Here is a 72,089-nt window from a genome sequence, read left to right as displayed (position 1 = left end):
GCCCGCGATGAGAAGCGGTTTTCTCTCTCATCCGCTGGACACGCGTCATTCGCTGTATGGCATCGCCGGGTCTCCTAACAATTCTGCTTACCGCCCAAAATGCCTCTGATATTCTGCCAGTTTTGGAGCGTAGGACCCGCCTTTTGCTTTAGCATTTTTCCCACGGTTTTCGGCTTTCCTTGTGACCAAGCACTCGAGGCCTTTCCATCTCGAGGGGTTTTTCCCAGCGACATCAAAAACGGCCTCCGTTTTCCAATTCGGGCTTCCAAACTGATAGTTTGTGTCCTACGCGGTCTCCATGGGTCTCGGTCAGCGTGCTTTGACCAAGGTCCTTGTCGTTCCTTGCTGGCTATAAACTGCCACTATCTAGAGGTCTTCCTGATAGCTCATTGTCCACAAGTTTTTTAAGTCTGTCCTGATTTGATACAGTCATAGAACTCTAATAATTTTTCATAGATCCAATTCGGATCACGACCTTCCCACTGAAAAAACTTTTGGACCACCAAAAGTTGCTTTTCAAGCATCGACTAAGTGAGGGTACAATTGTCTCACTTGTTCAATCTCTATCCACTTTGCATTGCTCGGCTTTGAACCCTTGAGCCCAATTCTGAGGTACTCAACATCTCCCCTGCGCGTCATTCTCACCTTCCTGTCCAGAATTGTGTCTTCCTGCAATTCATTAAGATATTCAGGTAACAGGTCATCAATAGAAGGCAATTGACTTTGCTCTTGGGGATCCTCAATTAATGAAGGTTCAAATAACCTCAAGAAATCTACATTCTCACCAATTTTCTCAAGTATCTTGAAGGGTCCATACCTAATAGGCTTTAGATTTTTTACCTTCACCTTGCATCCTGTCCTTGCTGATACACAGCCAAACTTGGTCTCCAACTTGAAAACTATGCTCCATCCGATGCTTGTCATGCCTGGCCTTGTATTTGGCTTGGCTATTTTCCAGTTGTTCCTGTACTACCTGGTGGATCTCTTGGATTTGTTCAATGAACCCAGTTGCCCTGTCCACATCACTATGTCCCTCAACTGTGGTGTCTTTACCAAAGACAAAATCCAAAGGAGACCTTGGTGTGAAACCAAAACAGGTCTCAAAAGGAGATCTTTGTATATAAGAATGTTTGGTTCTGTTGTAAGCATGCTGCACATAACACAAATGTTTATCCCAAAGCTTAGGATTTTTGCTGCAATATCCCCTGAGTAACTAGATCACTGTCATGTTAACCACTTTTGTCTGGACATCAGTTTGTGGATGAAAAGTTGTGTTTTTCTTCAGTTTGATGTCCATCAATTCCCACAGACTTGACCAAAACTTCCCCACAAATCGGGTGTCTCTATCAGATACAATGGAAGTGGGTAATCCAAAATGAACCCATACATGTTGAAAGAACAGTTTTGCAATTTGTTCAGTTGTAATCTGTTTATTACAAGGTATCAAAATACACATTTTGTTGAACCTATCCACAACAACATACAAATAATCATGACCTTTCCTAGATTTAGGCAGTCCTCCCACAAAATCCATGGAAACACTTTCCCAAGTGTGAGAAGGAACTGTAATGGAGTGTACAAGCCTAGTTTTCTATTGTTGGGCTTGCTTTTAGCACACATAGTACACCCTCTTACATATCTAGAAACTGTCTCATTCATTTTTGGCCAATAACAAAATCTTTGCAGTTGTGCAACTGTTTTACTTACCCCAAAGTGACCTGATATTAGAGAAGTGTGTGCTTCTCAAATTATCTTTACTCTTTCATTTTGTGGAATGCATAGCTTCCCACAATGATATAGGAGTCGGTCCTTTACATGATAATCCAGTTCTTCTACTCGTTTTCCTTGACTTAAAGTTGCATATACATCTTTGAAATCTATATCTTGAGCATATTGTTTAATGTAGCTCTCATGTAACACAGAATTATGCTTAAGTATAGTAGATGCATTTATAATGGGTCTAGATAACATTTCTGCAACTTTATTGTGTATGCCCTTTTTATATCTGATGACTAAATGAAACTGTTGTTGAAAACCCATCCATCTATAGTGCCTTGATTGTTGCAACTTAGTTTGGGAGTGTAGATATTAAAGTGTTTGATGATCAGTATGTATTACTGTCTCTTTGCCCATTAAGTAATGTTTCCACTTTTTCACACTCTGGACTAATGCATACAATTCTTTATCATATGTAGGATAGTTAACTACTACAGAATTAAATGTCTCAAAATGATAACATATGGGTTTACCGTGCTGTGTCAACACTGCTCCCATGGCATAGTCACTGGCATCTATTTGGATCTCAAATGGTCTTTGAAGATCAGGCAGTGCTAGTACAAGTGTTTTACTAATCTTTTCTTTCAATATGTCGAAGGCTTTCTGCTGTTTGCCTCCCCACTGAAACACCTTGTTCAATCCTGTTAAAGCATGTAAGGGAGCTGCAATTAAGGAAAAGTTAGAAATGAACTTTCTCCAATATTGTGCTGCTCCTAAGAAGCTTCTAACTTTTGTAGCAGATTTGGGTTTAGGCCAGTTCATAATGACTGCCACTTTAGAGGGATCTATCTTCAATACACCACCCCTACTATATGTCCCAAATAATTCAGATATGTTTTGCCAAATTCACATTTTGAGAGTTTAACATAAAGTTTTTCTCTTTTAAAAACATCTAGTGTCTGCTTAACATGCTTTAAATGTTCTTCCCATGTTTTGCTAAATATCAGAATGTCATCCAGATACACAATAACAAAATCATCAAGAAAAGGTCTGAGTACTTCATTCATTAATCTCATGAAAGTAGCAGGAGCATTAGTTAAGCCAAAAGGCATAACCGACCACTCATACAATCCTTTCTTTGTTTTGAAAGAAATCTTCCATGCATCTTGTTCTGAAACTCTGACCTGGTGATATCCACTATGCAATTCTAGCTTGGAAAAATAAACAGCTTCTTTCAATTGATCTCAAAGATCATCTATGTGAGGAAGGGGATAACGATTTTTTATTGTTATCTTATTCAGTGCTCGATAATCATTGCACATTCTCCTCTTTCTTTCTCACCAAAACAATTGGTGACCCACATGGTGATGTGCTAGGTCTAATGAACCCTTTCTCCAGCAACTCCTACACCTGCTTCTTGATTTCAGCATTCTCTAAAGCGGACAACCTCTACATTCCAATGTTAGGCAATGGAGCATCTTGCTGCAAAATAATATCATGCACTATTTCCTTTTTGGGTGGCAGACCTTTAGGTTCTTCAAACAAGATATCATACTCTGAAACAACTTTTTCTAAATCAGCTTGTTGTTTAGCATTACAACCCTCAAATACATTGGTTTTATTAGGTTTCTTTTCCTTTACAACCATCAGTAAGAATTGTTTGCATGAATTTATCATTCGTTTCATCTACCCTTAGTTTATGAGAGTATAATTATTCTTGAGCTTATGAGCTCTTACAAAGTATTCGACTCCATCTTTAACAAGTAGATACTTGTTCTCAGCTCTATAGAAAATAGATTTTCTGTCATACAAGTAAGGACTTCCTAAAACAATTACACATATATCCAAAGGAATTATGTCTAACTCAACCTCATCTACAAATGCTGACCCAAAAGAAAACTTGAGTTTGCATTGTCTAGTAACTTATAGTTGTGCTTTATCATTTAACCATCCTAATGGGTATGGTTTCTTGTGAGGTGTAGTCACTAATCCCAGTTTCTTTACAATTGCTTTAGAAATTAAATTTACTTGTGAGCCACTATCAAACAAAGTATCAATCTTTTGATGTTTGGAAATAACTCAAATATGGAAAAGCTCATGTATTTTTCTCTCATTTTCTTCATCAATAGTAGATTGTGCAGAATTACTAGTAGATGCTTCAGAATTCTTACCTTTTATACCTGTGGCTGCAATAGTTGCTTCATCTCCTGAGTCTGACCCCAAATCTTTATGAATAGCTACAGCAGTCTTCTTCTTCTTTCCCTCGAACTTCTTAGGTCTCAGCTCTGGATGCAAAATCCAACAGTGCTCATCATCATGCCCATCCTTCTTACAGTGAGTGCATGAAGACTTGCTCTTTTGTGCAATGTTAGCCTTCCTTGCTTTCCATTTCTACTTTCTTTTCTCCTTATTCTTACTTACAGTGGGTGGGGATGATCCCCCAACTTCTGGACTTCCATTCTTTCCTCTAGCTTCTAGATGAGTAGCTTGTACAGATACCTCATCTATACTAGTGGGATTAAACATGAGGATAGTGTGCCTCATGTAGCTATGTAGACCACCAATGTACTTCAACAGAGTCTCAGGTGAGTCTAATGAGATTCCTAGAATCAATGCTCTCTTTCTAAATTCTTGGGTGTATCCTTGTACACTTTTCCCTTTCAACTGTCGAAGAGTTTGCCAGCTCATCATGGCTTGCTGCATGTAGGCCAATGGATAGAACTGCTTTTTGATTGCAGAAACAAATTCACTCCAGACAGAAATGGTCTTACCATGTCTCTTCATGTCAGCTTGGGTCCTGCCTTCCCACCAAACCAAGGCAGTGCCTCCAAGGCACAAGCTTGCCCGCTAAATCTTTCTCTTGTCTAAATCAATACTCTGCAATAAAAATCAATTTGTCTAATCCAATTGTCCAGCTTTTCTGCATTCAACTCTCCATCATATATAGGTAAATCAAATTTAACATCTAGTTTAATCAAAGATGCCTTCTTTTTATGTTTAGGGCTATTAGGAGGTGTGAGAAAGATTTCTTCTTTCCCTTTGCCTTTTGAGTGGTCATGGAGGAGAGACTCATCTTCCCCTTTGTCTTGTTTGGAGCCCGATGAATCTTCATCCTTATGTTTTCTAAAGGCCTTATACATTTCCTCTACCATGGACCTTATGGCTAGGAAACTATCTATGAATTGAGGGTCTGGCCCCATAGAACCTTCTTCTGACATTGTCTTCCAAGTATAGACTATCCCAATTTCAAGATTAGTTTCAACCAACTCTCCTTCTACTAATTTGAGCTTTGATCTAGTTAGCATTCAACAGCTAAAACCAACACAAGCTTGTCTAACCTTAACAGCCTAGGGCTCTGATACCACTTGATCTGAAAATCACTTGTGTGTGATCTCAGTTAATGAATTAATGAATGAAGTTATTACAGACTCATGTGCTGGTGTGTGTCTATGTTATCTTAGGCAACAGATCGATAAGATTGCAAAATACACAGACACTAGAATATGGAAAACAGTAAGAGACACACAGTAAGTAAATACAAGAACACAACAGATTAATAAGGAGTTCACCCAATCCTCTTGGGCTATGTCTCCGGTCCAGCTTTCAGTGGTGGCCTTCTTTTATTGTGTTTTCAGCAGAGTTTTTACAATGAGGAGCTCAACTTGAGTCTCTTGAAACAGATGGTGCTTAGTAGGGTGGTTGTTGTTGGGAAAAGTATCCAATACGGAATGACCCTATCCCACTCTAAGGGTGATAGTACCTCAGCAACAATCAAAGCAAAGCTATTCGGGATTACTTCTTTATGAGATGTAATAGAGGGGAGAAAGAGATCCACTAACCGATGTCTTCCGCTAATGATTGATCCAATCTTCTCTCCTTGCTGCTTGCTCCCAGCTCCTTGCTCTTTTACTGGCCCAGCTACACCAAGATCCTGCAAAATGGCAAAAGAGGGAAACTACAAGAAGCATACATTCATAATTGATTCAAGGATTAGAATAAATCAAATACACAAGTATAACAATACACCATTGAGACACATGCATATAGAAGAACCTCAAATGCTTTATTAATGGAAGAAGTAAAGTTCAGGAAGTGATACAACCATAAAAGGCCCAATCCAGCATCACCTCCCAGCAGAAAGAAATCTCCTCTTCACCTCCTTCAAGCAAATCACCCAATAGTTCTATACTCAAACCAACAGCACTTCCTTACATTCACAAGATTCCAGCCTCCTTAGACCTCATGAGAGAGCTCTATATATAGGAGTTTTGGAGAAAGGATGAGTCAGCTTGAGGCTGGCATGAAGCTGACTAGTGTCCTCTCCCACTTCAGTTATTCTTCAGTTCTTGAGTCCACTTGGAGGTTCTTGCTTCCACTTGGAGATCTAGACCCTCTTACTCATCACCAGTCGAATTCCCTGATCCAAGTGTCATTTTGGAAGCTTCCTGGGCATTGACACCTTGAGGAATGACTGTGCCACTTGGCCAAACTCGCCCAGCGCAGGTAGCCTTCTTTGCAGTTGACATTCAGCGCAGGTACACAGTGGAGCAGTTGACATTTAGCGCAGATGCTCAGTGGAGCAGTTGACATGATCCAGAATTAGCTTGTTTTTGAGTGTTTTCAGGTGGAGAACTGATATTCAGTGTTGTGGTTTGCTGACCTTGTTCCCCTAGGGGTAGGAACAACATGTTTAGGGACTTTGGATCCCTTAGATTATGGACATTTCATGCTTCATGCTGTAAGGAACAAAAATGTCTATAACAGTTACCCCCTAAAGTATGAGGTCGTTTATCGGGTGAAATGCTTTATCAGGAGGATCTGAAGTTCATTCAATCGCTGAGAGGTGACCTGTAATAAAATAAAATACAATACATTATTTTTCATTCTGCTTTCATGATCTAGCTGAGGCGGGCATTCCCATGCTCAGCTTTATAAATTCATTTTGGTACATATAACAGACGATCGTCTAATGGTAGATTGATAATTCTCTGCTGAAATTATCATCCTTCTCTCTGCTGAAATTATCATCCTTTGAGTAGGATGATCATCTGCTGTAATGACGTACATGTCAAATGTCTTTATATTTCCTGAATATATATCGCAGCCCGGATGGATGAAACTAGATCCGGGGTCTTCAAACTCGTTTGATCTTCACTCTAAGTACAAGTCGATCCATGTGAGAATTGCGCTGAAGTCGAACATGGAAAGACATCGCTTGATTACCGGTCAATGATGTAAACCGTTAACAAGCGCGAGAGGAATCACCGATAATGATAATGACCCTCAAGGTACTGCAGTACAATTCACGTGGTGTGAATAAAGGACTTGGCGTCGAACACCACGCAAGATCTTCTGGTCGAAGGTCATTGATGTATACCTGTCGCCGGAAGTGAGAAACTTGCCATTGGGGCATGCAAGCTTCAAAGTACTGAGGGGGGTGTTCCTAGATCAACTTCTTGGATAATGAGCTGAAGTCGACAAGAAGCGATCCGTCAAAGGAGGGCCTTAATGAATCCCACATCAGTGACACGGAACGGAGCTAATGATTTTAGTGGAGGTGAAAGCAATCTGTGACATATGATTCAGGGTGGCGATCATGGATGGATGAAGGATAATGTATGGCAGTGGATGGGACACGGTTGACTCTTTCTGAACAACATCTCTTGAACATATAACGACACTGATGCGATGCATCGGTAGCATTACCCCAAATGTGGATGGTTTGGCGAGACCATGGTGATGAGACCGGTGAATGAAACAACCCAACCCGATGTGATACGGAGGAAAAGTGTCATGTTCAAGAGCGACTTGCTACCATTAAAGCTTTGAGGTTCTCCCAATTTTTCCCCAGTCATTTCTGACCAGTACCTCTTTATTTTTGTCAAGCTTGAGGAGGATAACATATGCTTGTTCTATAACCTGCCCTTCGGGCAAGCCCATCGCTATGTTTTAACGAGCCTAGCGATAGGGAAACTCGTTCTCGTCTAAAGACAAGTTTGTCGCTATTTAATCATTTTAACGAGTCTAACGACAAGGAAAACTCGGTCCTTTTCATTTTTAGAGAGTCTGAAAAGGTACAGAAAGTTAACTCCAAAATTCCTTTTTCGTCATCTAATCCCTTAAGTCCGAAAAAGTATAAAACAATACAGAAGGGATGAGTTTTCGATAACTTTAACGAGCCGAATAAAACAAGCGCTCAACCTTTTTGTGCAATAATCCCTCAGGTCCAAAAAGATTAAAATCTAGAGGAGGGATAGCTCTTCTGGTCACTTTAACGAGCTGGAAGGCCAAAACTCGGCAAACTTTTCATATTTTACGAGTCAGGAGAAAAGAGCTCAAAGAAGACTCGTCTTTTGAGGAACGAGTGATAAACAGGGATAGCAGCAGATTCCAGGTACAGGTTGGAATTTTCCAATCACGGCAGTGTTACAAGGATGGCTAGGTGAAATCACTCTTCGCAGCTGTTCCTCAAAATGGGTAAACAATCATATGGAGGTGAATGATCGGCCAAATGAAATGGAGGTGGCAGGTGCAAAACACGACCAAGGCTTTTATGGCTAATAAATTTACGATCACAGAGATTATTTACCGGGGTATGTTCATTTTTTAATGAGCTTGAATGCTCAATCTTATGTTTATTTTTTAACGAGCATGAACTATGTACTAAAACTGCTCGGATCTCGCTTTTCTATTTTTTAACGAGCATAAATTCCGCGGTAAAACTGCTCGATTATATGGTCAAATTTTGATTTTTTACCATTACTAGTTTTTCTCTTTTCAACTATAGTATTGCATTTTCAATTGCTGCAACAAACTTTGTTAGAAATGAATAATATTTGCATGAAAATGAGATTATAACCCTAATATTTCACTTTGAACTACGTAAAAAGCCATTAAAAGGTGTTTTTACCTCTCATTTACCATTTCATTTGCGTTTGGTTTGTTGGAGCTCTGGAGGTGCCTCTTCCCCCTTGATTTTCACCAGTTGATTCCGGGAGATTCTGCGGACGATTTTCGGCGCCGTCTGGACCAGGTAGGAGCTAAACCCTAGCTCTTTCTTTTCACGGTTTCATTTTCCAGTTTTATGCCTATTTTTCAGTCTTTCTGGGCCTCAGGGGTTTTGCCAGGGCGCCCTAACTTCAGCGCAGGTTCCCCATTCGAAACCTGCGCTGAATGTCAAGCTGCCTTAAGGCAGCCTGACCTTCAGCGCAGGTGGGACACTTTCTGCCTGCGCTGGGCTCAGAAAACTGAGTTTCCAGCTCATTTTTCGATGAATTTTCGCCAGTTTTTCATCAAAATCAGGAACTTACTCCTTCTCTTGTTTGCTTTGCAGGGAACTTTGAACAAAATGTCCCTTACATGGCGAGAACGAGAACATGAAGAGGAGGACATGATTGCCCTCCATGACCCGGTCATGGTGAACGCGCTGCGGAACTGTGGCCTGCTGAAGTTTTTCCGTATCTCTAGCATGAGAGCACAGATTACTTTGCTGCAGTATATGCTTGATGCTTGGGATCCTGTTAACCAAGTATTCCAGATTAGGGGAAAGTCCATCCCCTTGACCATAGAGGACATGTACTTCTTGACTGGGTTGTCAAGACGAGGTGCCCCCATTTCCTTGTCAGGTACGGCTCGGGGGACCGATTCCACCAGAGATTATGTCCGCCAGTATTGCAGGGAAGGTTCTCAGTTGAGCAGAGACGGCAAGATTGTTATCCGTGAGATTACTGACAGGTCTCTCAGGTCCATTCTGTATACCATTGGTAGGATGGCCGGTAGCGCATCTCTACATGTTGCCAACAGATCTTATATGCAGCACGCCTTGGAGTGTCTCCAACCGAAAGTATTCAACTGGTGTGATGCAGTACTTGTTCAGATGAAAAGTCAATTGACCAAGGTAAAGGACGGGAAGCTGAAGAACTTTGGATTTGGTTCTATTCTGACTGCCTTCGCCTTGGAGAAAATCCCACTGATGCAACCTCAGTACATCATACTCGACTTGCCTTCTCCGACCGAGCCACGCATGCAGAGGTGGGTTGATCACATGTCTAGGCATGCTGGTCGACCTCAGATTACTTTTACTGAGGCCTTCTTCAGGTGGTTCGAGCGCCAGGAGATTGTCTTCTCCGAGTATCCATATGTGGGTATGGATTTCCGAGGTGATCCGGATTTGGTGTTACCGGATGGCGAACAGTGGGGCGCTATTGGTAAGCTCTTTGACCATATCATTGTTTACTATTTTATTCATAATGTTGCTGTGCTTTATTCTGTCAAGACTTTTAATCATACTCTTGGGTGCATGCAGATGTTGGTCCTGTTCGTCCAGCAGTTCGTCCGAGACCGCCAGTTGCTGCCCCGGCAGTGGAGCCTGCTAGGAGAGCTATCCTCCGCGACCTTGACGATACTGAGACCCTTACAGCTGTGCAGGAGCAGGTTGAGAGCCTTACTCTCGGCATTCCCGATGTGAGGATTGATGAGTTACCTTTACAGATGCAGCGACACACTACCGGTGTGCCTAGACGATGGACTCGTCTCTTGCGCATGATTGCACAGGCCGTGACGTGCTATCATGAGCACCACTAGGCTAGGGTGCCCCCTAGCACTTTTTGAGTTTTTAGGTCATATGACCCATTTTGTCTTGGTTACAGAACATTATGTATGAACTATAAAGAGCTTATATATTTTGATTTTCGAGTTTTATTCTGTTTGAGTTATATGATCCATATGTACAATCTTTGATGATGTATCCTTTTTATAAATGTTGCAAATGTCTATCTAACACATAGTTTGCTAATGAGTCAGTTAATGTGTTTAAGTTTCTGGAAATATATTGATATTGATTTGAATCAAATCTTCTTTCCAAGATCTTAACCCTTAGGAACATGCGATAAATAGCTGGATTGCGAACAGAATATATACCATTGAGTTGTAGTATTACGAGCTGTGAGTCTAGCCTGACAATTAGTCGGCATATGCCACGTGTGATGGCATCAGAGAGTAGTTCTATCAACGCGCTATACTCAGCGATGTTATTCGTTGATTGCCCAATACATACACCTCTGAAACTTACTAACTCGCCGCTTGGATCAAAAATGGCCCAGGCTGCGGAGGATAGGTTCCGCGAACTACGACTCGCTCCGTCGGCATATCCAACACATGTCTCCAGAAGGTTCGACATCTGCAACAAATGGAAAAGGTGGATCACTCGACCAGAACAAATACTTTAGCGAAAACAAAATACAACAAAAGCATGCAGGTTACTATTTAAGCATAGTAACGCTTGAGGTACAGCCCGTTGCGGGGCTGCGCCAATGGAATTCCATCGTAATCCATTAACTCGTAGGCTCCTTTTGCTAACACCCTTTTAACAATATAGGGGCCCATCCATAAGGACTTGAATTTACCTGCTCCCAATTTATCGGATTCTTGGTCATAAAGCAAGACCAGATCACCTTCTGAGAAGACACGGGGTTTGACACTTTTGTCGAACTGAGCCTTGACTCGTTTCTTATGGGCTTCGTTAGCCAAAGCGGCATCACGACGGGTTTCATCCAACTGGATTAATTCCAAGAAACGAGCCTCTTCTTCTGAAGTTCCGGGGAGGAGATCAATTGCGAGTTTAAGCGACGAAATTTCGCACTGGATTGGCAAGACTGCTTCCAGGCCATACACCAGTTGAAAAGGTGTGAACCCGGTTGCGTTCTTTACCGACGTTCGGTAAGCCCACAAAGCTGAGTACAGGATTAGGTGCCATCTTCTTTTATGAACCCCGATCATCCTTTGCAACATACGCTTCAGAACCTTGTTGATTGCTTCAACTTGTCCGTTGGCTTGCGGATAATATGGGGTAGAGCTGTCGTGAGATAGCCCTAGCTTGGCAGCTAATTCGACCATCATGTGATTGCGAAAATGCGACCCATGATCTGTAACTATAGCCTGTGGTACGCCGAACCTGGCGACTACATGATTGAAAAAGAAAAGGGCAGCTGTTTCACTAGTGTTATCCAATGTAGGCATCGCCTCGGCCCATTTGGTAAAATAGTCGACAGCGACTATAATATACCCATGCCCCCCGGTCGAGGTGGGGTTACATTGCATGAAATCGATGTCCCACTTGGCGAAGGGCCCAACAGCAACTATCGGCTGTTAAGGTGCGGGTGGTCGTCTGGTTTTGCTATCAAAAATTTGACAAGCATGGCAACTTCTGACTGCGGTTATGCAATCTTTGAACATGGTTGGCCAGAAGTATCCTGCTCGTAAGATTTTTTGTGCTGTTGCATATCCAGATTGATGCCCCCCACACGCGCCTGAATGACATTCATTCAGGGCTTTTTCGGCCTCTTCATGGGTAAGGCACCTCCTCAGAACTGTATCGATACCACGACGGTAAAGTGTATCATCGACGATCATGTAGTCTTTTGCTTGGTATCGTATACGTTTTTGTTCGGAGTGAGAGGTGTTTGGCTTGAATTTTTGGGTTTGGAGATAAACTATGATATCTCCATACCACTCATCGCTTGTAGATATCAGAAACAAACTTTCGTCCACGATTGACTCTTCCGATGTTTCATCGTTGGACGACGATGGGAGATCACACAATAATTCTGCGAAAACTAGAGCTTTCTTTGATTTGGATTTTACAAATTCCAGATCAAACTCTTGAAGGATCGCTATCCATTTTGAATATTTGCCCCCAAGCAACTGTCGCGACAGTATATACGTCATGGGGTTGCAATCTGACAAGATGGTAGTTTTCCGAAAGAGGACATAATGTCGAAACCTTTGAATCGCTTGAACAGCTGCAAGCGCTAGTTTTTCAACATAAGAATATTTACTTTCTGTATCATTTAAGTTTTTACTTAAATAATAGATAGGATGTTCAATTCCATCAACTTCTTGAACTAAAACCATCGCAATGGTCGTATCCGCTGCAGCCAGATACAGGTTAAAATCTCTTTGATAGTTCGGGGCGTACATTAATGATGCTTTTACTAGACAATTTTTCAGAGCATCAAAGGAAGCTTGCGCCACCAGGTCACAGACAAAAGGTACATCCTTTTGCAAAAGATGAGTATAACCTTTAGCAAGTTCTGCGTAATTTGGAATGAACCTCCTCAGAAAGTTTGCTTTCCCTTGGAGTTTCTGAATCTGAAGCAAATTTGAAGGTGGAGGCAAATTAATGATTGCCTGAACCTTGTAGGGGTCGAGACGAATCCCATCTTTGGAGACTACAAAGCCAAGTAAATGACCAGAACCGACGCAAAACACACATTTGTGTGGATTGAGTCTTATCTTGTAGTGTCGGCAACGTAGAAATATCGCTCTTAAATGCTGCGGATGATCAGTCCGCTTTCGCGAATGAGCCAGAAGATCGTCGAGATAAGGTTGAACAATGTTCTTGATGTCATGGAAGGCATAATTCATTGCCCTCTGAAACGTCGCCCCTGCGTTCTTTAAACCAAAGGGTAATTTTCGATAAGCGAATGTGCCCCACGGACAAATAAATGCAGTCTTTGACTGGTCCTGTGGGCGGATATTTATTTGATTATACCCGGAAAATCCATCCATAAATGAAAAGATTTCACATCCGGCGCATTCATCAATTATCTGGTCGATGAAGGGTGTAGGGTAGTTGTCCTTCGGACAAGCTTGGTTTACATCCCTATAATCGACACACACTCTAATCGTCCCTTGTTTCTTCATAACAGGGACAATATTCGATACCCAATCTGTTAGAGGAACCGGGTAGATGAATCCAGCATGGAGAAGTTTTTCAACTTCTGCCTTAATGGCAGCGGCTTTCTTGGGGTGCACCTGCTGAAACCGTTGTCTTACTGGTTTGACATCAGGATACATTTTAATTTCATGTTCAACGATACTCGAGTCAATGCCTGGCATTTCATCATATGACCAAGCAAAGACATCTCTGAATTCACGAAAAAGAGCGTTATATATTTCCAGTTCTGAAGGGGAACAACCTTTGCCGACATAAATATTCTCTACAACATTTGTTTTAGTCGAGATATTTATGGCTATAGTCTCTTCAATATTGGATAGGTTTCGCTCGGAATCCACCGTATTTACAGTATTTGTTAGGAATTCAAAAACTGAAGGGTGATAAAGGTCACTTTGAGTATCTTCTTCATATTCCGGAAGAAGGGAACGATGGTGGTGATCATTCCATGGTGCCCCTTCAATCAACATTGATTGTAAGATTCCTTCGTCAGTCCCATGTACTTTCGACCAAGGATCTAATGGGGTTCCATATTCTCTAGACCTATCTACCCAAACGCTTGACGAGCGTTGATTTGGGTTCGCCTCCCATGCTTGAAACATTGATTGCTACAATATTTCTAAAGGACTTGGGGGCAAAACAATTGCACGATCCATGTCGACCTTCGTGGAAGATATCATGTTGCAGGTTGCTACAAACGGTATATTTCCCATGTAAATAGGAGGTGGTAGCGCGAAAGTTCCCATCAATGTGGGGTCTTTCAATAATCCTACTCCGATATCTTGAAGTGAATGGTTGCTCTCATGGATCATGGGAATGCTTCCTGTAACTTGTGAACCATTAGGGAGGAAATTCTGTTTGTCGCCGACCGTAATCCCTCCTTCAAACGGGGATGCGATCTTCCTAAAATAAGTCGACACAACAGCTGCCATGGCATAAATCCATGGTCTACCCAGTAGGATGTTATAGTCAATATTTCCATCAATGACCTCAACATCAATTTCTACTGTCTTTCCTCCTAGTTCAACTTTCAAGTTATTAAGGATACCGTATGGGGTATAAGTCCTTCCGTCGAAAGCTTTTAATGTCGTCGAAGATCGCGACAAGGTTGGAGACCCTAAAGTTTTCCAGCAACTCATCGACATAATACATGTTGATGCTCCCTCATCAATTATTGTTCTGTGAACAGTTTTGTTGAGGGCTTTCACTTGAATAAGGAAAGCTAGTTGAGCTGGTAACTGAGGATCGTATCCTTTGTGATCAAAGGATACAAGATTGGAATCCTTAGGATCAACCCCACCAATTGCTGATAACAACGCCTGCCTTTGGGTTGGACAATTTTGTAGTACCTCAAGAGTCGACATAGCGGATGGCGATTGTGCCAAATCTTCCACTATGTTATAATGCTGCGCCGCTCTGGCGCGAGGATTAAATGTCGACTTGTGTACTACACCCTTTGGTGGTTTTATTGTTAATTCAGGAATGATGGGTGGTACAACTTCTGTCGAAGTTGTTGTCGAACTACTTGGTTGATCTTTACCTTTTTCGTTCGACAGCTGAGGATTCCCATAATCTTTGTTCCTTGTCGAAATCAAAGCATCATTCTGTTGTTTTGAAACCGACAACATAAGTACTTGCGACGGGGAAGCATTTCCATTATCAACCAGATTTTGACCTGGGTTGGGAAATGGATCAGTTAACACAGCTGAGGTTTGGGAACTTTTAAAGAACCTCTTTAACTCAGCTTTGAATGGGCAATTCTTTGTGTTATGATCCTTATCATCACATATTAGACATGGATAATTTTGTTTCCCTTTCCCAGGAGGGTTTGAAGAATTTTTTCCAGGGGATGACTCACCCTGTTTCTTCTTCTTCCCTTTGTTTTGCTTCTTCTTGCTTCCTGGTTGATTGGTTTCTTTGCCCTTATCTGCTGATACGGCATTTACTTTCGAAGCAAGAATTTCTTCTTTTGCATTTTGATCTGAATTCTTACGGGCTTTCTTTGACGAAGCCTTTATCGATTTCGCGTTTGCTGTGCCAATCACGCCATCACCGGCATGAGAGTCACTATTTGATTTAGGAGGAGGAGGAATTGAAAATTCTGGTCTAGGGGCGTCAGGTATTTTGTCGTAGAGCGTGCCGGACTGAGTATAAACTAAGTCCAAATACTGTGCACGAGCGATAACTTGCTCCTCTGTTACGACTCCCCCCTTGGCCACATCTTCCGTTATAGCAGGAAGTAACGACTTTATAAACCATTCAGCTAACAGCTGATCGGGAACGTATGTTTTCACCATCCTATGACGACGACGCCACTCATGTATATGATCAGATATATGGGTGGCAGTTGTCTGTTTGAAGTTGGTTAATATTTCTGTTCTCGTTTCATACCTTATCAGTAATTGAAAATGGGTTAAGAAAGTCGTGGCTAGGGAACTAAAATTGTCGAAAGAGGCTCTTGGCAATTCAATATACCATTTAGCCGCTGGACCTGTCAATGTCCTCTGAAAAAGGCGAAGCCTTATCGAATCATCGTTTAGGGTGTTCGACGAACACCACAGATGAAAAGTCATCACGTGATTCGATGGGTCTTCACCTGGATTTCCATTGAATTTAGGAATGTCAGATGGAAGTTTATGAGGAATCGCTGGCCACCAAGGGGCATAAGCAATCGGATCGTTGGTTAACCGGTGTAAATCTGGTAACTCTAAAGTTGCCACGAATGGTAACTGTTGATTCAGGTTAGGCGAAGCATAACCAGGGTACGATGGAATCGCTTGAGCAGTGGGCCTTTGCATACCAGCATAATTTAATTGATGTTGGTATGACTGATACGGTTGGTGGACTTGACCACTGTAAAGTGGTTGGTTTTGACCATTTTGGATATACGGTTGTCCACTGTTCGCAAAGATCTGCTGCTCAGAACCTTGGTACACTTGTTGGAATTGTGGTTGTTGGTATTGCACTAACCATGGTTGTGAAGCCATGTTTTGTTGTGCTATGCTAACCGTTGGACTGAGGTGTGGGGTAATTGTACCCGTTTGGACCTGTGTCGCCCCACCAGTTGGCGATTGTGGTTGTGACCCATGTTCAAGAGGCTGTTGCATTACAACCTGAGAAATCTGAGGTTGACATGTAACAGGTATCGCTTGAACTTGTGACACAGTTACAATAGCCGGTGTGGTTGGGATGTTCGTCATAGGTACACACTGTTGCATAGAATATACAACCCTTGGTTGTTGAGGTAGCATAGGTACCCAACTACTTGATGTAATTCCAGTATAACCTGAATACTGTTGAGAACTGCCATATGGATATCCTCCCGGAGGAGGTAATGAAAGGGCATACTGCCCCCCATACGGTAGCAATCCGGAACTCATAGGGATTGTTAGTCCTTGAGGACTGGATGGCCCAAATTGACCTCCATGAGGATCAATCTGTCGAGTTTCAACATAAGAGTTGTCGGGTATTACTCCGGATGAACAAACTGGAACAGACCATACTGTCGAAATAGTCCCTTGGTGGACTCCTTCTAGCTGTTGTGAGCTAGTTGGGACAGCTGGTATGCCGGCAAACATCGTCGGAGTGACGGCAGGGGCTTCTGCTGTCGCTGTGTCATTTGACACAGTCCTAGATGATGACGGTTGTTCAGACATCTTAAGTCTATCCAATAGATTGCCTAGCGATTCTACAGGAACTTCCACTTGTGGTGGATTAACTTCTGATGAAGGAAATAGAGTGACCCCGACTCCAAAATGAGTTGGAGTACTTGCTTGCGGATCCTCTGCAATTTCCTCTATCGCAATCAAACCTGGTGGAAGAGGAAGACCGTCAGGTCCGTAAAATATTTCTGGTGCAGAAGAAGTGGTTGCTTCGACAGCGACAGTTGTTTGAGGAACAAAACTCTCTGGACCGGTTACAGATGGAACTGGTTCAGTTACACAAGTATTTGCCCCCATACTAGGATCAGTATTACTGTCCTTCTGTGGCTGTTGAACTTCTTCTATAGAGGCAGGGTTTCCAGAAATGTTTGGAGTAACCGGAACCTCAGATGCAGTTGGAACACTTGTTCTAACTTTTATAGGAGATTTTGAACCGGTTAAACGAGTTCGCTTTGTCCGTACTGTTTTCGATTCCGGAGACAAAGACGGTTGACTCGTAAGCCTCCGCGAACGACGGGGTTTCAATTGACTTTCTTCCACGATTGCGGATTACTCGATCAACCAAAATATTAAAAAGGGAAATTTGTGTTTCTGAATTGAATGAATTTTATTAGACGCTTTTAGACACAACTTGCTTTTTCACTTTTTAAGAGTCGAGAAAAAGCTAAAGATGACTCTAGTCTCCTTCGATGTTTTAACGAGCCCGAAGTGACAAATGCTCAGATGGACTTTTTCAATTATAGAGTTTGAAAAAGGCCAAAAGAAACTGCTCTGGAGATCTAGGCAGAGGGTGTGCCAAACCTTTCGCAAAACCACAGAATACGTTTTACGGTACGGGTGGTCGATCTTCGTGAATGCTGTGTTCACTGCATTGCGATCAGTAGGGCGGCCGACACGGCTTCCTATGGATAAAAGATATATGCCTATAGGGGTCTCCCAATATATACGCGACGGTACGTGGGAGCACAAGTCCGTATTAGTGCCACCGACTCTCAGGAGGAATCACCCACCTTCTTCGAGATCGACAGTCACTACGTTTAACGACGCCGGAACACGTCTCTAGCTTAGACCTCTATGTGTTTGCGTTATGTTTCAAAGCGTTGTTAGGTTCATTCAATAATTTTAAGTTGATATTTTTAAAGTTTGCCTTTCAAGGTTCACCATGAGATGTTTGATACAAATTCCTAAATGCAGTCTAAGATGAGAAGCAAGCTTTTTCAATCTTTTCGACTTATGAAAATCTTAACTACTGAGGGAAAAGAAAGACATCATCTTTTCACACAGATCAAAGAGCACACACTAATGCACTTTTCCTAAATCAACATACAAACTTATCAAATGCAAAATGCACAATGCAGCTATTTCTTTTCTCTTTCTTAATGTTGATGTAATACAAAAAGAAAGCTGTTGTATAACTTTGAATTCGATTTCAAGTGAAAGCAAACAAGCTTGTCCAAAATCAAAAGACACCTTAAGATTTACTTGTTTCGACACTAGAAATATATAAATTCAAACCATATGACGAAAGAAAAAGCTCAATCAGCTATGAACAGCAAATAAACTAACTCTTAAGATCAAAACGACACTTATCACAGGTCTAGATCTAAGAGGCCACAGCAAGACTAGTTCACTTTCGTTACGGGAAACTGCAAATGATATAAGAAATACACAAAGAACAAATACAGTTTCTTTATACAACCGAGGCAGAATAGTGGCAAGGAAAGTTGGTTTCAGATAGGTACATTGACTGATAACAGGCTGCAAAAACAAGGATGAAAACAGGGCAATAAACAGCAAGGAACCCCAGTAGCACAAGGCAAAACGGGTTCAGCGCAGGTGGTACACTGTTAGTTTGACATTCAGCGCAGGTAGCCCCTTCGGGATCTACGCTGAAATGCAGACTGCCTTCACAGTGCCTGCACTAAAGAGATAAACTTTCGTTTTTCTCAGTTTCCGGGTCACAGATTGCTCAAAAATTCACAGTTTTTGGCCAAATCAGAAGCTATCAATCAAGTACACACTAAGGGATGAAAAGGAGGATGAAAAGCTATCACTAAGAGCTATTCAGAGTCCTTGTGGATCAGCTCTTCAAATCATAAACATGCCCAGAAACTGAGCTAGAGTAGCTGCCCTCTACTTTGCATTTGAAAGATCCAAATGCAGTTCGATTCGGTACTCCCTGTGTTTATGAAATGAATAGCAAAAAACACAAACAACCAACAAGATACGGTCCCCAGCGGAGTTGCCAATTTGTTGTTGGGAAAAGTATCCAATACGGAATGACCCTATCCCACTCTAAGGGTGATAGTACCTCAGCAACAATCAAAGCAAAGCTATTCGAGATTACTTCTTTATGAGATGTAATAGAGGGGAGAAAGAGATCCACTAACCGATGTCTTCCACTAATGATTGATCCAATCTTCTCTCCTTGCTGCTTGCTCCCAGCTCCTTGCTCTTTTACTGGCCCAGCTACACCAAGATCCTGCAAAATGGCAAAAGAGGGAAACTACAAGAAGCATACATTCATAATTGATTCAAGGATTAGAATAAATCAAATACACAAGTATAACAATACACCATTGAGACACATGCATATAGAAGAACCTCAAATGCTTTATTAATGGAAGAAGTAAAGTTCAGGAAGTGATACAACCATAAAAGGCCCAATCCAGCATCACCTCCCAGCAGAAAGAAATCTCCTCTTCACCTCCTTCAAGCAAATCACCCAATAGTTCTATACTCAAACCAACAGCACTTCCTTACATTCACAAGATTCCAGCCTCCTTAGACCTCATGAGAGAGCTCTATATATAGGAGTTTTGGAGAAAGGATGAGTCAGCTTGAGGCTGGCATGAAGTTGACTAGTGTCCTCTCCCACTTCAGTTATTCTTCAGTTCTTGAGTCCACTTGGAGGTTCTTGCTTCCACTTGGAGATCTAGACCCTCTTACTCATCACCAGTCGAATTCCCTGATCCAAGTGTCATTTTGGAAGCTTCCTGGGCATTGACACCTTGAGGAATGACTGTGCCACTTGGCCAAACTCGCCCAGCGCAGGTAGCCTTCTTTGCAGTTGACATTCAGCGCAGGTACACAGTGGAGCAGTTGACATTCAGCGCAGATGCTCAGTGGAGCAGTTGACATGATCCAGAATTAGCTTGTTTTTTAGTGTTTTCAGGTGGAGAACTGATATTCAGTGCTGTGGTTTGCTGACCTTGTTCCCCTAGGGGTAGGAACAACATGTTTAGGGACTTTGGATCCCTTAGATTATGGACATTTCATGCTTCATGCTGTAAGGCACAAAAATGTCTATAACAGTGGTTCTTGGATTCCCAAAACCACTAGAGTGCACAGACTCTTCCTTACCAAGTCTCGACCTCAACTGGTCTTGATGGGATGAGTCCAATTTGGTACTCAGTTCCTAACACATATCCTCATAGGGATTTGGTGTCATAGGATTTGAGGTCCTCATAACTCCAAGCAAAGACATCCTGAAATTCTTTCAACAACTCAATGTATTTCACTTTTTCAGTTGCGGGTAATGATTTTAAAAGTTTGATTATTTTAGGATTTTCATCGGTCCCTATATTACATTCCTCTATATCAGATCTTGAAGGTTCCATTTTATGTTTCCTAGGAACATCATTTGAATCAAATAAATCTTTTAAAGAGGTCAATCCCTTTGGTAAGAAGTTATCCTTGAGATTAATTACTTCAATTTCTTCACTGATTATTTCATCAATCTCAATTTGCTCTAAGTTATCTACATCTAATTTGGTAAATTTAGTTGGGTTGAGTCTATCTATTTCATCACCTTCTACCTCATTTATTTCTATCTCATCCTTAGTGTCAGGATCTATTGATGTATAGGTATCTATATTGTTATTGGTAAATTCCTCTTCTAAAGTTAAAAAGTTATTTATTTGTTTATCATTAGAAAATATTTTCCAATTCTTCAAATTATCTAGAATTGCAGGTTTGTGCCTAACTTCAGCAGTGTACTGATGGTTAGGTTGGAAGGGTAATTTGTAGGTGCTGGCAAACATTGCTAAACTATGGGCTTGCATGTTGTGTTTTCTAGGAATTACTGCAAGCTTTGTTTCTAGGAAAGTGTTAAGTATTTCTATGATAGTTCCCCTATAACAACTTAATCTAGGGTCCTTTGTCATATATGCAACATCAATCTGTTTTATAATTAGTTCAGAGCCACCCATGACAGAAACTCTTTTAGCTCCTAGATTCCTAACTAACTTAAGACCTAAAATTAATGCTTCATATTTGGCGATATTGTTGGTACATTTAAAATTCAATCTATATGCATGGCCTTCTAAGTAATTATTTTCCAAATTATATATCCAGACTCCTGCTCCTGCTCCTAACCTATTGACTGGGCCATCACATTCTAGATGCCATAATATCTCATGATCTATATTTACACTATCTGGTGCAACAAACTTTTCATCATTTATAACAATTTGATCGTCTTGTTCATTGAACAGTTTTGTAGTCTGATTAGTTTCATTTTGTGTAGAAACTGCAATTTCTTTTGGTTTTGTATTAGTACTGTCTAAAATTTGTTCTTGTGTTTGATCAGTATTATACAGGATAAAAGAATCAATATCTGAGTGTATGGAGTAGATGGGAAAATTTTGAGGCCGATCCTAGCTACTTACCATATATTTCATTAAGGTTTCTCGATATAGTTTCTTAGGTTGTCCAAAAACAGAGATTGTTGCATATGACATATCTAGTTGTAAGGATCCCTGAAGTTTGGCTCCCCATGATCTGGATAACAGCATGCCATACTTTGGTGGGATGTCAGCAACTACAATATCCATAAGGATGCTTTTGGTAGGATATTGAACTAAAGTGACACACAGGTCTTTGATCAATCCTAGACACTTTACCTGACTGGAGTCAAATGAGAATAAGTCTTTGTAAGGCCTTGTAATGTCTAGGTTTAATTTCTCCATTACTAATTTGGGCATTAAGTTGTGAGAGGCCCCAAAATCCAACATTGCATTGTGTAGAATTTTTTCATGGATACTAAGGCTAATGTAAAAAGGTGGAACTCCTCCTTCTAATGGTTTTCCATTAACATCTGGACCAAATATGAGTTCTGGTTGGTCATCAAACAAGTTGACTGAATCCTCATTTTCAGCAATGTTTAAGGTCTGGTTTATCTATGATTTATAAGTTTCATTCTTGATGAGTTCTGTTAAAGGGACTGAAATCTTTAGCTTTGCTATCTCTGTTCCCAAATTGAATGGCAAAGAGACCTTTTCTGTTTGAAGGTTTTGAATTTTTGCAGCAGGGATTTGAGTAGGCTTATCTTCTTTTCCTTTATTGGGGATCTCCTTATGTGGATTTTCAAATCTGATGTTTTGAGCTTTGTCCACTAGTTCCTTAGGGGGAATTGAAGTGGATGGTTGATCAGCAGAAGGTTGATCAGAGGTTATGTCTACAATTGTGGGGCTAGAAGGTTTTGGGTTTTCCCTAGGGAGAATTTGGAGGATTTTTGAAACAGGGGCTTCCTTTATTTTCTTGGGTTGATTTTGTATTGTTTTCTTGGTTTGGTCAGGGACATCAAAATTCTTTTTTCTTCTTAGATTATATTGTTTATGTACTTCAAATATGGCAGAATCATATCCTTGTTTGTAATCAAATGATTCCCCAGACTATATTTGTAATTGCTGCAGCATATACAGTTCCTGCTCATCTTGGGTTAGAAAAACAGTGTCCTCATCATTTATTCCCATTAGGTTAATTTGTGTATCTTGTTCTAGATCTTCTGGATGGGATGTATCTGCATAATTTTCTTAAAAAGGAAGCCTAATGTTCTAATCTAGTCCATTTTTCCCAATGTTTTGGTTTTTTCTAAAATTTTGGTTTCTAACTGGAGGTGCTTGTTGGTTATCCCATTGAGGTTTCCTCTCCATATTCTCTATTCTATCCATTAGTCTTTCCATAATTTTGGCTAAACTATCTATTTTAATGTCAGATGGTGAAGTTTCATCCTTAGCAGTTCCTCTCCTTTCATTTCTAACTCTAGCCCTTTTAGCTAACAAATTAGCTTCTACACTAACAGCTACACTTTGCATTTCTTATAATGTTGGGGGATTTCTTTCGCTAAGTTGGTATGCCATATCTGTGTCAGAACCATCAGGGAACTTTATTAATTCTAAGTCAGGTGGGGGTCTAAGGTTAACTAGGATTGTGTTATATATATTATTGAATCAAGTGCAATAATCTTGAACAGTTTCATTAGGTCCTCTTCTAATATTCTCATATTCTGAAAGGATTTGTAAGGGATTCTTTTTCTTTTCCCACCGAAATTTGTTAGGTCTGCAATGTGGTTGGCAGGAAAGGCTTTAAACCACTTCTTGACATCACTAGTCAAATTTTGGTCAAAAAGTCTCATCTAGACATCAACTTCATCTATTTCATGTAGTTCAAAAAAGTCAGACATCTTGTTTATGCTGCTGGTTAGTGTAATGACCAGTAGTATCAAACAGGAAAATATTAAACTGATAATCTGCAAGCATAGCATGAAGTTGGGTAGGTAAAACAAGAGGAGCATATCTGTTTGCCATTATTGTAAGTTGGGAGGGGCTGAGATGTGGGGTTGAGGTACTTGGAGATGATGCAGTAGTGGATGAATAACTAGGGCTAGTAGATGATGAATGAGTAATGATAGGTTGGTGAGGGATTGAAGGTATAAATGGTGGTGAAGAATGGACTTCAGAAGGTATTATTGTTGAAGTTGAAGGGAACAATGGTGAACTCAAAGTAGTGCACAATTGTTCAGAAAACTCAAGGGTCGTGGTAGTATTAATGGATGATTGTGGAGATTTTAGAATGTATTCATCAATTGATTTTTTGGCCTGTTGAATTTCAAGGTATACAATAAAATTAGGATCTAGAATTGTTTCATCAATTGCATTTTCAGCTTCTGTTTTAAATAATGAAAGATCAAATGGCACATCAAAGGGAAGTTCTTCTAAAAATAACCACTCATCGGGACATGAATTAGCTTTAACTAATGGTAACTGGCTAACCGAACTTTCTTCTTTTTCAGATTTTCTTGAAATTGGGTTGGGATTATCAACTACTAGGGCAGGGTTTGGATCTAGATCAACCCTAGTAAAATGAGTCTTCCTAGAAACTAGAATTTCAAATTTTTTATTGTTTTTGTGAGATTTTTTCAAAATAACTTCTAACAAATAACTTTAAGAGGCTCATAATATAGATTTAGAATTTTCTTAAATCTTTATTAGGACTGAGTATTCAATGGTCCCTAGCCAAGTCACCACTATGTTATCACTCAAAAATTTCTCTAGAAGTTATTGGAAGAAAGAAAACGACCGAGGCAACCACAAACCAACTTTGGAGCATAGGTTATAGCCAACCTAGACTCAGAGAGGGCTCTCTCTATATGATTTAGCTTTGTTTGCTGGGATTTCAGGCTAGTTATGAATGTTCAGGGGGGGTTTTGATTTGTATTGAAGATTGGATGGTGGGATCCTTGAAACAGATGGATAGAATGATGTCTCTAGACCATTGGGCTATGGAGTCAACAGAAGGGCAGCAGAACTGGATCAACTCACTAAAGGGAATGTTCAAAGGGCAAGCTAGCAAAGTAAAGTGCAAGTCTTTGGGACAGGGGGGATGAAATGGTTTTAATGAGGGTGAGAGAGAAATTAAGAATTCTCAGACCGAGATATAAACAAGGAATAAAGGGTAATCGAAAGCAAAGGGCAATTAAGAATCCTTCAGTCTGTATTAGCAAGAAAACAACCTAAACTAAGGAGCAACTAAGAATTCCTTAACTTAGATATTAGTTGAAAACATTTATATGCCTAGCTTTTAAAACAGAGTGTAATTAAACAAATTCTGAGATATTGTTCCAGCTATAGCATTCAGATTCAGAAATACATTAAAGATTGTGGAAAACTTTAAGAAAGATAACACCAACATGAGAAAATACTTGTTTGCACTTCGCTTGACACATGAATCCTGTGAAATATATTGTCTTTATTCATCAATCCATCTTGTTGGCTCAGTTAGTGATACAATAGCTTTACAGTCTTTTGATCAAGAGGTCTATAGAAATGTCTAAGAATCCACACTACATACTTCGAATTGTGAAGTATTTATACAAAAATTATTACAAAATATGTCAAACTAACTTGAGATTTATCTTCTTGCAAGAAGATAGAGACAAATATTGAACTTCTTTCATGTTGTCCCATTTATTGTGGTGCTATTGGCCTTTATAGTTTGGTTTTAGCCCTTTTTGTTGCCTTGTTGTTTGATCTTTCACGCTGGAAGTTTTAGTCACTTTAGGCTTTCATCTGATACTCTTTGACACTGATACACTTTTACTTTGATGACCTATCAATATCCTTTATTGTGTTTTTACTTTTACTATACATTTTAACTTTTTACTATGTATTTCAACAGTAAATTGTTTAGTTTTTGTTATATGTATTAGCATATGGTAATGGATATTGATCAACTTTCTATATGTTTGATTTGTTTTTCTTTTGACTGTATGCTATGTCTGGTTCCTTTGTTTTAACAGTCAATGTCTCTGTGTGAATGATTTCTTTCTATGTTCTGTGTATAATTGTTTTCTTCTTCTGAATGAAGGTTTTTAAATAGATTCCCTTACGAGTCTTGGAATAAACAAGTTTTGTGACTAGTATCAAAATTGTTATTCCAAGCTCCGGTCTTCTGCTAATTACCTGCAAATACAACAATCATTAAGAAAACATAGGTTGCCAGGAAGGCAATTGATGGCTTTATTGGACAAGGATGTCTGGGGAAGGAGTCATGGCAATGTTTTGAAAGTAATCGGAGGTCGAATTGTGTTGCAGAGGTTCAGGGTGGCGCCCTAAGGGTTTGATAGGTTTTACTATGAAACAAGGCAAAAGGAATGAAAATGAGGATTTTTAGGGTTTTAACGGGTAACTTTTTAAATTTGGCGCGGGATTAGTTAAGTGAATAGTGATGGTCTTGTCTTATGCAAAAAGGTGGTTTTCCAAGCCATCGCACCATTTATGAGGGTTGGGCGGTATTTTGGAGGGGTCATCCGATCTACTCTAATGCCTGACACGTAGCATTTGAGGTTCAAGGGAAAACCACTTTATCGGGCGAGTAATGATTGGCCATCGGGCGTAACCGATATGACTATGGACTGTCGGATGAGGGGGATGGTGATCAGACGGTAGTCGGGTAGTGAAATAGCATGAATGGGATGGGGAAAAAGTTTACGGGGGCCAAGGCTTTAATCACAAGTGGTTTGTGATTAATTATAGGTTAAATATGGGATTAAACTGAACAGAAGGGTTTTTAATGAAGTGGGACCATGGGTTTAAACAGAGGGATTTTCTTAATTTTGCCGAGGGTTGGTGAGTTAAGAGGGGTTCGTCGAGGAAGAATGAAATAGAGGGTCAGCTATAGTTTATATTTAAACTAAGGGATTTTCTTAATTTTGTCGAGGGTTGGTGAGTTAAGAGGGGTTCGTCGAGGAAGAATGAAATAGAGGGTCAACTATAGTCTATATTTAAACTAAGGGTCAGGGGTATTTATTTATGGGATCTAATTAATATACGAGAAAAAATTATATCGGGGAGGTAATACATTAGGTTAGCATGTTAATATGAAATGAATGTGTGGGAATGTAAAATACACTAGGCATAGTGTAAAATATGATTTTTAGGTGCAATTTGTTCATTGTGATGCCCCACATAATCATTTAACACTTCTACTTAGGATAGAGCCTTTTGTGGGTTTTTGAGTGAAAATGTGACTTAACATGGGATTTTTAATTTTCATAGGCAAATGGTGTTTAACCTTATAAAAAGGGGTTTTATTAGGGTAATGAAGGGAAATGACTTTTATGAAGGGAATTCTAGCACTTAATGTCCATAAGTCATTAAGCTGAGGGTTTGGTCTCACCAAAAGTCAGAGAAATGCTCTGAGCCTTTATGAATTGAAGGATTTAAGTACTAGAACTTACTTATGAATGGGGAAATCAGTAAGCAAAGGGGTGAAATGATTGAGTGGGGAGTTAATTAAATCAAGTTGTAAACCATTTTTCATGCTTTATTTACTGCTCATGCACATTTAAGCATATAGTCAAGCATGATAAATGTGCTTTTATCCAATCAACTTTATACTTTACCAACCTTTCTTCTACTTACCCATTACTTACCCTACCATTTTTTTCTTCATTTTATGTGGGTGCATTTAGACTAGCAAACCCTTAACATCCATTTTTCTTTTGAAAAGTAATCTATCTAAGTCTAACCTTATATCTTCCAAGGGCTCATATTAAACTGATGACCTCATTTGATTTCTCTACCTTCTGTCGAGATTAAGCTGTTTGGTCATATTTTATTCTCTAACTATAAACATAAAATTCAAAGCATGAAATAACCAAGATTAAATAGTTTTAGTGCCATGGATTGTCGCATGAATAACAAGATGCACACAGTCATTATTATGCATAAAAGTAAATAGTAGTGGCTTTTAGACTTGCACACTTTCATGGTCTCTTTTTGTTTTTGGGGTTCATATATTTTCATTTTTTGACTTTCTCTTTTTCTTTTTGTCCTTTGATTTTTCTTTTAGGACATACCCTATTTACATTTTTTTTAATCTTTTAAATAATATGGAAAACATTTTCAAAAAGCAAAGGTATGTACAATATTACAAGGCTTAACCTTAGGTATTCAAAATTATGACTCCTATTGGTATAGAAACCTGACACCCCCATGTGTAGAATAATTTGAAGTAACAAGAACTTGAGCGATATTAATTTCAATCTCTAAAGGGAGAGTAGGATTGACCAAAGATTCAATCGAGTCGACCACTTGATTAACCAATGGTTCATCAACCCGAGTGATACGTGTTTCACTCTCCAATTGAAGAGTGGGGATTGACTGTACTTGGAATTAGATCAATCACTCCGTCAACTCGTGTTAGGTTGGGATAAATTTTACGGTAACTAGTTAGAAGTTGTTGCTGTGGAACAGTAAGTTTTTCCAACAATTTTGAGGCTTCATCCATATGAGGGAAAAGGTGAATATGATGAATCCCATTACATAACTTACAAGGAAACCTAAATTTACCCTTTTTCCTGGGAACCTCACAATCATTGGTTGATGGATCAACAATAAGTTGATAATAATTTTTTGACCATACTTCCAAGACCTTAGGAATACTAGGACAATTGATAAGGAAGTGGTCACCCTTACAAAGCTTGCAAGGGTATATGGGCTTGCAATGCATGTTGGAAGTTTCCTCAACATTACCAATACTTATAGCCATGGTTGGTTGGTTGAATTATTTCTTATCTTGCTTCTTCTTCTTCTTCCCTTTCTTCTTCTTCTTAGTCACCTGGTTACTAGCATCAAGGCTTTTACCAAGCAAAGAAGAAGAAAGGGAGGAGGACATGTTGGGTGAAGAACATAAAGGGTCACCATGAGGTTGGTGATGTTGAGATGATAAACTCATTGAGGTGGAATAGTTTGGGTATTTTGGATTAAAGAAGTTGAAAACAACCACACCAGTAAACCTATCATGAATCTGGGAAGTGACAATGTAGCCATATAAGAGGACTGACATTTGCAAAGTCAGGAAAAGTACTAGGATTCCCACTAAAATAGGTTTCTTTATCAGTAACTCCCGAAATTGTTGCCATTAGATTCAACTTAGATAAATTTATTACCAATATTAACATTTGAAAATAACAATCCACACCTAAGGTATGTAAAAAGCAAATAACACGCGCTAGTAAATCTAAGGAGTCAAACCATGCAAACACACTTTCCGCAGATAAATCACTAGTTTGTGATGAAATCCAACGTCATAGAGATAAATGTGAAAAGTGAATAAAGATAGAGTGGGTGGAACCAATTACGCTGACAACCTGCTTAATGTACATGATCTAGTGCAAGTAATCTTCATTTATGCCATCTCAAATGAAGAATACCCTCCAAAAAGGTCCAAGTGACAATGTATGTTCTAGGTACATCAAAGACTTCCCTTCCGCCGTCACCATGGGTAATAGCCCTAATATTATGGTCTCTAAGGTTGCCACTTAAAACAATTTAACCTGGGGGGACGATCACAGATTGGATGTACACGCAAGGGCAAAGTAACAAAGCTCAATCCCCTTGAAAGTTCCTCAACATGGTTAATATGAGGTTTACTTCTTAGTGACTCCCAAGTACCTTTTGACGTTGTTTTTAATACATTTAAATCACTCTACCATAACCAATGAAGTGGGGTCGATCACTCCACTGTTTCTGACATGATCTGGTGCTTAACTCCTTTTAAGGCGAGCCTCCTAGAGCCAAATTGCAGGAAATGGACTTACTCTCTATCTCAATATGCTAATGTTTGTTTGCAACTTTGGAAAGTTAACTCACTTCCCTATTCCAAAGCCCTACAACTTGATCTAATGTAGGTGGAAAAGAGCCCTAAAATAATAAAAAATTCTAGATTGATTTTATTAGCATTGTTTTTTAAAGTTGTTACTTACTCACAGGGTAAATGGATGTGAAACAAATGGTGTTATGACCTGACTCAAAACTTTAATGCAATCGAACATGATATTTTGATCTTTTCATTTCGATGAATTCTAGCTAAAGTAAGGAGAGAGGTTCTTCTTTAAAATATTAACTCCAAAATGCACCACTTCTAATTTTCCAATGCAATTCAAAACCCTAAGTGCCAAACCATGCAATCTAATCTATGCACAATTTATGTTCATGTTATTGAAATGAGAATTCTAACTATGCAAGTGTAATATATGCAAGAGAATTCTTCAAAGACAAGATGATTCCAAATCAACAAAAGAACAACAAGGCTATTTTCGTTCACCAATGTAATTAAAGAACCAATCAAGTGTAAGTAAAGGAAATTAAGAAACTGAGGCAAACCTATGAGTAATGACCAAAGGAATTCAAATTAAGAATTTCTAAAAAAGAAAATTCAAAACACCCAGTGAAATTGATGAATATTCTCTAAAGGTACAAACAAGTGTAAATAAACAGGAAAACCAAAATTTATGGATTTGAGGAAGAGAAAACTGAAATTTTCAAAAATTCCAGGTATGTACATAGTTCATAGAACAAACCAATGCACATACGCATTGTTGCAAAGATAAAAGTGCGCAGATGTGCACTCTCTGCCTAAAGCTAAAGTGCTCACAATGAGAATTTTTTAGGAAAAATAAAAACAAGTCAATTAAAACACAAAATTCATATTTTCAAAAGTTCAAAACACTCAGAGAGAGTTATGGCTAAAGGATCAAAGGTCAAAACAAAGAGAAAAATGGAGAGTGAGATATTCCCCAATGGAGTCGCCAATTTGTTAGGTGAACTAATCCCTCTTACGGACAAGACGGATCTCCCTAGACCTCAAAGAAATCTAGTAACAAACAAGAAATAATTGCTACCTTTCCCTAGATTATGATTAACTGAAACAAATAATATGGGAGAGGTCACTTACCGTTTAATCAAAATGTCTAATGAAGTCCCTTTCAGTGCCTTCGATCATTCGCTTCTACTTGATGCTTTAGAGGCCATTCCAGCACTTCCCACAACTTCTCCATGATGTCGCGAAGGAGATCTTCATAGATAAAAGTATACAAAGGATCAAAGCATCCAATATATAGCATAAAGGATAAATGAACTAACTAACTCAACATATATCATAAATTGAATAAAAAAGCAATCATAATCTATGTGGGTGATTAAGAAATCCCACAAATGATAGCAACAAAGACATAATTGAGAAAGAAGAGTTGCTTTTATATTAATAAAATGGTTAACATACTTACAACCTTAAAGCCTTGATGTTGCAAGCCTCTTCTCACAATATCCAACCCTCTCCTTGGATGAATAACCTCCTAGCCTTATTTCTGCAGCATAATCCTACTTCCAACAGTCCTCCTCAATCCTCAGGCATATGTTAGATTTATAGGCCAAGAGTGGGAATTTTGGGATCCATTTCCCAAGGGATGAGATCCACTAATGGTGGGATAGGGGTTCCACAAAGAGAGGGAGGTAGCTCCATGATGGGAGGGATCAGGGCTGAATAGGCATCCATTCGAAGCTTGTTAGTTGGGAAAGATTCGACTAAAAATGCTTCTAGACTTTACTTTTTATTTTTACATGTGTTAAGTCATGTGCGTAGGCCACAGTGTAAGACAAAGCGCACTTATGCATAGTTTCTAATGGACCTTTCTACGTATGCATAGAAATTGACTAGGGAACTGCACAGGAAGCCAAAAATAGGATTTTGAGCCATGGGATCCAGGAATTTCATTCTCTTTGGGATAGTTTGGATTCTATCCTTGAAAGGGGATGCTTTGGAACACATTTATGGATAGCGAAAGATCCAAACTGATGGTAATTTTCCTAATGTGACAAAATGACGTGTAACACCAAAGGAAGAACCTTAGGATGTTGTGGAGCAACCACAAGCAGAGGAGCAGAGAGTGGAGGCACCCACTTATGCAGAGACATCTAGAGAAGGAAGGAAGCACACCAAGGAATGTTATAGACATTTTTGTGCCTTACAGCCTCGAGCATGAAATGTCCATAATCTAAGGGATCCAAAGTCCCTAAACATGTTTTTCCTACCCCTAGAGGAACAAGGCAAACCAACCACAGCAATTCACAGAAGTTCTCCACCTGAAAACACTCAAAAACAAGCCAATTCTGGATCATGTCAACTGCTCCACTGAGCATCTGCGCTGAATGTCAACTGCTACACTGGCTACCTACGTTTAATGTCAACTCCAACACTAGCTACCTACGCTGAGCGAGTTTGGACATGTGGCAGAGTCATTCCTCAAGGTGTCAATGCCCAGAAAGCTTCCAAAATGACACTTGCATCAAGGAATTCGACTGGTGATGAGTAAGAGGTTCCAAATCTCCAAGTGGAAGCAAGAACCTCCAAGTGGACTCAAGAACTGAGAGAGGGAGAGGACACTAGTCAGATCTCAAGCTGACTCATCCTCTCTCCAAACATCTATATATGGATCTCTCCTCCATGGGATCTAAAGGCTGGAATTTGGTTATTACAAAGAATTACTGTTGATTTGTGGCTGGAAACGTTGGGTGCTTAATGCTTTGAAGGGAGCTGAAGAAGGAATTCCATTCTGCTGGGAAGGAGATGCTGGATTGGAGCCCTATGGGTTGTATCTCTTCCTGAACCCTGTTACTTATCAATAAAGCTATCTTGATTCTTTCCTATATGCTGGTGTATTTTGTATGATTGCATTAGTGTATTTGATTTACTTCTAATCCTGAATCATTTATGAATATGTATATTTGCCTTTGTATTGTGTTCTTCTCTTGTCGCAAGTAGCTGTTCTCTTGTCACAGGTAGCTGTTCTCTTGTGATCTCGTGGGAATCAAGTAGTTGTTCTCTTGAGCAAGCGAGGAGACAAGTAGCTGTGGGCACACAAAGAGAAGAGGATCTAGATCAAGTGACAACCGGAAGACAACGGTAAGTCTGCCGATCTCCCCTCTTTCACATTTCATAAAGGAAGAAATCATGATAGCTGTATTCGTTTGTTGCTAAGGCGCTGTCACACCTTAGGTGGATAGGATCGTCCTGCATAGGCATTTCTCCCCACAAAAAATTGGCGACTCCACTGGGGAAAAATTTGTTTATTCATTTCGTTTGTGTTTCCGTCATTTGTTTACTTCATAGACTTGACAGCAACTATTGAACTGCATCTTTCCCGGATGCAAAGTAGAAAGTTGTTGCTTTGATCCAGTTGTTGGACTTGTCTATGATCTAAACTAGATCCACAAATGATTTGATGATCCTTGTGATAGTCTTTAGTACCCTCTCAAAGAATCCCTCTGTTTATACCTTGCTTGTGTTTCTGATTTGGCCTGAAACAGTTGATTTTTGAGCATTTTGTGACCCAAAACCCAGGGGAAACAAGAGTTTCTCCTTCAGCGCAGACACTGTGAAGGCAGTCTGCATTTCAACGCAGGTCCCGAAGGGGCTACCTGCGCTGAATGTCAAGTCCTCAGTGTTGAGGTTGCGTTGAACCAGTTTGGCCTTGTGCAGCTGGGGTTCTTTGTCCTCTGTTGCCCTGTTTTGATCTCTGTTTTTTGCAGCCTTTAACCAGCATAGGTACCAGTCTGATAACTCCTTTTCTTTGCTTAGATTCCGCCTCCTTTTGTACAAAAATACTGTGAGTGTTTTTATGTGTTTTTACGTCATTTACAGTTTTCCTTTGCATGAGTAAAGTAGTCATCCTGTAGCCTTTGATTCAGATCTGATTGATTGTGATCTTAGGAGAGAGTTCATTGGCTGTTTACAGTTGATTATCATTTGCTTTTGCTTATTGGTTTGAGTTTGTCTCTTTTAAGTGTCGAAACAAGTATTCATTTCGAAAGTCGCAAAGTGATTGTAATCTCTTCTACCCTTGTTGTTTTCGAAAAAGTAAACTTGTTTGTATCTGTCATTTAAAAGCAAATTCAAAGTTGTACAAAAAGCTTTCTTTGTAGGCATTAATACTAAGAAAGCGGAAAACAAACACCTGCATTGTGCATTTTCATTTTGATAAGTTTGCATGATTGATTTAGGGAAGAGTGCATTAGAGTGTGCTGATTGCTCTTTGAGAAAAGATAGTGTCTTTCTTTTCCCTTAGTAGCTAGGATTTTCAAAGTTGAAAAGATAATAAAGCTTGCTTATCATCTTAGACTGCATTTAGGAATTGTACCATACATCTCGTGGTGATCCTGAAAGGCAAACTTCTAAAAATATCAACTTAAAATAAACTAAATGAACCTAACAACGCTTTGCAACATAACGCACAACATAGAGGTCTAGGCTAGAGACGTGTTCCGGCGTCGTTAAGCCTAGTGACTGTCGATCTCGTGGAAGGTGGGTGATTCCTCCTGAGGGACGATAGCGCTAGTACGGATTGTGCTCCCACGTACCATCGCGAATATATTGGGAGACCCCTATAGGCATATATCATTTATCCTTAGGAAGCCGTGTCGGCCGCCCTACTGATCGCAATGCAGTGAACACAGCATTCACGAAGATCGACCGCCCGTACCTTAAAAAGTATTCTGCGGTTTTGCGAAAATTTCGGCACACCCTCTGCCTAGATCTCCAGAGCAGTTTCTTTTGGACTTTTTCAGACTCTATAACAGAAAAAGTCCATCCGAGCATTTGTCACTTCGGGCTCGTTAAAACATCGAAGGAGACTAGAGTCATATTTTGCTTTTTCTCGACTCTTTAAAATTGAAAAAGCAGGTTGTGTCTAAGCGTCGTTAAAATTTATTTTAAGTGGAATAATCATCACCATTCCCTCGTTGATCTTCGAAGTTAGTCTCTTTTCATCGTAAGTTATTGTAGAATCGCTAGAAAATCTTTTGGATAGACTAGATATGTCTGAACAACCGTCGACATCCAGGACCGTGTCATCCGACACAGCAGCAGCAGAACCTCCTGCTGCTACCCCAACGATGTTCGGTGGTATACCATCTGTCCCAGCAAGTTATCAACAACAAGCCGGAGTCCCATCAGGGACTGCTTCGACGACATGGTTAGTTCCTGTTTCTTCATCCGGATTATCATCTGGTATTTCTTATGTTGAAACTCCACAAATTGATCCAATGTGCCTTCAAAGGCCAATCTGCCCTTTAAGTACTGGATTGCCACCATATGGAGGGCAGTATGCCCTTTCATTGTTCCCTCTCGGAGAACAACCATATGGGAGTTTACAACAAAGTTCAGGTCAAACTGGAATTACATCGAGCGGTTAGGTATCAATACTGCCTCAGCAACCAAGGGTTGCATATTCAATGCAACCAGTCCACCCTGTGTCGAATATTCCCACTATACCTGGTATGGTGATTACGTCGCAAGTACAAGCGCTACCTATTGTATGTCAACCCCAAGTTTCTCAGGTTGCAATACAACAGCCTCTTGTCTCAACGACTCAATCACAACCTCAGGTTAGTGCCTCCTTATCTGGAGCGACTCAGGCTCAAACAAGTACTATGACTCCTCATCTTGGTCAATCATCCAGTATTGGACAACAACAAATGGTCCAACAACCAGGGCTGGTTCAATCAGAACAACCGCCATTCCAGCAATCATATCAAGGACCTGAGCAACAAGTCTTTGTAAGTAATGGGCAACCATATTATAGTGGTTATGCCCATCAACCTTGTCAAAGTTGCCAGCATTATGCTGGTATGCAAAGACCCACTGCTCAGGCGATTCCGTCTTATCCTGGGTATGCTTCGCCTAACCTGAATCAACAGTTGCCCTTTGTAGCAACTCTAGAATTACCAGATCTAAACCGGCTGACGAATGATCCAATTGCTTATGCCCCTTGGTGGCCAGCGATTCCGCATAAACTTTCGTCAGATATTCCTAAATTTAATGGAAATCCGGGTGAAGATCCGTCGAATCATGTGATGACATTTCATCTGTGGTGTTCATCAAACACCCTGAATGATGATTCGATAAGACTTCGCCTTTTTCAGAGGACGTTAACGGGTCCAGCGGCCAAATGGTATATTGAATTACCTAGAGCTTCGTTTGACAATTTCAGTACCTTAGCCACGACTTTCTTAACCCATTTTCAATTACCGATAAGGTATGAAACGGGAACGGAACTCCTAACCAACTTCAAACAGACAACGGCCACTCACATATCTGATCATATACATGAGTGGCGACGTCGTCGTAGGATGGTAATAACGTACGTTCCCGATCAGCTATTAGCTGAATGGTTTATCAAGTCGTTACTTCTTGCAATCACGGAAGATGTGGCAAAGGGGGGAGTCGTAACGAAAGAGAAAGTCATCGCTCGTGCGCAATATCTGGACTTGGTCTACACTCAGTCTGGCACGCTCTACGACAAAATACCTGACGCCCCTAGACCGGAATTCTCAATTCCTCCTCCTCCTAAATCAAACAATGACTCTTACGCCGGCGATGGCGTGGTTGGAAAAATAGATACGAAATCGACAAAGGCTACATCTAAAAAGGCCTGTAAGATTTCTAGTCAAAATGCAAATGAGGAACTTCTTGCCTCGGAAGTAAATGCCATGTCGACCGACAAGGGCAAACAACTGAAGCAACCAGGGGGCAAGAAGAAAAATAAAGGGAGAAAAAGGAAACCCCCTGCGGGGTGTCATATATGCGACGAGGATCATTGGACGAGAGATTGTCCACATATAGCTGAAGTTAAGAAACTCTTTAAGAGTCCAAAAACCCCAGCGGTATTAACTGATCCGTTTCCCAGCCCGGGAACCAAACTGGTTGCTAATCAAAATGCTTCCCGATCCCAAGTGCTTATGTTGTCTATCTCAAAGCAGCAAAATGATGCTTTAGCAAGGAATAAAGATTACGGGAATCCACAGGTGTCGAATAACAAGGCTAATGAACAACCTAGTAGTTCGACAACAACTTTGACCAAAGTTGTGCCACCCACCATTCCTGAACAAATGATAAAGTTGCCAAAGGGAGTAGTGTACAAGTCGACATTTAATCATCGTGCAAAAATAGCACAGAATTATAATATAATAGAGGACCTACCCCAATCGCCGTCCGCTATGTCGACGCTTGAGGTACCGCAAAATTGCCTCTCCCAAGAGCAAGCTTTATTATCAGCAATAGGTGAAATTGACCCAATGGACTCCAATCTTGTGGCCTTTGATCATAAAGGATATGACCCTCAGTTACCAGCTCAACTAGCTTTCCTTATTCAAGTGAAAGCCCTCAACAAAACTGTTCATCGAACAATTATTGATGAGGGGGCATCTACGTGTATTATGTTGATGAGTTGCTGGAAGAATTTAGGCTCACCACCCTTGTCGAGATCGTCAACGACGTTAAAAGCATTTGATGGACGATCATACACTCCATACGGGATTTTAAGTAACTTGCAAGTTGAACTAGGGGGCAAAACAGTAGGAATTGATGTTGAAGTAATTGATGGAAACCTCGATTACAACATCCTACTGGGAAGGCCCTGGATATATGCCATGGCTGCAGTTGTGTCGACCTACTTCAGGAAGATTGCATTTCCCTTTCAAGGAGGAATTACAGTCGTCGACCAACAAACTTTCCTCCCCGACAGTTCACAAGTTATGGGAAGCATTCCAATGATCCATGGAAGCAATCATTCGCTTCAAAATATTGGAGTAGGTCTCCTAAAAGACCCTGCCTTAATGGGTACTTTTGCCCTACCGCCTGCAAGTAATCTGGCGGAAGTGGCCACAGTGGAAACCTACAATATGAAATCTTCTATATCTAATGGATTCGGAAGATTCCTAAACATTTTGTCAGCATGGATCATCGCCCTAATAGAAATACTGTAAATACAGTGGGCTCCGAGGACGGTTCTAATCTCGTGTCAACCTCGTTAAAAAATGAAACAAGGAGTCATGAGGATAGTTCTTTTACTGAGTCAACCTCATTAAAAAATGAAACAATCCCCTTTCCAAATCTCAAAGGTAAACCTTCATTCCAACCACCAAGTTGAATGCAATGAAGCTTGGGGGGGCATGCACTTCGATTTGCATTATTATGCTGGGGGCATGCAAACTTATCTTCGAGCAGTTTTAGCACACAGTTCATGCTCGTTAAAAAATAAACGCAAGATCCGAGCAGTTTTAACGCGGAATTCATGCTCGTTAAAAAATAAAACATAAGCTTGAGCAGTGTTTTGGCGCATTCAAGCTCTTTAAAAAATGAACCCATCACCGGTAAAATAACCATTGTGTACGTAACCTTATCAGCCATAAAAGCCTTGGTTGTGTTTGCACCATCACCTCCACTTTTCATTTGGCCGATCGTTTACCTCCATATGATTGTTTACCCATTTTGAGGAACAGCTGCGAAGAGTGATTTCACCTAGCCATCCTTGTGACACTACCGTGATTGGAAAATTCCAACCTGTACCTGGAATCAGCTGCTAACCCTGTTCATCACTCGTTCCTCAGAAGACGAGTCTTCTTTAAGCTCTTTTCAACTGACTCGTAAAATATGAAAAGATTGCCGAGTTTTGGCCTTCCAGCTCGTTAAAACGACCGGAAGTGTTATCCCTCCTCTAGATTTTAATCTTTTTGGACCGGAGGGATTATTGCACAAAAATATCGAGCGCTTGTTTTGTTCGGCTCGTTAAAGCTATCGAAAACTCATCCCTTCTGTATTGTTTTATACTTTTTCGGACTTAAGGGATTAGATGACGAAAAAGGAATTTTGGAGTTAACTTTATGTACCTTTTCAGACTCTCTAAAAATGAAAAGGACCGAGTTATCCTTGTCGTTAGACTCGTTAAAATTATTAAATAGCGACAAACTTGTCTTTAGACGAGAACGAGTTTCACTATCGCTAGGCTCATTAAAACATAGCGATGGGCTTGCCCGAAGGGCAGGTTATAGAACAAGCATATGTTATCCTCCTCAAGCTTGACAAAAATAAAGAGGTACTGGTCAGCAATGACTGGGGAAAAATTGGGAAAAATCAAGAAAAACTTTGATGGTAGCAGGTCGCTCTTGAACATGACACTTTTCCTCCGTACCACATTCGGGTTGGGTTGTTTCATTCACCGGTCACATCACCATGGTCTCGCCATACCATCCATATTTGGGGTAATGCTACCAATCCATCGCATCAGTGTCGCCATATGTTCAAGAGAAGTCATTCAGAAAGAGTCAACCGGGTCCCATCCACTGCCATACATTATCCTTCATCCATTCATGACCGCCATCCTAAATCATATGTCACGGATCGTTTTCACCTCCATTAAAATCATTAGCTCCGTTCTTTGTCACTGATGTGGGATTCATTAAGGCCCTCCTGTGACGGATCGCTTCTTGTCGACATCAGCTCATTATCCAAGAAGTTGATCTAGGAACAACCCCTTCAGTACTTTGAAGCTTGCATGCCTCAATGGCAAGTTTCTCACTTCCGGCAACAGGTATACATTAATGACCTTTGACCAGAAGATTTTGCGTGGTGTTCGACGCCAAGTCCTTTATTCACGCCACGTGAATTGTACTGCAGTACCTTGAGGGTCATTATCATTATCGGTGATTCCTCTCGCGCTTGTTAACGGTTTACATCATTGACCGGTAATCAAGCGATGTCTTTCCATGTTCGACTTCAGCGCAATTCTCACATGGATCGACTTGTACTTAGAGTGAAGATCGAACGAGTTTGAAGACCCCGGATCTAGTTTCATCCATCCGGGCTGTGATATATATTCAGGAAAGATAAAGACATTTGACATGTACATCATTGCAGCAGATGATTATCCTACTCAAAGGATGATAATTTCGCCAAAATTATCAGTCTACCATCAGACGATCGTCTGTTCTATGTACAAAAATGAATTTATAAAGCTGAGCATGGGAATGCCTGCCTCAGCTAGATCATGAAAGCAATATGAATCATAATGTATTGTATTGTATTTTATTACAGGTCCCCTCCCAGCAGATGGATGAACTTCGGACCCTCCTGGATAAAGCATTTCACCCGATAAACGGCCTCATACTTTAGGGGGCAACTGTTATAGACATTTTTGTGCCTTACAGCCTCGAGCATGAAATGTCCATAATCTAAGGGATCCAAAGTCCCTAAACATGTTGTTCCTACCCCTAGAGGAACAAGGCAAACCAACCACAGCAATTCACAGAAGTTCTCCACCTGAAAACACTCAAAAACAAGCCAATTTTGGATCATGTCAACTGCTCCACTGAGCATCTGCGCTGAATGTCAACTGCTACACTGGCTACCTGCGTTGAATGTCAACTCCAACACTAGCTACCTGCGCTGAGCGAGTTTGGACATGTGGCAGAGTCATTCCTCAAGGTGTCAATGCCCAGGAAGCTTCCAAAATGACACTTGCATCAAGGAATTCGACTGGTGATGAGTAAGAGGTTCCAAATCTCCAAGTGGAAGCAAGAACCTCCAAGTGGACTCAAGAACTGAGAGAGGGAGAGGACACTAGTCAGATCTCAAGCTGACTCGTCCTCTCTCCAAACATCTATATATGGATCTCTCCTCCATGGGATCTAAAGGCTGGAATTTGGTTATTGCAAAGAATTGATGTTGATTTGTGGCTGGAAACTTTGGGTGCCTAATGCTTTGAAGGGAGCTGAAGAAGGAATTCCATTCTGCTGGGAAGGAGATGTTGGATTGGAGCCCTATGGGTTGTATCTCTTCCTGAACCCTGTTACTTATCAATAAAGCTATCTTGATTCTTTCCTATATGCTGGTGTATTTTGTATGATTGCATTAGTGTATTTGATTTACTTCTAATCCTGAATCATTTATGAATATGTATATTTGCCTTTGTATTGTGTTCTTCTCTTGTCGCAAGTAGCTGTTCTCTTGTCACAGGTAGCTGTTCTCTTGTGATCTCGTGGGAATCAAGTAGCTGTTCTCTTGAGCAAGCGAGGAGACAAGTAGCTGTGGACACACAAAGAGAAGACGATCTAGATCGAGGGACAACCGGAAGACAACGGTAAGTCTGCCGATCTCCCCTCTTTCACATTTCATAAAGGAAGAAATCATGATAGCTGTATTTGTTTGTTGCTAAGGCGCTGTCACACCTTAGGTGGATAGGATCGTCCTGCATAGGCATTTTTCCCCACAACAGGGAAGCTAACAAATTATTGCACGATGCTAGAGAGAATGTGGGAGCACCCACATCACAGTGCAGGCAAAGGAGGTCACCAGATCGATACACTAGGTACATGGCTCTGATGAGTGAGCTAGTTGAGAGAAAACCAGCCTCATTCGAGGAAGCAGTGCAAAATACAGTATGGGTTGATGTCATGGTAGAGAAATATGATTCCATCGTCAAAAACATTGTTTGGGAAGTGGTCCCAAGACGAGAGAACAAGTCAGTGGTAGGTTCGAGGTGGATCTTCAAGGTGAAGCAAGCAGCAGACAAAAGCATAGAGAAACACAAGGTCATATTTGTGGCCAAGGGGTTCTCTGTGGTGGAAGGAATTGATTACGAGGAGACCTTTGCTCCAGTAGAAAGGTACTCTTCTATCAGATCAATTCTAGTGCTTGCAGCATAAATGGGATGGAAGATGCATCATATGGATGTGAGGACAACATTCCTTAATGGAGTGATTGAGGAGGAGGTGTACATTGAACAACTGAAATGATTTGAGACCTTCGACAGAGAGTCAAATGTGTGCAGACTCAAGCGAGCATTGTATGGATTTAAAAAAGCACCCCATGCTTGGTACACTAGGATCGACAACTATTTCACTAGGTTGGGCTTCACCAAAAATGAAGCAGATGGAAACCTTTACCATATTGTTGTTGAAGGTAAATTGTTGACTATAGTATTATATGTCGATGATTTGAATTTAACGGTGGTGAGAAGTTGATCAAATCTTGCAAAGAGGATCTTGCAAGGCAATTTGAGATGAAGGACACAAGACTCATGCATTATTTCCTCGGTTTGGAAGTATGGCAAGGAGATGGGGAATTTTTTGTCCCTCAGGGCAAGTATGCGAACAAGATACTAAAGAAGTTTTGCATGGAGAGTAGCAAACCCATGGGCACTCCTCTAGTAGGCATTTGGAGGAAAGAGGATGCCATTCTAGGTGAGGAGGTGGAGGCCACTATTTACAGGTAGCTCGTGGGTTCACTTATGTACTTGGTGAACACACAACCATATATGTGTTATGCAGTTAACCAACTTAGTCAGGCAATGGTTAAGCCAACCAAACTGCATTGGAAGGTAGCCAAACATGTGTTGAGATACCTCAGAGGCACTACTCAGTATGGTCTTTGGTACAGATGGACCGAGGGAGTGAAGCTTCAAGTCTTCACAGATGCAGATTAGATGGGTAGTCCAACATATCAGAAGAGCACTTCAAGAGGAATTTTCAGTATTAGGTCAGCAACATTGGTACAACAAGAAGCAAAGATCAGTTGCACTCAGTTCAACAGAAGCAGAGTACATGGTTTCCAGTCAAGCAACTTGTGAACCTATCTGGATGAGGAAGATTCTTATTGGGTTATTTGTTCAGATGATGGATCCCACTATGCTTTACTGTAACAATAAGAGTTGCATCAAACTCTATGAAAATCCAGTTTTTTGTGATCGATCCAACCATATCAACATCCCGTATCATTGTCTACAAGATTGTGTGTAGAGGTGGATCATGTTGTTGGAATACATTCCTATAAAGGAACAAGATGCAGATATTTTGGTAAAGGCTTTGTGAAGATGAAAATTTGAGTTCCATAGAGGTAGGATTGGGGTATCTAATAATCCCTTTCTTGTTGAAAGGGAGTGTTGAAAATGCAACAAGAAAAATCATGATTTAATTTTCCCTTGAATTAAATTAGGAGAAAATTGTAATTCCACATCACAAAACAACTTGAATGAGTTAACTAAGTTATTTTCACTTAGTTAGTTCAATTAATTTGAGTTGAGGACCTAAATTGAGTTGTGTAGAGTGATTCCTAAATTTTAGGAGCCTAGGTTGAGTTAATTTGAGTTGTAACATTTTAATTCAATTACCCAGTTGAGATTGGAGTTTAAGGGTAGTGTACTATTAGTTGTATAATTATCCAAGTTGTACAAGTGGTGCATGCAGTCAGAGAAGGGTCTATAGGGATTCCGCAGTTCAGGATGGGGATTTCCCTAATTAATAAGGGACTAATTCCTTGAGAAATAGTGCAAGGAAATAGGAGTTTGGTAGGCAACATAATTGGCTATGTTTTGGCCAGAGTCAGCTAGTGAGGCAGTGAGATAAATTATACTTGTGCAGAGATTGTTTGAGATAGATTATACTTGTGTAAAGATTGTTCGGGCTTGAACAAGCATTGCATTTCTTCTCCATTTTATGATTAATTCAATACAGATAGGAAGGGATTTTGAGTAGTTTCTTTCCCCTAGATATATCCCCATGTTATGTGTATTGATTCATGTTGTGTGTTTTTTATATTGCTTCTCAATCGTGAATTGCTTTCCGCATATGTGTATAGTAGATTTGAGTTTTATGTTTTAGAACATTACAGGAGTAGTATTGAATCTACAATTAATTTCTACATGGTATCGAAGCTAGATTCATAGTAGAGAAGAGAATTCAAAATTATTGTAGGAGTTTCAAATTTCAAGATCAATATTGCAGGTTTTCTCCAAGGCTAAGAAAATGACTTCCACCAGACTCAGGCTTTGGTAAGCTCTAGAAGGAACCAGAAATTTTGTGGCATGGAAGATCTATATGGAGGCGGTATTAGATGATATCAGGTTACTATATTACATTAAGATAGGTGTAATAAAACCCCCAATAACTGATGCCCAGGATCTCTCTCAATGAAATAAGGATGTAGCTAAAGTGAGGAGGATTATATTGGAGGGAGTTAGGGATCATATTGTATCGAATATCCACGGGAAAGAAACTCCATTCATGATGTGGAAAACACTGACAGAATTGTTTGAGAACAACAGTGACCACAAGAAGATGGCATTGAAGGACAAGCTTCAGAGCATCAAAATGTAGAAGGTTGAATCAATTCCGCAGCACTGAGAAAGTTCACACAGTGTTGTGATGCGCTTGTCGGGGTTGGTGTTACTATTCTAGAATAATATTTGGTAGCTCTAGCTTTGTTGGGTCTTCCCAAGAGCTAACATAATTATTAGGATTCCGTGAATGGTAGAGACAAACTACCAAGTTTTAAAACATTACATGAGCAATAATGAACCTACAATTAATTTCTACACTCTATGCCTCCTTTTGTTCCTTGGTATACCATTTTAAAACCTAGCAAAGATGGGAATTTTTCATTTGAGTTGTTCTCTTCACACACATAATGTATTTCTATAACATTTAAGGGGCACTCATTTCTAGGATGCCTCTTAGTACATCTATGACAGAATATGGCTAATGCCCTTTCTACGTCCTCTTGTTTTTTCTTATTATGTAGTATTTTCGTCTACAAGGCAAAGGTTTGTAAGATATCACTTTTAAAATCTTTCAACGTACCTCCTATTTCATTCTTAATGGTTGAAGTGGAGGAGGGGGGACTTACCAAACCTTGGTTGGATCTACCTCTTTTTATAACAACTCTAGAATGGTTTTTGAACATTCTTTTAATATCTTCATAGTTGAGTTGATAAAAATCCTCATTAGACAACACATTGAGGGTCTCCATAAGTTCTTCTCTGACTCCCTAGATCAAGACTAGTTTCAAAGAATCCAGATCAAGGGTGTAGTTATGTGCCCTCCTACAGCTTAACTAAAACCTTACCTCATAGTCTTTTGGTGATTCATATGGCCCTTGGGTCACTTTGAATATTCATCTCTTATATCTCTTGCTCTACAATAATCCACGTATTTGGTGTTGAAATCTTGTTGCATTTGTCCCCATGTAGTGATGTTGCCTCCTTCTAAGCTCATGAACCAACATAGGGATGCATCCTTGAAGGTAGAAAGAAACAAGTTGAGCTTATGCTCATTTGAATTATAATCATATGTTCCACAGATTATAAAAAAATTCAAACATGAAGGTGTCAAGGTCCTCAGTAGCCATTCCACGAAAATGTGGGAGAGTGGTGAGGTTAATATTTTTTATTTTGGATTGTGATTTGCCTCCTTGATGGGAAAAACTTAAGGCTGCATGTTTATAGCCATGGTATCAATGGGTGATGGAGGTTGTTCTACTTCTACAAGCTCCTCATAAATCCTTGATTTCTCACCTAAAGAGGCCTCTATATCCTCTCCAGATAGAGTGGGAGGCTCACAATTAACAAGTGAAGGTTGGATGTTTGTAGGAGTGGGGGTTTTAGGCAAAAAAATTCTAGTGTTATCCCTAACTCTATGAGGCATGAAAGAAATGTTTTTTTCTAGGTTTTTTAAAATGAGAATGCTAATGCAATTTTTTTCATGGTTTTTTTCTTATTTTCAAAAAATGAAGGAGGTGAATTAACTAAGGAAAAAATTAATTCATACTTTGACACCTCCAGAACAATGACACCAAAAAGTGATGGCCCTCAGTATTATAGTAAGAATGTTGAAACTCTTGAAGATCTCAACTTTAATTATCAATCTGGCATTTGTACAAACTTAAGAGAGGTCAACATTATGTGTGCAACATACAATGTTTCTTCTTTGGTTGATCTGATGCAATTGAAGTGAAACTAAGTTGTACAAAGACCACTTTTGCTATCGATGCTACAATAAATACTTAGAAATTGCAAAAAAGCAAAGGACAACAAGTAAACCTACTCTAGTTGCAAGAAAAGTAAAGGACAAAATGTAAACCTACACTAGTTGTAGAAAAGTAAAGAACAACAAGTAAACCTACTCTAGTTTGCATAAAAGTAAAGGACATAATGTAAACCTATTCTAGTTGTAGAAAAGTAAAGAACAACAAATAACAATATTATAATTGCAAGAAAGGAAAGCACAACAAATAAACTTTTTTAATTGTAGGAAATGAAAGCAAATCATTTCAAAGAAGTTGGAAAAAAATCAAGTCTACTCTATTATGCATGGAAAACCAACTTGCAAATGAAAGAGGACATTCAAACAGTAAACCCTAACTTGTAGAAAAGAAATTAGTTTTGCTACAACTACTAGGTTAACGATTCGAGGAGGTCTATGAACTTGTAAATTCCATCTGCAGGGTTTGATGTGCATTCTAATGTGTTAAGGAACAATGAAAATGCCTTGAATACAAATTTGGAGGTGTTATGAGGCAATCTATGGTCTGCTATAGGATGCCCCTATTTTGCTACAAGAAACATACCTAAGAGTAGTTTTATGTGTTCTAGATGCAGTTTGAGGGATGAAGAAGGTGAAGGGGGGGTTAGAGAAGGGTAACGAAGTATTTCCCAAGCCCAGGTATATTTGACGAATCAATTCATGCAACAAATAGGAAAATATGGAGTTTCATGTAGCTTGTCAAGACATAAATTTACACAGTAACAGATTGCAAAAATGTGTAACAAGGAGAAAAATGATGATGATCTAAGTGCACAAAAAGAGTACTACCTAAACCCAAGAACTATTGTCTAAATTAAGCACTACTGTTTAACTAAAAGTAGAATGCATGAATGGTTGATACACTAGCTAGCTGTAAAAAATAAAATAACAGAAAGGATGAGTTGAATTACTAAATGTAAAGAATATCACTGCATGAAATAAATTATTGCACATTTATTTAGGAAATATGCATAAAAAAAACTTGGAGACAAGCTCATTCACTAATCCTACAAAGACAATGTTTTTAGAGATGAGATTTGTAGATAAATGTATAACTAAACTAAATGCATGGAATGTAAGAATACAAGAAGAGGGCTTGAGCACTTGGGTTGGACCTCAACCAGGCTTGAGCACCTGGGTTGGGCCCTAACCCAAGGAGACTCAAGTCCCATAAAGGAAAATCAGTCTAGAAACCAAAGAGTGTTTCTCATTAATCAAGAAATGTGGTCTTACATGAAATATTACATAACTGGAATATCAAGTAAAAAGCCTTCATTACTGCTAACTATAATATTCAAGATTTTGAATCCCTAATGGGCTACTCAAGCCCCTTCTTGATACAAAAAGGCTGAGGGGAACCTCCTTGAAGAGAGGGATGCTTCCCTCGAAAAATCCTTGAAAGCAGGACCTAGTTCCCTGATGATTTCACAGCTACATGGAAGTGATAGTGGCCTTGAGCCAACCAAGTTTTGATTATCCTTCAGCAGGGGACAAGCCCTGTATTTTTCTCTCGTTGGACTACTGCATGATCTACATCAAATATTCTCAATATCCTGCACAATAAATGCATTAGGCACACAAGATATGACAATCATCTCTTAACCCTCCTAAGAACATATTAAAGCTAAAAAATACATTATTAAGTGCAGAAGGAAAGGTTAGAAGGGCCTTAACTTGTACCAATCTGGGAGGCCCTTCATGAGCCCTCCTATAAGACCATCATTATGGGGAGTGCCAATCAGGATCGAAGATTGTACAAAATTTCCCTTTCCCCTGACTTCTCTAAGTTATCCTTTGAAGCTGAAACCACATGGGAAGAGTAGCCACTCTCACCTTGAGGACACAGACATGTAGCCATTGAGGGTGAAATGGAAAGAGTTGCAAGTGTTGAGGTATGAAAGGTGTCTTTTGAACTCCTATTTATCCTACATTAATTATCAATCCAGGTACGATTTTTTATTTCAAGAGTGTACTCAGTCTAAGGCGGGCAATTTGTTTCAAGAGTAATGTTTTATAATTTGCAGTACAATGCTAAATACAAGAGTAAACTGATGCTTGAAATAAAATCTAATTGCAATCAAAAGAAACTTAATGCTCTAGATCTTAAACCATTCACTCAGAAAACTACATCAATTTATCAGTCAATGATGCAGCAGTGATAACTCTTTCCTTTGTCAACTGATATAAGTGAAATCAAATATAAACAAGATCCACAATCTGAGAACTTAGACAGCGATGGCCAATGTCCTTTGGAGTTGTTGATCTTACACTCCACACTAAAGCAATTAACTGGAAATGATAGATCACTAATGTTGCTAACATAAATGTAGTAAAACGCTTACTTCAAAATACTTAAAAGAAAAACCAAATACTTGCAAGAAATAAATAACACTATCTGGTATGAATGAACAACAATGCTAACTTAATAGAAATGAATAGCAACACTAAATGGAAATGAACGGCAATTTGTAATGAACTGCGAGACTTTATAACTGAAATGAATAATGATATAAGTGGTAAAGGATAATAATCTCATTATGATAGGAAGGGAACAACAATGTGATTCAATCACAGCTTATGCAATAAAATGATTCCATAAAGTATTAGAACTTGTAAAGACAGGAAACTATAAAGCAATGCAATTCAAGGTAATGAAAAGTAAATCAAACCATCACACGATTGGAACTGTAAAATAATGGTACAGGTAGTAAGTGGATCCACCAGGGCCGGGCCCTTAGCCGCTAGTGAAGCACCGCCAGGATAATTCAGTAGGAAGGTATGGAATGGAAATTGATTTATGTATTAATCATGTATAAAAAGTTTACAAGCAATCGTACTCTGTTTTAACCAACAAGAGTCGATGATCAAAGTAACAACACAACAGTAAGTTCTGCAAAATGATAATACATGCCCCCCTGGGCTACAAACGTTGTCCCTTTTTATAATGGCCAGGCGGATATATCAAGACTATAGATAAGTTCTGAAGCAGCGATCCCTCAAGATCAAAGGATCCAGAGAGATTCGCTCTATCTTTGATTTCCAGTTTATCATTTTGTCTTCTTGTGCTGATGTCGCGCTTTCCCTTTCTTCTCCTGGATTATGCGCTCCAAGAATTGTTCATTTATGTAATGTAAAGGAGGTTGCCCCCTCGAAGAGGCTGAATTCCAAGGCGTTGATCTATCTTTTCTATCTTTTCTTGAGCTGGTTTCATAACATTTGGTATCAGAGCTTTGGATTCTAGGGTTTCGCTGCTCCAAACAGGTCATTGTGGCATTTTCGCTATAGCTATTTTTTTGTGACGTTTCAGAAGTTGCGAAAAAAACCCATTTGAGAAGAAATCACGCTGAACCCCGAGTCCGAATTTCAGAGCTTTTTGCGCTATATTTGCGGAGATATGATCTGAGGAAGTTGGTCTTTTTGCATACTCCTGAATTACATTCCAAACAAGTGACCTAGGGAAAATCGTCATAACTTTCTCTCTAGGGATTAGATTGAAATTTAGTAAGAAGGTACAGAAAGAGGACGGACTGTAGTTTCTTGTATGCATTTTTTAGATCCAAAGGTTGAAACAGTGACTCGTGGCACGTCGTACAAGTTTTCTCTACTAAACTAGTCTATAATCAAGTCATTGTGGGAGATTTCGCATAACTCTTCCTTGGAGAATCCAATTTGGGTCAGACTTGTAGCATTGGAAAGAGGACACAGAGGGATACTGCAGGTCACAAATTCAGAACTAGATGATTGGAAAGTACAGAGATACATCAGAGGCAATATTGAGCTTCTATAAAGTGAAAAAAGGTGTGTAGATTTTCTTAAATTTTTACTTAAGCTTGGTTTGAAAATTTATTTTGAAGGAATTCAAAGGGCATAGTAGAGCATTATTATTGGTAACTGATGCCCCGAGGAAAGAAAATGCAAACACCTAGTAAGAAACCTGAAAGCTCTAGCATGACTCATGAAGAAGAGGAAGAAATGCTATATGATATATCAAAATTACAAGAACAAGTGCAACAAGTGTCACTTGCACAAAAAGCAACAGAATCTAAGATGGATGGTTTAAGGAAAGATGTAGAAACTAAGATGGATGGTTTAAAGAAAGGTGTAGAAGCTAAGATGGATTGTTTAAAGAAAGGCGTAAAAGCTAAGATGGATGGCATGGAAGCTAAGGTGAATGGCATGGACGCTAAAATTGATGGCATGGATGATAAGATGGAAGAATTGAAGATAAATATGAATAACTTGCTACAAGAAATGGTCACTAATGGTGAAAGGGTACTAAAGGAAACTCATGATGAGAAAAAAAGAAATGTTAATCATGATTCCATAGACTCTAATATTGGATCGAAGACTCACCATATTCCAAAAATCGATATGAGGAAGTTTGATGGCAAGGATCCCGCCACATGGATATTACAGATGGAGCAATTCTTCGATCTCAATAATGTGAAAAACACACAAAAGGTACGTATGGCAACTTTATATTTGGAACCAAATCAGTTTGTATGGTATCAATGGCTTTGCTCTCGTAAACACTTTATCACTTGGGCAATTTTTATGGAAGAATTGATAGCACATTATGAGGATACAAAAAGCAACACTTTTTTTAGCCAATTGATAAGTCTCAAACAAAAGGGTTCAATAATGGAGCACATTGAGGAGTTCCAAAAATTGAACATAAGGGTAAAAGATATTCCAGAGGAGCATAGGATTGATGTGTTCATAGGGTCTTTAAAGGATAATATCCAACATGATGTTCGCCTTTGGGAACCTGATTCATTAGAGAAGGCATTCAGGTTAGCCAGAAAAATGGAAAGCAAAATTATGGCAACCAGGAAGCATACCACTCACAACTATAAAGACGGAAGTGTTGTTGCCCCTAGTCTTCCACAACCTATAAGGTTGACACCACAACAATTGGAAGAAAAAAGAGCAAAAGGGCTTTGTTACAGTTGTGATAACAAATACACTAAAGGTCATAAGTGTGCTGAGAAGAAATTATTCTACATAGATTGTGAAGAGGAAGAAGAAAAGGAGCAAGAAAGGTCAAAAGAAGAGGATATACTCCAGGAACAAAGCCTAGATGAAGAACAAATAAATCTGACCATATCTTGTAATGCATTGGCGAGAATTACCACTCCTCAAACCATCAAGATAGAAGGACAAATCAAGAAGAAAAAGGTAATAGTGTTGATTGATTCAGAAAGCACCCACAATTTTATTCATTGTAAGGTAGCAAAAGAATTGAATTGCTTCCTATATCTAACACCAGAGTGTCAAGTGATGATTGCAAATGGAGGAACAATAAATTGCTCTGGAAAGTGCCATAATATCAAGCTATCCATGGGAGAATATGTATTGACTAGCCTAATGCTTTCCATTCCAATGGGAGGTGTTGATGTTGTACTAGGAGTCCAATGGCTACAATCCTTGGGTACAATAGCTTTTAATTTTCAAGAACTTTTCATCAAATTTTCTACGGAAGGAAAGGAAGTTGAATTAAGGGGTATTGCAGGGAAACCAGGAAAGATAATCAGCTCTAATGGTATGACAAAGCTTCTAAAAAAGGAACAAAGAGGTGTAATTGCACAATTATGTTCGCTAGATGTTTCCACATCGGAATCATCTATTTCTCCAGATCTCCAAAAAGTCCTGGACAATCATTCCAAGGTATTTGAGACTCCCAAAGGTCTCCCACCTATGCATGATCATGATCATGCTATTCATCTGATTCCAGGAAGTGTTCCTCCAAACATCAGGCCGTACAGATATCCGTATGTCCAAAAGAGTGAAATTGAACGTATGGTTGCAGAAATGCTAGAGGCTGGTATAATTCAACCGAGTCAAAGTTCTTTCTCTGCTCCAGTAGTATTGGTGCACAAGAAGGATGGATCATGGGGCATGTGTCTGGATTATAGGGAGCTCAACAAGCTCACTATTAAAGATAAGTTCCCCATTCTTGTCATTGATGAATTACTAGATGAATTGCATGGATCAATTTACTTCACCAAGTTGGATCTTCGTTCAGGATATCATCAAATCAGAATGAAGACTGAAGACATTCCTAAAACAACATTTAGAACTCATGAGGGTCATTATGAATTTTTGGTCATGCCTTTTGGCCTTACCAATGCACCTTCAACATTTCAAGGTTTGATGAATTCAATTTTCAAACCATTCCTTAGAAAATTTGTGTTAGTATTTTTTGATGATATACTAATCTACAGCAAGTCTTGGAAGGATCATGTTGAACATGTTGACAGGGTGCTACAACTATTGGAGGAGAAACAATTATATGCAAAAAGATCCAAATGTTTCTTTGGAGTCCAGGAGGTGGAATATCTGGGTCATATTGTATCTCATGAAGGAGTTAAGGTAGACCCTAGCAAAATTAAAGCCATTAAGGAATGGAAAATCCCCACATCCATAAAGCATCTGCGAGGATTTCTCGGGTTGACAGGGTATTATCGCAAGTTTGTTAAGAATTATGGGAGAATAGCAGCACCTCTAACAACATTATTGAAGAAAGATGCATTTTCATGGACTTGGAAGCAACAAAGGCCTTTGAACATCTTAAAGAGGCAATGTGCCAAGCACTGGTCTTAGCTACACCGAACTTCACAAAAACCTTTATTGTGGAATGTGATGCTTCAGGAAATGGAATTGGTGCTGTTCTAATGCAAGATGAAAGACCCATTGCTTTTGAAAGTCGTCCAATCAAGAGAAAGTTTTTAAGCAAAGCTATTTATGAGAAGGAAATGTTGGCAATACTCCATGCACTTAAGAAATGGCGACCCTACCTAATGGGAAGACACTTCAAGGTAAAAACGGATCATGATAGCCTTAAATACTTTTTAGAACAAAGATTATCTTTTGAAGAGCAACAAAAGTGGGTCACAAAGATGTTGGGTTATGACTTTGAAATCATCTACAAAAAAGGGAAGCAAAATGTGGTGGCAGATGCACTCTCAAGAAAGGATGAGGATGTGGAAGCATTGTTGTGCGCCATTTCTATTATCCAACCAGATTGGATAAACGAAGCAAGGGAGGAATGGAAGAATGACGAAGAAGTGTGGGCACTTATTTGAAAGTTACAACAAGATTCCAATACGTCTGATACATTTAGCTGGAAAAATGATTCGTTATGGTACAAAGATCGCTTATACCTCTATAAGAATTTCCAGCTAAAACAAAAGATTCTTATGGAATTGCACACTTCTCCCTTAGGAGGGCACTCAGGATTTTTAAAAACTTACCACAGGGTTAAGAAGGAATTTTTTTGGGATGGCCTTAAATCAGATATTCAAAAGTTTGTGGCGGAATGTTTGGTTTGCCAACAAAATAAAGTTGAAACAATTAAGACACCGGGTCTATTACAACCTTTATCCATTCCAAGCCAATGTTGGGAGGAGGTTTCAATGGATTTTATCATAGGTTTACCCAAGTCTGAGGGAAAGAGTGTCATCATGGTGGTAGTTGACAGACTTACCAAGTATGCACACTTTTGTGCATTATCACATCCATTTAAAGCCAGTACAGTTTCTACTGCATTTATGGAAACAATTCAAAAGCTACATGGAAACCCAAAGATTATTGTAAGTGACAGAGATCCCATTTTCACTGGAAATTTTTGGACAGAATTATTTTCTTGTCTTGGTACTCAGTTAGCTCATAGCTCATCTTATCATCCTCAATCTGATGGGCAAACTGAGATAGTAAACAAATGTTTGGAAGGATATCTTCGTTGCTTTGTATCTGATAAACAGACATAATGGGTCAAATGGTTGCCTCTCGCTGAATGGTGGTATAACACTTCCTTCCATACAGCAACAAAAATGACCCCATTTATGGCACTTTATGGGTATCAACCACCATCCATCACATCATATTTAAGAGAAATTTCTAAGGTTCAAGCAGTGGAACATCACATCGAACATCAACAACAAGTCCTCCAACTCTTAAAGGATAACCTCGTGTTGGCACAGAATAGAATGAAACAACACGCAGATCAACATCGCAGTGAAAGAAGTTTTGATGTAGGTGATTGGGTATTCCTATGGCTACAACCATATAAGCGAATGTCCCTCAAGCAAGCTAAGAAGGATAATAAATTATCACCAAAGTATTATGGTCCGTACAAGGTGTTGCAAAAGATTGGTACTATGGCATACAAATTGGAGCTTGTTGCAGCTTCTCTATTGCACCCAGTTTTCCATGTTTCATGTTTAAAGAAGGTTATAGGCGACAAGCTCCCAGTTCAAACAATATTGCCAGAACTTGACAAGGAAGGAAAAATTATGTTGGAACCGGAAGCAATCACAAACAAGAACTCGACAGCTACGAAATCGATCAATTTCGGAGTATCTTATCAAGTGGAAGAACTTATCCACTGAAGATTCCACATGGGAGGATGAGAATTTTATACAGAAGTATCTAGAACTACTCAAGTGTTGAGGACAACACTTTCTTGAAGGAGAGGGGCATGTTGGGTCCCTATAATACTAGTGATTACCCCATTACTATTGTAGTTATACCCCTTATTAATATTGATGTGCCCCTATTGCCCCCATATTGTTATTACTGTGCCCCATAGAATCCCTCTATTGTTATTTTTGTGGCTTTATATTATTATTGTTAGGTCGGCTGGGTTATATTGTGACTCCTTAGACTCCTAATATAGAAAGGAGGTTTTGTCATTTGAATCATCCAAGAATTGTTCATTTATGTAATATAAAGGAGGTTGCCCCCTCGAAGAGGCTGAATTCTAAGGCGTTGATCTATCTTCTCTATCTTTTCTTGAGCTGGTTTCATAAAAGTTTGGAACACTTCTTCAGTGTTCTCGTCATCCTGATTAGGTTCCTTAGGGGAGGTAACCCTGATTTGATCTGCCACTTCCTAAGTGGCTTCTGCTTCTTCTTCTTCCTCGTCATTCCTTTCCTCGAATTCACTCTTACTGTGAGCAGAGTGTTCCTGTGACTGTGCTTCTTCTTCTTCCTCATCATTCATCTCCTCGGATGCACTCTTATTGTGAGCAGAGTGTTCCTATGATTGTGCTTCTTCTTCTTCCTCGTCATTCATCTCCTCGGATGCACTCTTACTGTGAGCAGAGTGTTCCTGTGATTGCCCTGCCTCAATATTGAGGTTGAGCGGGCTCTGTGGTTGAATATACTCACCCATATTGGCCAAAATTTGGGCCAATTCACCTTCCTGCAATGGACTTTGTAGTGGACTTGCACCAGAGTGCTCAGTTTCTTCCTCCAATTCCTCTTCCAATTCTTCTTCCACATTTTCCCCTCCTTCGAGTTGTGGGGGTTGCTCATCCTCGGAGTCTTGTATTTCTAAGGGTTGGCTACTGTTATCTTGGAGATTTCCCAACATTCCCCTGCTTCTCCTTAATCTGAGGGATTGTCTGTGTTTCTGCGGTCTAGTTGATGTGCTGGTGGTTCTTTTTCTTTTCAGGGCTGGTAAGGCTAATCCCCCGTCTATTGAAAATACCAATTCTTCCCAACTAGACTGCTGTTGAGCAAGACTATAACTGACTATTAATCGAATTAAACCATGATGACTTACTACCATTTCTGTATGACGTGATTTCCTTATGCTCTGAGCGGTGTCATGCAATAAAAAAATTAAATATGCAGGCAAATTTACAGCACATTTCTGTCTTAATACTGCTAATAATTTGATATGGCATGGTCTTACCACATCCTTTCTCCCATTGCATGTGATGTAGCTTTGCACTATTCTGGCTAATTTTGCCCATGGTTCTCCCAGGGTTGTAGGCAGGACTCCTTTTCCTTTGACGGTAAGGTTCTGTCCTTCGTCCCAAAAGATAGCTATGGCCTCTTGAAGTCTCACTTTTTTCTGGGTCCATATTGGTCCAACAGCTGGTAGTCCAGATACTTCAGCAATTACCGCATCTGTTACTATTATTTGCCTTCCCCTCACCATGGAATGATCTTCCTGCAAATTCTGCAGAAATTCGATGGCCACCGTTTCATGGGACTGTTGTAGTCGGGTTAGGTAGGTAATCCATCCTGCTCTCTCTAGAATTTCACGTGCTGATCCGAATTGGATCCATGAAGAATTATCAGAGAACCATGACTGTATCAAATCAGGACAAACTTCAAATTCAAGAGCACAGAGCGATCAGAAAAAACCTTTGAATAGTGGCAGTTGGCAGCCAGCGTGGAACGACGAGGACCTCGGTCAAAGCGCACTGATCGAGGCCCATGGAGATTGCGCAAGAGGCGAAACTGGCACCTGGGAAGCCCGGATTGGGAAAAGGAGGTAGTTTCTAATGCTGGGCAAAACCCCTTGAGAAGGAGAGGCCCCGAGCGCTCAGTCGCATGGAAGCCGGGAGAACCGTGGGGAAAAAGCACCAAAGGCTAAAAGCGAGACCCGCACTCCAAAAACCAGCGGTATTTATTGGGGGCACCCTTGGGTGGTAAGCGTATTTGGCCGAAACCTAGCGATTCCACTCAGCACCCAACGCGTGGCGAGTGGAGGAAAGAGAAAACCGCCGCTCATCGCGCGCTAACGGTCGAGCAAGTCAACTGCACGAAATGAGCGAATGGCGTCAGATGTGGGGGCTCCAGATCTAACAGCTGAGATCGCGCCCAATGGGAAAGCCGCAATTGACAGGGGATTAAGTCGCGACAGAGAGAAGTTTGACGTCTGATTTGACCGCCGAGGTGGCAAATGACTCATTCCACGACGTAACCGAAGAATCAAACCAACGAGGAAAAAGCTGGCGCAGTTCGTAGGAGGACAAGTGGCCACTCCCTGTGAGCCTGATGATGATGCCAAGACAGGGAACTCCAAGCGAAGCTGCAGCATCCGATCCGACGGAGGTGGAAGGGGAGTCAAAAAGCCATGAGATTGAATGGCTTTAAATCCATGAACAGGAAAAGCAGAAGACACAGAAGACGAAGAAGAGAAGAAAAGGAAGAAGATAGAGAAAATGAAGAAAAGACAGTGAAGCAAAAAGTAGAAAGAAGACAGAGGACCAAGCTGACCATAGGCAGTGTCAAGCACCAGAGAGCTTGAGAGGTTCAAGCCATCCCTGAGAGGATCTGTCAGGACTGAGCACCACATTGGGCTCCTTCATTAAAGACCAAAAAGGTCAAGAGATGGTAAGGAAAAGAGTGTGTGCACTCTAGTGGCTTGGGGAATCCAAGAACCACCTTGCCAAGAAATTTTGTTTCAGGAGACTCATATTGTGCTCCTTCATTCTAATTCTCTGCTTAAGACACAATAAAAGAAGGTCACCACTGAAAGCTAGACCGGAGACGTAGCCCTCGAGGATAGGGTGAACTCCTTATTAATTTGTTGTGTTCTTGTATTTGCTTACTATGTTTCTCTCCTGTTTTCCATTTTCCAGTGTCTGCGTATTTTGCAATCTGATCGATCCTTTGCCTAAAATAACATGGACACACACCAGCACATGGGTCTGTAATACCTTCGTTTTGATAAATCTTTAACTGAGATCACTCATAGGGTGATTTTCAGATCAAGTGGTATCAGAGCTTTAGGCTGTAAGGTTAGACAAGCTTGTGTTGGTTTAGTTGTGAATGCTCACTAAATCAAAGCTCAAATTAGGAGAAGGAGAGTTGGTCGAAACTAATCCTGAGATTGGGAGAGTCTATCCTCGAAAGACGATGTCAGAGGAAGGTCCTATGGGTCCAGACCCTCAATTAATAGAAAGTTTCCTAGCCATAAAGTCCACGGTAGAAGAAATGTATAAGGACTTTAGAAAACATGAGGATGAAGATTAATCAGGCTCTAAACAAGACAAAGGAGAAGATGAATCACATTTCCATGACCGCTCAAAAGGAAAAGGGAAAGAGGAAAGCTTTCTCACACCTCCTAATAGCCCTATACATAACAAGAAAGCATCTTTGATCAAGTTAGATGTTAAATTTGATTTGCCTATATATGATGAAGAGCTAAATGCAGAAAAGTTGGACAATTGGATTAGACAAATTGATGTTTATTGCAGCGTACAGAACATCGACTCAGATAAAAGCAAGATACAGCTGGCAAGCCTACGCCTAGGAGGCACTACCTTGGTTTGGTGGGAAGGCAGAACCTAAGTTGACCTGAAAAGACATGGTAAGACTATCTCTGTCTGAAGCGAATTTGTTTCTGTAATAAAAATAGTTCTATCCATTGGCCTACATGCAACAAGCCATGATGAGTTGGCAAACTCTTCGGCAGTTGAAAGGGAAAAGTGTGCAAGGGTACACTCAAGAATTTAGAAAGAGAGCATTGATTCTAGGAATCTCGTTAGACTCACCAGAGACTCTGTTGAAGTACATTGGTGGTCTACACAACTACATGAGGCATGCCATCCTCATGTTCAATCCCACTAGCATAGATGAGGTATCTGTACAAGCTACTCATCTAGAATCTAGAGGAAAGAATGGAAATCTAGAAGTTGGGGGACGATCCCAACCCACTGCTAGTAAGAGCAAGGAGAAAAGAAAGTAGAAGTGGAAAGCAAGGAAGGCTAACACTGCACAGAAAAGCAAGGCTTCATGCACTCACTGTAAAAAGGATGGGCATGATGATGAGCATTGTTGGATTCTGCATCCAGAGCTGAGACCTAAGAAATTCGAGGGCAAGAAGAAGAGTGTTGCAGCTATTCAGAAAGATTTGGGGTCAGACTCAGGAGATGAAACAACCATTGTAGCCACAGGTATAAAAGGTTGTCTACTTTAGAGAATGTTGAAATCAAGAAGCAGGTGCAGGAGTTGCTCGAGAAGGGGTTCATCAGGCCTAGCACATCACCATGTGGGTCACCAATCATTTTGGTGAGAAAGAAAGATGGCTTGTGGAGAATGTGCATTGATTATCGAGCACTCAATAAGATAACAATCAAAAATCGTTATCCCCTTCCTCGCATAGACGATCTTTTAGATCAATTGAAGGAAGCTGTTTATTTCACCAAGCTAGACTTGCACAGTGGATACCATCAGGTCAGAGTGGCAGAACAAGATGCATGGAAGACTGCTTTCAAAACAAAGCAGAGATTGTATGAGTGGCTAGTTATGCCTTTTGGCTTAACTAATGCTCCTGCTACTTTCATGAGATTAATGGATGATGTACTCAGAACTTTTCTTGATGATTTTGTTATTGTGTATCTCGATGACATTCTGATTTTTAGTAAAACGTGGGAAGAACACTTAAAGCATGTTAAGCAGACATTAGATGTTTTGAAAAGAGAAAAGTTAATGTTAAACTCTCAAAATGTGAATTTGGCAGAACATCTCTAAATTATTTGGGTCGTATAGTAGGGGTGGTGAATTGAAGATAGATCCCTCTAAACTGGAAGTCATTGAAAACTGGCCTACACCCAAGTCTGCTACAAAAGTGAGAAGCTTCTTAGGGGCAGCATAGTATTGGAGGAAGTTCATTTCTAACTTTTCCTCAATTGCAGCTCCCCTACATGCTTTAACAGGATTGAACAAGGTGTTTCAGTGGGGAGGCAAACATCAGAAGCCTTCGACACCTTGAAAGAAAAGATTAGTACAACACATGTACTAGAACTGCCTGATCTTCAAAGACCATTTGAGATCCAAAAAGATGCCAGTGACTATGCCATGGAAGCAGTGTTGACACAGCACGGTAAACCCATATGTTATCATTATGAGACTTTTAATCCTGCAGTAGTTAACTATCCTACATATGATAAAGAATTGTATGCATTAGTTCAGAGTGTGAAAGAATGGAAACATTACTTAATGGGCAAAGAGACAGTAATACATACTGATCATCAACCACTTCAATATCTACACTCCCAAACTAAGTTGCAGCAATCAAGACACTATAGATGGATGGGTTTTCTACAACAGTTTCATTTAGTCATCAAGTATAAAAAGGGCATACACAATAAAGTTGTAGACATGTTATCTAGACCCATTATAAATGCATCTACTATACTTAAGCATAATTTTGTGCTACATGAAAGCTACATTGAACAATATGCTCAAGATATAGATTTTAAAGATGTATATGCAACTTTGAGTCAAGGCAAATGGGTAGAAGAATTCGATTATCGTGTAAAGGACCGACTCTTATACCATTGTGGGAAACTATGCATTCCACAAACTGAGAGAGTAAATATAATTAGAGAAGCACACACTTCTCTGATATCAGGTCACTTTGGGGTAAGTAAAATTGTTGCACAACTGCAAAGATTTTGTTATTAGCCAAAAATGAATGAGACAGTTTCTAGATATGTAAGAGGGTGTACTATGTGTGCTAAAAGCAAGCCCAACAATAGAAAACTAGGCTTGTACACTCCATTACCAATACCTTCTCAGCCTTGGGAAATTGTTTCCATGGATTTTGTTGGAGGACTGCCTAAATCTAGGAAAGGTCATGATTATCTATATGTTTTTGTGGATAGGTTCAACAAAATAAGTATTTTGATACCTTGTAACAAACAGATTACAGCTAAACAAACTGCAAAATTGTTCTTTGAACATGTATGGGTTCATTTTGGATTACCCACTTCCATTGTATCTGATCAAGACAACCGATTTATGGGGAAGTTTTGGTCAAGTTTGTGGGAACTGATGGACACCAAACTGAAGAAAAGCACCACTTTTGATCCACAAATTGATGGCCAGATAGAAGTAGTTAACAGGATAGTGATCCAGTTACTCAGAGGATATTGCAGCAAACATCCTAAGCTTTGGGATGAACACTTGTGTTATGTGCAGCATGCTTACAACAGAGCAAAACATTCTTCTACACAGAGATCTCCTTTTGAGACCTGTTTTGGTTTCACACCAAGGTCTCCTTTGGATTTTGTCTTTGGTAAAGATACCACAGTTGAGGGACACAATGATGTGGACAGGGAAACTAGGTTCATTGAACAAATCCAAGAGATCCACCAGGCAGTACAGGAATAGCTGGAAAAGAGCCAAGCCAAATACAAGGCTGGGCATGACAAGCATCAGATGGAGCACAGTTTCCAAGTTTGTGACCAAGTCTGGCTGTATATTAGCAAGGACAGCATGCAAGGTGAAGGTAAAAAGCTAAATCCCATCAGGTATGGACCTTTCAAGATACTTGAGAAGATTGGTGAAAATGATTTTTGCCTTGATCTACCAGCTCGCATGCACATCTACTCAGTCATAAATGCAGATTGCTTAAGATTGTTTGAACCTTCTCTAATTGAGGATCCCGAAGAGCAAAGTCAATTTCCTTCTATTGATGACTTGCTACTTGAATATCTTAATGAATTGCAGGAAGACACAATTCTGGACAGGAAGGTGAGGACGACGCACAAGGGAAATGTCGAGTACCTCAGAGTAGGGCTTAAGGGTTCAAAACCAAGCAGTGCAAAGTGGATTGAGATTGGACAAGTGAGATAACAGTACCCTCACTTAGTCGATGCTTAAAAACCAACTTTTGGTGGTCCAAAAGCTTTTTCAGTAGGAAGGTCGTGATCCGAATTGGATCCATGAAGAATTATCAAAGAACCATGACTGTATCAAATCATGACAAACTTCAAATTCAAGAGCACATAGCGATAAGAAAAAACCTTTGAACAGTGGCAGTTGGCGGCCAGCGTGGAATGACGAGGACCTCGATCAAAGCGCACTGATCGAGGCCCATGGAGACTACGCAGGAGGCGAAACTGGCACCTGGGAAACCCGGATCGGGAAAAGGAGGCAGTTTCTGATGCTGGGAAAAACCCCTCAAGAAGGAGAGGCCCCGAGCGCTTGGTCTCATGGAAGCCGGGAGAACCGTGGGGAAAAAGCGCCAAAAGCTAAAGGCGGGACCTGTTATCACTCAGGTTGTCCTTAAAGCTCCTTAAAGGATACGGCCGAGGTAACCACAAACCAATCTTTGGACTGCAGGTCCCATCCTACCTGCAATCAGAGAGGGCTCTCTCTTTATGATCTAGCTTTGTTTTGGGTTGATTTTAGGCTAGTTATGATTTTCTTGGGTTTTGTTTTGATTTTGGTGGGATGGAGGATTCTTTCAAACAGAGTTGGGATGCATAGTGTGAGAAGTTCAAACCATTGGGCATGGAGTCGTGGATTAGGCTTGTTGTTGCATTTTCTTGGTCACAAGAGGAATACAGAGCAGGATAGCTACACATAAAACAATATCGAGCTGGAATAAAGATGGAATGAAGGTCAGTGAATGAAAGGCAACTAAGTAGCTCTCATTATGCTAACAGAGGGAAGGTGAATGAACATTTATATAGGAGCAATCAAGGATTCCTAAACAACATTCATATATGAAGGAACTAGCGTAAATATGAGCAAATCAGTATTCCTATTCAGGACTAATTCAGAGGAAAACATAGATAAATCACAGAAATTGAGAACAGAATACAACTAAGTGAGCTCTGAACTATTCTTTCTTTCTGCTATTTATATAGTGAAACAATGATGGCATAAAACATATAAACTGTAAACAGAGATAAGAAACACTTATTGGGCTATGTAGAAGCATTAGGATTCCATAGTCACTCTTCAGACATCAAAACACAACAGTCAGTTCATCTCCCAAACATTCCAGCGATCTTTGATTATAGAGACTCTCAGAAAATACAATGCAAGTCTAGAGGAAGTTATCGACCAACCAACCCTTAAAACAGTGCAAAGGGTGGTTTAAATAGAAAATACTTACAAACATCCCAAGAACAGGTGTCAAGGGAGAAAATATCTCAAAATATCTATCAAACAGAGCCAAAAGAGATATGTGCAATAACTGCTTCTAATGCTAAGTTGTGCTAGAAATAAATGCAATAAAATATCTAAAACAGTTGCACATAAGGCAACAGCCTCATACAAATGTCTTTCTAAGGCTGCGCATGGTCCTGCAACTTCACAAATGGACTGAAAGAGTTCCTTGAGCCACGCGTTGTCCTCTGTGTGATAACTATGCATTTAAGGAAGCAGCGCTGCTCCAAAAATATGACTGGGAACAATGTCTCTGCAATAACTCTGCCTTGAAAGCCTTCATCTATGCTTTTAGGTGGCTTTAAAGCAACAAAAGAAGTGTTGGTGAGCCTTAATGGTTGAATGATGCTTTGTTGACTTTGTAGGGCTTGCTTTCCTTTCATCTGCTTTGAAGAACTGGACTGATACGCTTTGCCGCATCCTGATACACTTTGGCACTGAATCTGGGCCTTTTCTCACCGCTGATACTCTTTAAACTGTCCCATCACCCCCTTCTGCCTTTTAATGCAAAAATAATTGATGTTAATGTCCTCCGTGGCCTTTGGGTGCAATCGGTGCTTGGCCGATCAAAAATAGCATTAAACCTTGCAAAAAATGCCGCAAAAAGGAGGATTTGTATGCTGCTGACTGTACCGAGGCCGAAACTAGCTATCTGAAGCAAAACTGGGCCTTGGAGCGATCTTAGAAAGCTTAGGGATGCATGAATTCCCTTATCGGGAGCCGGGCGCGAGCATATATGTGAAAATATGAACAAATTCCGCCTTTTCTTTTACACAGAAAAAGACCAATTTCTATGTAAAATTCGTGAAAAACATAGGCGGGAGTGGCACTGTAGCGGAGACTAAATCCTGGCCGTTGGATCGCGCGAAGGCAGATCCAACGGCTGGCGCTAAATCGCATCGGGGCGGACCATTGGTCCCAACACATAAAACCTCTGAAAAGCGATGAACCTGGCGGAAAGGGACTGGCTGTAAGCGGTTTTATCGGACCGCTTTTGGTACGGGCCCGGTTTGTGTCGGAAGCCGCCCGATACAACGAGAAATTGACACGCGCCACAGGCCCTACGTCACCCTCTGACACTTTTCGGGCGCTAAAGGACGGCGATCGGGGGTGGTCCGAAATCGCCGAGGACCGTCGGATGGGAGGGCCCGGATCCGACGGATGACGGGATGCGGAGATGGCAGAGCGATACGGCGGGGCCCGTCTAATAAACAATTGTTATTTCTGGAAAATTGCGCCGGGACAAAACTTTGGATAAATGAAATTGTGGGTTTTCTGAGGTTTTCGGGGATAAATGGTAAACGATATATCCATTTATAAGGTGCGCTTAGGGTTATTAAATCAACCGGGTGTTGATTCAATTCCCAAAAATAAAGTATGAACAGATATTCCATGGGACTCCGACTTTCTCACACTTCCAAACTTTGGGATATATGGCTAGATTTCCCAAGGGGGAAAATATATATATTTCTGGGATTTTTTGCACAATAATGCTATAATAATAGGGAATGGGAGAACTTAGGGAGCTATATAGTAAGTTTAGAAGTTAATATGAATTTTGAGATGTGGGAGAGAAACAGAGAGCTAAGTTTAAGGAGTAAACTTAGATTTAGAAGCAGATGAGGGTGAGGAATGATTTTACACAAGAAATGTGGCTTCTTTTCAGAGAAGAAGGTCACAATTTGTCATGAATTTTTCAAAGGAGAAATGCAAGGAGGACTATTTAGGGAGATCCTAAAGTCCTCAAGGGGATGTTAGAAAGAGAATCTCTGGGGAAAACAGGGGAAGTTAGACATGCTTTCATATTTTATCATCAAATTGCTGCATGGATACCTCTGCCAGTGCTAATATGTGCCTTCTTGATCAAGGCCAAAACTGAATAGAATCAGGCTTCTGCAACTTCTGGCTACCTACCCAGCTTAGTACCTAGCATTTTTTGTTACTTCAGGGAGGGTGCACTTAGACTTGCAAACCCTCAATTGCTCTTTTTCTTTTTCTTTTCTTTTCCTTTTGAGTTTCTATCTACAACTACCCTTATCACTTCCAAGGCCCCAGATTAAACAGTTGGGAACCTTTATTCTCTACCTAATCTACTAATCTGCCAAGATTAGACAGTTTGGACAGATGTTTATTCTCTATACTCTAAAATAGGAAATTGAAATCTAGGGAGACAAAGATTAAGCTGTTTGGACCTCCCTTATCTGAAAACTCATCAAAAATGGAACACAGCAGTGGCATTTAGACTAGCACACTCTCATAGATACTTCTCTAGCTATCTATAGCAAATATGGAGCATTGCAACAAGCAAAGTATGACATATTTGGCATGTAAAAATGTCGGTCATGAAAGATGATTAACCTGCTGTAGCAGGAGGCTAACAGTGGCTCCACTTGGGGATGGCTTTTCCTTGTGAAAAGCCAAGAACAACAGGTCAGAATGCCTTGATCCTCTGTAGTTGCTGTTATTTGAAAGTTTCTTCTGTGCTAACTGTTGAATGACTAGAACTTTAACTTCTGAATGCAGCACTCCTTCTTAACTGAAACACTGTGAAAAATAAAGCATCGCCTGCTTTCTTCTGCGTGCTTGATATTGCATACACTTTTGCTTGAGAACTGCCTTGTGAAATAAACACAAAAAGGGAATAAAACTGGAGCTCTTCTTTTCTTGTCTTTGAAAGGGTGCTGAAGTAAACTGAAAATCCTCCTTTCTTTTTGATACTGTTGACTTGAAGACTACAAGCTGCAAACAGCTTCTCTTTAACATAAATCATTGTGATATGACAGCGCTGCTCTTGTTGTTTTGCTGAGATTACTGCAGAGACAGAGATTAAAAATAGAGGACTTGCATTGGCTGTGTCTTCACAAAATTTGTTGCTGCTCCTCTAACAATCGGCTTGTTTATACAAAATAAAAACAAAAGTGCTGATATATACAAATATCAATGTACAAAGAGATATTTACAAAGCTGTGTTATGTTCAACAAAAGGGATCATGATAATGCTTCAGCATACGGCCATTTACAGGGCCTTCTTCAGCAATGCTGCCCTCTACAGATTTGAGGAAATATGTGTTATTTCCCTTAACAGCAGAAATAACAAATGGCCCTCTCCAAAGGAAATCGAATTTTGCATGTTTTCCCTTGTCTTCTCTTCGTGAGTCCCACCTTAGAACTTTGTTGCCAACACAGAAATTCTCAACCTTAGTCCTCTTATCAAACATCCTTTTGAGCTTTTCTTGTAACATTTGAGCTCTGTCATACACCTGTTCTCTGGTTTGCTGAAGGTAAATGGTCTGATTGATCCTGCGTTGAATATCATTTGGTTCAGCTTGAACCTCCTGCAACAGCCTCATAATGGAAATTCCCAAAGAAGATGGGAATCTGGCTTCCATACCGTAAACAAGCTCATAAGGGCTCATCCCAATTGATTTTTTTGTCGAAAGCCTGTCTGCCCAAAGGGCATTGGTGAGATTTTTATGCCAGTTCTTCTTGCTTTCTTCCAAGGTCTTCTTAATGATACTGATTAGGCTCTTGTTAGATGACTCGGCTAAGCCATTACCTTGAGGGTAATAGGATGTGGAATGGCCTAAAGTGATACGGAATTTATGGCAAAAAATGATCATCTTTTTGGATTTGAAAGCAGCGGCATTGTCAGTGATGATCTTCTCAGGGCAGCCAAATCTAGACAGGATATTGCACTCAAGGAATTGGATAATGGTGGTGTCATTGACCTGCCTGCATGGAATGGCTTCAATCCACTTGGTGAAATAGTCGGTGGCAGTTAGAATCCACTTATGCTGGCCTGAGGAAGAGGGATGGATTTCTCCAATGAAGTCAAGACCCCATTGTTGAAAAGGCTTTTCGGTTGAGATGGGCTTAAGAGGCAAGGGCAACAGCTTTCTTTTGCCCTCAAAGATTTGGCATTTGTGACATGAGATAGCAAACTTATTTACATCTGCAAACAAAGAGGGCCAATAGAAACCAGCCCTTAAAATTTTATCAGTAGTGGACTTCCAATATAGATGTCCTCCACAGTCCCCTACAAGGAATTCTTTCATGACATTATTAGTTTCATTCATGGTCAAACAATTAAGAAATATGCCTTCATGATTCTTCCAAAATAAAGCACCATCTAAGACACAAAATTTCAAAGCCTTCATTCTTAAAAATCTCTTCTTGGTCCTGGACAATCCTGGGGGAGCAAACAGGTTTAACAATACAAAGCATATATCAGCATACCATGGGGATTGTAGAAAGGTGTCACTGATCTGTGGAGTCGCCATCTCCTGTTCATTGTCCGGTTGGTTGATGTCTAAGGCTTGAAAGTTTGTTTCGGACATCAGTTTGGCTAAACCTTGTCCCTTTATTAGCTTGGTTGGTTTTATTTCTATGTCATACTCAAGAATGTTAGCAATCCACTTGCCTCTTTTGCCTTCTAATCCTTCTTGGGTTAATATGTCTTTTACAACAGCATTTGGGACATAGGCAATCATGTGTGAATATAAAATGTAAATTCTGAAGTCTTTGATTGCTTTAACAAGGGCATAGGCCTGCTTCTCCATGATTTGGTACTTCAGGGGTGCATCTCTTAAGGCTCAGCTGAAAAAAGCAATTGGCTTTTCATTTCCTTGGTCATCCTTTTGCAATAGGACAGCAGCTATGGTATTATCAGATGCAAATGAAAATATGATAAAGTCCCTATCAAATTGAGGACTTGTGAGGACCGGGGCTTGAGTTAAGGCAACTTTAATACTCTCAAATGCTTGCTTGGTTTCAAGAGACCATTTTACCTTGGCATCCTTCTTTAACATGTTGCTCAACAGTCTTATCAGCTCGGCTAGATTTGGGATAAATCTCCTTAGGAAATTGATCTTTCCTAGGAATGCTTGCAGCTCTTTTATGTTTCTTGGATATGGGATTTGGAGAATGGCTTGGATCCTTTGCGGATCAATTCTAATCCCGTCTTTTGAAATGATATGTCCAAGTAATTTGCCTTCTTCAAGGCCAAATAAAGACTTCTTGGGGTTCAAGGAAATGCCATATTTCCTACATGTTAGGAACACTTGTCTCAAATGTCTTAGGTGCTCTTGATCAGATTTGGAGAAAGGGGTAAGATCATCAAGATAGACAACCAAGAAATCATGGATTTCCTTGGCAAATGCAATGTCCATGGCCCTTTGAAAGGTGGCACCTGCGTTCTTTAGGCCGAAAGGAATTTTCACATATTTAAATGTTCCCCACGATGTTGTAAAGGCTGTATTGTCTTGATCATCTGGGTGAACCAGTATCTGATTAAAACCTGAAAAGCCATCTAGCAAAGAGATTCTAGATGACCCCACTACTCTTTGTAGGATGTGGTCCATTTTGGGCAATGGGTAGTGGTCTTTAAGGGAGACTTGGTTTAAGTTTCTCAAATCTACACAAAGCCTAATCTCACCTGTTTTCTTTCTTGTGGGAACAAGATTGGATACCCATTCAGAAAATCTAATGGGTGCTATGATACCTGCTTCAAACATTCTTTGCACTTCTGTCTCAATCAAAGGGAGAAGCACAGGATTGATTCTCCTCAGTTTCTGTTTGAAGGGCTTTTGATTTGGCTTTAAGGGAATGGTATGTTGAATAATTGAGGTGTCATAGGACTTCAAGTCCTCATAACTCCAAGCAAATACATCTTGGAATTCTTTGAACAAATCAACATATTTGGGCTTTTGATCGGGCGGCAAAGATTGAGATAGTTTGATCATTTTGGGCTTCTCTGCTGTCCCAATGTTGTATTCTTCTATGGCAGTGTTTATAGGCTGCATTTTTGGCTTTTTGGGCACATCATTTGCATCAAACATGTCTTCTAGTGGAGTGAGGCCAACCGGGAGAAAATTGTCCTTTAGATCAATGATTTCGGCCTCTGTTTTGGCTATTTCCTCCAAATGCATCTGTTTCAGCTCTTCTATGTTTTCTTCATCAAAGATGGTTGGCTGTAGCAATTTTCTAGCTGTTTCAGCTGTTACAGTTTGCTGGATTTGGTTTATTGCTTGCAGTGGATCATCCATGGCATCCATATCAATGTTTAGGCCTGAAAACTCATACTGTAAGGTAAGAAAATTGTTGATTTGAGCATCATCCTCAAACACTTGCCAATCTTTAATGTTATTTGGGACAGCAGGCCTATGTTTTATTTCAGCAGTGAAATGGTGATTGGGCTCAAAAGGAAGCTTGCAAGTGCTAGCAAAAATAGCTAGGCTCTGAGCATGCATGTTATTGTTTCTAGAAATCTTAGCAAGTTTGGATTCAGTGAAGGTATCAAGTATTGCAGTGGCAGCAATCCTATAAGCTCTTAGCCTTCTATCATTGGTAACGAAGTTGCCTTTCATTTGTTGGATTACTAGGTCTGAGTCACCTAGAATGGAAACTTTGGCAGCTCCTAAAGCTTTGAGCAGCTTAAGGCCTAATAGGAGTGCCTCATACTCAGCCATGTTGTTGGTGCATTTGAAATTCAGTCTATAAGCATGACCCTCTGCATGGTTGTTATGTGTATTGTGAATCCATATTCCTGCCCCTGCTCCTAACTTGTTAACAGAGCCATCAAACTCTAAATACCATGTGATTTCTTGCTTGTGGTTAGTATTAAGAGTTTCAGTCATTTTAGGATTGGGCAGACCCGAGTCTTGTGTTTCAGGAGGTTTTTCTTGTGTGTTGGTTGCATTGGCTGTTATTACAGTCTCATGGGTATGTGCAACCGATTCTTCATTGATGTGTGCTTGTTGTACTAAAGCCATAGGCTTATCATCAGTTGGAGGACTTGTTTCATCATTAAACAAAATAAAAGAATCCATATCAGAATGGATTGAATAGATAGGGAAATTCTGGGGCTTTTCCTCACTACTTACCACATACTTCATCAGTGTTTCTCTATACAGTCTCTTTGGTTGCCCAAAGACTGAAATAGTGGCATAGGAGAGGTCTAATTGGAGATATCCTTGGAGTTTTGCCCCCCAAGATCTTGACAAGAGCATGCCATACTTTGGTGGGATGTTAGCAACCACCACGTCCATTAGGATTGTCTTGTTGGGAAATTGGACTAAGGAGACACATAAGTCTTTGATTAAGCCTAAACACTTGACCTGACTTGAGTCAAAGGAGAATAGATCTTTGTAGGGTCTTGTTACATCAAGGTTTAGCTTCTCCATTACAGCTTTGGGCATAAGGTTGTGTGAGGCGCCTGAGTCAAACATTGCATTATGTAAAACTTTATCATGTATGTGCAGACTGACATAAAAGGGTAGAACAGCTCCATGTGCTGATTTGCCATCAACTTCTGGACCAAAAAGCAACTCAGGTGTATCATCTAAAACATTCACATCATCCCTTTTCTCTGGCATTTGCAGTGATATTTGGATTTGTTGCCTATACACATCATGCTTTGCAAGTTCAGATAAGGGGATGGAAATCTTAAGTTTGCTTATTTCTGCTTCTAAGTTGAATGGTTTCTCCAATGGAGTCTTTGTGTTGGCAATAGCAGATTTCCCCTTTTCAAGTGTATTTTCTGCGTTTTCCTCTTGATTATCAGTGTTATGGTGAGTGATACCTTGCGGTATTTCTGTTTTGGGAAGGCTTTTAGGAGTGCTATTTACATTTTCCTTTGAGGACGAAGGTAGCAGAGGCTGATCATTAGAGGGCTGCATGTCTGGTGTGTCTGTTATATCCTCTATTGTGACTTCTTTCAAATCTGGGATTGTTTGTTTGGTCGGTTCTGTGGAAGCAGCTCTGTCCTTAATCTTCTTGGGCTACTTTGATTCCTTCTGTTTGATGGGCTCGGTTACATCAATTGTTCTAGTTCTCAGTTTATATTGTTTGTGCACTTCATAAACAGCTGAATCATAACCTTGTTTGAAGTCAAAAGACTCACCTGACTGGGTCTGAAATTGATTAAAGTCATGCTCATCTTGGTCTTGTTGAGTTAGGAAAATTTGTTGCTCACCCTTCAAATCCACCAAGTTCATGTGAGTGTCGTCTATGGCGTCACTAGATGTGGATGCTTCTGTATAGTTCTCTTGGAAAGGAGGCCTTATATCATGGTCTGGGCTAGATCTACCAGCGTTTGAGTTCTGAGTTTTCCTGAAATTTGGGTTCCTTATGGTATTGGGTTGTTGCCCTTCCCATGATGATTTCCTCTCAACACTCTCTACTCTGTCTCCCAGCCTGTGCATGCTATTGATAATAACATCTAGCTTTTGATCTAAGGCTGAGGGCTCTTCCTTGAAGGTGGTTCTTCTCTCAGTTCTAGCTCTGTTTCTTTTGGCAATTAAATTTGCCTCCACAGTGACAGCCACATTTTGCATGTCTGCAAGGCTGTTAGGGGATCTTTCTTTTAATTGGTAGGCCATATCTGGGTCGAATCCATCAGGGAATTTATATAAGGCAAGGTCAGGTGGGGGCCTTAAGTTTTGTGGGATAGCATTATAAACGCTATTGAACCTTGCACAATAGTCCAAGATTGTTTCTTGTGGACCTCTTTTGATTGTATCGTATTCAGCTAGTATGTGCAAGGGATCTTTCTTTTTCTCCCATCTGTTGATAAATGACTGGTATAAGGCTTCTAGGTCTGCTATGGAATTGGCTGGGAGTGCTCTAAACCAAGTCCTGACATCACCTGTCAAACTTTGGACAAAAATCTTCATTCTCACACCATCATCGTCAATCTCATAGCTTTCAAAGTAATCCTGCATTCTCTTTGTATGTTGAAGGGCTGTGCAGGCACTTGTGCCATCAAAATATGTTATTTTAGTTTGGTAATCCTGAGGCATCGCCCCCGGATTTGCAGGCAGCTGTAAAGGTGCATATCTATTCGCCATGTTGGCAGGGATAAATGGAACAACAGGGATAAACAGAACAGCTAGAACAACAGGGATAATAGGAGTAGTAGTGGTAGTATGTGTAGTGAATGGAGGTGTGGAAGGAGTGCTTTTAGAGGTGAATGAAGAACAAGGGGAACTAGGGGTTGAACGAAATAAAACTTTGACAGGGGTTGGGCCACAGCGTGGGTGAACTGCTTCAGGACTATTATCAGCGAAATCCTCTCTTCGCTCTAGCTTCCTGAGGTTCCTTGGGATTATATTGGGATTTTCAAAAGCTGCTGGGGGATTTGGGTTTGGATTTGACCTTGTATAACGTGAATTCTTTTTGGGAGCCAGCTTCTAGCTTGTTTTTTGGGGATTTTTCTAAGAATATAAGGGTTAGAAAGAAACTTTTGAAGGTCTGGTTCCTTCCCAGTGGAGCTTTCCACATTGATTTGTGAAATTATCTAAGGATGTTCCCCAGTGGAGTCGCCATTATGTTATCACTCAGGTTGTCCTTAAAGCTCCTTAAAGGATACAGCCGAGGTAACCACAAACCAATCTTTGGACTGCAGGTCCCAGCCTACCTGTAATAAGAGAGAGCTCTCTCTTTATGATCTAGCTTTGTTTTGGGTTGATTTTAGGCTAGTTATGATTTTCTTGCGTTTTGTTTTGATTTTGGTGGGATGGAGGATTCTTTCAAACAGAGTTGGGATGCATAGTGTGAGAAGTTCAAACCATTGGGCATGGAGTCGTGGATTAGGCTTGTTGTTGCGTTTTCTTGGTCACAAGAGGAATACAGAGCAGGATAGCTACACATAAAACAATATCGAGCTGGAATAAAGATGGAACGAAGGTCAGTGAATGAAAGGCAACTAAGTAGCTCTCATTATGCTAACAGAGAGAAGGTGACAAAACATTTATATAGGAGAAATCAAGGATTCCTAAACAACATTCATATATGAAGGAACTAGCGTAAATATGAGCAAATCAGTATTCATATTCAGGACTAATTCAGAGGAAAACATAGATAAATCACAGAAATTGAGAACAGAATACAACTAAGTGAGCTCTGAACTATTCTTTATTTCTGCTATTTAGATAGTGAAACAATGATGGCATAAAACATATAAACTGTAAACAGAGATAAGAAACACTTATTGGGCTATGTAGAAGCGTTAGGATTC

The sequence above is a fragment of the Pinus tabuliformis genome, chromosome 8 (assembly GCF_031772625.1).
Source record: "Pinus tabuliformis cultivar Carrire ecotype Pingquan chromosome 8, CPIR1, whole genome shotgun sequence".
Taxonomy (NCBI): Eukaryota; Viridiplantae; Streptophyta; class Pinopsida; order Pinales; family Pinaceae; genus Pinus; species Pinus tabuliformis.
This window is presented reverse-complemented; position numbering follows the sequence as displayed.